This window comes from Anoplophora glabripennis, unplaced genomic scaffold, assembly GCF_000390285.2.
Source record: "Anoplophora glabripennis isolate ALB-LARVAE unplaced genomic scaffold, Agla_2.0 scaffold426, whole genome shotgun sequence".
Taxonomy (NCBI): Eukaryota; Metazoa; Arthropoda; class Insecta; order Coleoptera; family Cerambycidae; genus Anoplophora; species Anoplophora glabripennis.
The window spans coordinates 387,125-459,213 of record NW_019416504.1 but is presented as its reverse complement, the minus strand read 5'-3'; the positions used below and the strand labels follow the sequence as shown (position 1 = coordinate 459,213).

Here is a 72,089-nt window from a genome sequence, read left to right as displayed (position 1 = left end):
ATATAGAGTGTGTCCCACTTAAGCATTAGCCACCCATTGTAAAATTGTTATTTATTGACTGATTTGTTTCAACTTTTTTTTTGTTTGATAGATCTAAGAAAAAGGAGTAGAATGTATAATTTCGGTATTTTCGTGGTCTAAGCCATGGCCAACTGAGACGCTTTTTATAGGAGGAAAAAACGAGAAGTAATATTAGCGATTTTTTTAAATTAAACCTTAATTTTTTAAATCAACTGAAGATTTATTTACGAAACACATGCATTATTTGAATATTGTGTATCAGTATTATTCAAATTATTATTAATCCTGTATCTTAAACCAACTTGATCTAGCTGATTATCTCAGAATTTCGAATTTTAAAAATTAACCCATCACAGTATCACCATATTGAAATAATGAATGTATGCAATGTTGATTGACTTCAGTCAACGTATGCAACATTTTCGGGTAGGTACTATTGCAATTTCACTAACAACGCAATAAACATACAAGAGGCATATAAATTAGTATATTTCATGTTGACTAAGTGCAATACAAGATTGTTTCTTCGTTTGACTTTCTAGGCCACGTTTAATGCTTAAAAAATACATTGTAACTAAATTTCAATTATCGAGTGGTATGTGTAAATCTTCTCCAATAGATGTTTCATTTCTCGGCTTTGCCCCGCTTGACGCGCTTGTACCTTGCCAATTCGCCTGCGAAACTTTGAGGAAGAGCTCCAAAAATGTCTTCATCGGACATGTCTATCAGTTGACGGGGTTCTTTGTTGTCGTCATTCTGAATGCGTCTCCTAATGCGTGAATGAGGCAACATGCTTCTTTGCCTTATTGCCACCAAGTGATTCATCACGGGACCTCCGCTGTGGATTGCTATCAGATCCTTAAAGTTATCTCGTTTTTCTCTAACGGGCTCTATAGGCGTTAACCTGCAATAATCGATTATGGTGATAATGTCTAATGCGTTATTCGTATTCATATGAGATAAAATGAAACAAACTTCCATCACGGGAAATACCGACAAAATGGAGCTAGATTATGAGGGTGAATACTGAATATGTACCTACCTACTAGAATAACAAATTTATATCTTTTATCAGATTTTAAAAATGACTTAGGGCGTTCGTTTTTCGAGTCACACCATTCTGTTAACTTAAGAGATACAAACTCGGTTCGTTTTTTGACAATGAAAAGTTGAAAATTTAAATAAATCAGTTATATTCTTTCCGGCTGGTTGCCACGTCGCCGATTTAAGATTACTTTACGTTTACGATCGCTTTCTTGTTCAGAAGAAACTCCGAAATTACCGACGTGATAACGACCTTAGAAGTCTTGGCAAACCAAGCTAATAAGTTATGACTACGTATCACCTGTATGTATAAGGATGTAAGTCCACAAAGTATTCCCCATTTTGAAACTGTTGTTTTTCCTCCCGCTCTCTTAGTTTAGCTTCCCGTTTCATCAATCTGCCGGTGTCCGTTTCATAATTCCCGTAGTAGTCTTCATCAGCTAGGTTCTCCGCGTTTAGATTCGTTAAGTCATGTGTGGCATGCTTCCTGCGGTGTCTGAGTCGCCTGGGTATCCTCTCTCTAACTCCGCTCTGTACTTCGTCTAGAACAGCGTCTTCTTCTAGATCGGCAGATTTTTCGACTGGTTGTTCTTCCGCATCGTCGCTATACTCGGAACCCTCTCTAAAGGTCTGACATTTACAGTGCTTGCCGTTCTTGTCACAATGGCAATTGTTGATTGACTTCTTCTCCACCAAATTGCTTGGGTCCTCCATATAATCTGAGTAGTCCTGTTTTATATTAGGCACGCTCATGCCGTTTTTTTGTGTACCGCATTTGCAACCACTGTTCGTTTTGTCGCAATTGCAGTTAGAATCCACGTTGCTAATAAAAGCGTTGTTGCTTGGATTATCTACAAATTAAATAATTTTCTCAAAATAATAAAATAAATTATGTATTAGTAGTAAAACTATCCTAAAAAAGACCTACCTACAGCGTCGTTTTCATTCGCGTATGGTTGATCGTCGTACGCCTGATTTTCGATAGCACTATCCTCATTGAATTCAGCGTTATCATATTGATAATCGTTCTCTTCCGAGTCTTCCTTGGTCTGCCTCTTTATTCTTATGTTTACTCTGTCCGTAGAATCATTATTAACTCTATCATCTGGCTCGTCAGATCTTTTCTTCATAACATGTATTCCATTCTCTATTTTCTCTTCATCGAATTGCTTCAAACTTCTGCTGTTATAATGATTCGTACTGTTTGCTGCAATATTAAGAGTCGTATTTACATCAATTGATCTTATCGAAGCTTCAGTAGCGGCTGTTTTCGTTCCATCTTTAGCATATCGTGTGAAATTTTTCATATAATAATGGTCTGTGAAGTGGGTGGTGTTCTCAAGAATCGGATTTACACCGATAAATCTCTTTTTTGGTAAATTTTGGGTGTAATTGTATTTTTTTTTACCAATCACATTTAATATCTTAATTATGTTTTTCTTTCGTTTTGTTTCAAAGGATGCATTTTTTGATTTTATTGCATCCATTTTATTTGATGCAAATCTAACTCTGTCGACATTATCTATTTCTGTTTTATCTTTATATACGTTCATTAAACATTTCTTATTGCTGGTGTCTTCGTTAGGTATCATATTGTTTTTCGTGCTTATCTTTCCGTCAATGAGAGCCTTTATTTTTGTTAGTCCTGGTACGGATATTTCAGTTTCCTCGCTTTGACTTTTTATAGTTTCTACAATTGTAGGATTTATTTGGGCAAAATTAATTGTAGATCTAAGACTCTTTTTATTTTCATTGATTTTTTGTTTATTATTTTCTAATCTAGTTACGTTACTGTTATTACCAAAATTCGGTTTTTCCTTAAAATTCACGGTCTTTACTAGGTTGTTAATAATTTCAGGTTCACCTAAGGTTGTCCAGTTACCGAAGTGAAGGCTCCTTTTACGCCTCACGTGATGTCCTTCATTCTGCCCTTCGCCGTTAAAATTAGGGTCGATATCACGGGTCTCCTCTTCCATCAGAGTATTAATTACTTGCCTTTTTCTGCGTCTAGTATCCGATTCTCCGCCACTCACTTCGTTATTTTTCTTTAAATTTTTTATTTCCTCCTTTACTTCTTCTTTGAGTTTTTGAATTTTGTCTCGAATTTCTCTCTCTACTCTTTTCTCGTACCGGCTCAGCTCTCCCTCTTTGACTAAGCCCGAGGTACTTAGATTGACGTCGGGTAAAGTATCCGTAATATCTCGTTTGACTTCCTTGCCAGCTCCCCCCTTCGTATCGTCTGTTTCAAATTGCCTCTTCTTCCTCGATTCTCCCCCCTCCGTCTCCGTGCTGACGTCCAAATCCTCTTTTCCAGCGTCATCGTCTAATTTCGAATCGTCTTTGAACAAATCTATGCTGTCCATTTCTTCCGTACGTTCCTCTTCGAATCCCACCTTAGTCGGTACAGCGACCGTAGTAACCACAACGGTAGTTGTCAGAGCTGATTGCGTAGTTGCTGTGCCATTTTGCGCCTTCTCTGTCGTGGCATTTACCTCCCCTCTCTTGTTTCTAGTATCGTTGTGTTCTTCTTTAACCAGATTAATTTTATTCGTGCCTTGTTCCATATTCTCGTCTTCCGCTATCTCCCTTTTGACTTCTCTGTCGTCGTAGTCGTCTATCAGGCCCATGTCGTCGAGTATGTTTTTTAATTCTTCCTCTACCACGGCACTGTTATCTCCCTTCATCTTGGAGAGGGTGGTTTTGAGAGAGCTCACTTGTTCGTCGCTTATGTCTGGTTTCTCCTTGTCCCTCTTGTACATCGATCTTTTCAAATTGAGGTCCGGGTTCGACGATCTATCCAAGCGGCTGTCGATTTTGAATTTAGCAAAAATCGAAGGGTAGCGGTCGTCTGCGAACTGGCTGTTGTCCTCTGGTATTTCGTCGTTATAGTCCCCGCTTATTTTATTTGGGTATAGCACGTCCATTATCGTTTTTCTTTTCACTGGAATCGGATTGATGTCTACCAGTGTTGGGTCGCCGCTGACTGGTAAAAATCTGTAGGATTCTTTGAAGGGCTGTTAACATGGTTAAAATTATGATGTTAATTATATATATTATTTATTATATTATCTATTATATATGTACATATATACACGGTGTAACTAATTATTAAAATTGTATCCGAGAAAAAAATTCTTAAAGTTGTAGTGCTTTCAACCATTACATAGCTGGACAACTGTAGTCTCTACAGCGTCATTTGTAATACGCATGGAGAGCCACGTGGCCTCAGCGACTCGGAACACTGAAATCCGATGTTTACAATAGTTTTTTAGTGGTTAGTGTCAAAAATGGCTTGCGTGTATAACAACTTGGAGTTGATGGATTTCGTTTTAGTTTATGGTGAAGCAAGAAAACGTTTTTATTATGGTGATGCATTTGTGTTATGGTGAAACAAGACAGCATTAATTTGTGTTAGTTCATAGAAACTGAGTAAGACGGACCCAAATGTGTTTACACGTAGGTGGACGAAATTTTGAACAGTTGTAAGTTGTAACATCAGGTATGTCAAATTATTTTATTAGTTAAAACCACAAATGAATTTGAACAAAATCAGTTGAGTTTGCTGATATAAAATAGGTGCATTGCGCCAGGTCGGGTTTTACAGTGGACCAGTTTCCAGTGCCGTGCAGAAGTGTATTTTTAAATAATTTTCGAATTGCCCTTTTTCTTTACAAAATTGTATTTGTAAGAGACCCCTCTACAGGGTGATTCACTATATTTTGACCCCCCTTTAACTTTTTTGTTTTAAGAGTTATAAAAAAATATGAAATACAAAATTTGCTCGATTTTTTTTGAAGTTTTCAAAAATGCTAATAGAAAAACAAATGAAGTTCAAACAAAATGGCCGCGGATGTTAACTTTGTTAATTTAAATGGAACACCCTGTATATTTTAACATATTTGGATAGATCGTTCCTTGTCGAGCATAGTCATATCAGGTTTGTTGGGTCCATCTCTAACAATAAGCGAGATAATATTAAAAAACTAATAGATGTTTTTTTTATTAAGAAAATAAGACATCTTCTAATTGTTAGACCTCTTTCAAGTATTTCTGCTTTTTTCCAATCACGTAAGGATTTAGGTTTAGTTGTAATATATTTTGACATTATCGGACATTGATATAGTCCAAAATGCGTATAGGTATTTCAAGTAAATCTCACTAATTAGACCGTGTGAGGCCAATTACTCATGGACAATCTTATATATGGTAGGTCGTGACAATGACAGGTAGTAATGTCATGATAACATCGTTATTGTTTGACAGTTTGTATTATTATTTAATTAAAATGGGTTACACAGAAGTAGAAAATTGAAATATTATTAGGAATTAAAATAAAGTATGGAGAATATCTTAACTACTCTATCTTAATTCCTATAATATTTAAATTTTCTATTTTTGTGTAACCCATTTTAATATAATAATAGTACAAACTGTCAAACAATAACTGTTAAATAGTTGTAATACCATATGAGCAATTTAAATTTAAAAATGTTTTTGATATTGCCGCCAGAGGTCCGTCATGTATTGTATCCCCACTAACGTCTCTGGCAAGGGCCAATAACGAGACAGTTCGTTTAGTGTTGTTGTCAGAGACAATAGATAACTATAGATAGCTAACTCGAGTGGAGGGGGAAGGACTGTAATAAGCATCAGCGCCAATGTGTCAAGTGTATCAAGTAGAAGTCATTTAGCGGGACTTTTAAAATATATTGATAATATTAAATAATAAACTTAATTTTGCCTAAAATGATTATATCTCATACTGAGACTGTAAATAATATACCATAAAGAGACAGTATGTCACATTACTTTAAATTTTGAAACGTCATCAAAGTAATGTACAATAGTGTTTTTTTAAGTATATTATCTACAATCTTAGTATAAAATATAATCATTTTAAGCAAAAGTAAGTTTATTAAAACAACCCCTACATCAATAATCCTTCTACTTCATGGGATTATTTCTTAATTGTTAATGGCAAAAAATACTCAAACTCTAAAATACTAAATACTGCCACAGAAAAGTAATTTCAGACAATATATAAGTGATATAGATATTATTTAAAATATTGTTTCTTTCTAAAGGATACAATTGCTTATTTTGTTTTTAATTTTACTTACCTAATATGTACTTCAAATGATTTCTTTGCACTGTTGTAAACAGTTTTGTTTATTTTATTAAATAAAATGGCATTTGTTTTTTTAATTATTTATAGAAAATTACAAAACGCTGACATATTGCAAGTTATATTATACTATAAAATATATAAATTAAAATACTTTACAAGCTAGACCACAAAAACACATAAGGTATAAAGAACACGGCCTATATTATAAATATAGGCCGTGTTCTTTTATTCAAAATAAGCTTAATATGCAAATTGAAATTCAAGAAATGTTAAATTTGTTTAAACTACACTTTTACTAATAGAAACATGTCTAATACAAATATTTACACATACTATTTAAAATAAAGTAAGCACCTTTATATCTTCATGAAGTTTCAGTAATTGAGTCTACCGCACTAACTATACCTGTTCGGTTGGGGTTATACAATCCCTTGAAGTAGGTACCTGGTATTGAAATAAATGGATTATCCTCTTCTTCACCTTTAAAGAGAATTGAATTTATTACAATTTATACAGTTTTATAAAAGTATTACTAAATAATCAAATAAAATTCTGTAAAGGACACTGCAAATAAATTCATGCGTTGATTAAAAATAGTACATACTTCAGTCAACGATTTATGTTTATTTTACAGTAGTCACTAATTTATATTGCAAATAACCTCTAATAAAAGAATATACTAATCTATAAATGTAAATTGGAAACATTTTAAAAATTTTAATTCTGGTTAAGTAAATGCGAAATTACCTGGCTGCCTTAATGTGATTTGAACTTCAGAATATATATTGGGTGTATTGCATTCAATAGAAGTGCTTGGAATAGGATCTGGTACTTCCAAATGAGTTTCTGTTTCACAACTTCCATATTTATAAAGCGAATTTTCCTGTGTCGGACTTTCATGAAAATCTAAAGTACACATACAAAAATATTGACACAATATTTTATTTAGTTTTTATATATTTACCTGGCAAAAACAATATGGACAAACTTCCATATTTTAACTTTTTCTCCCCAGGAGTTCGACAAAATTCACTGCTTATTGCATACTCTGCTGTATATAAGCAATTTGAGGATCAAGACTTCAGTGTATCGTATACCTGAAAGAAAGTGTAATAAAAATATTGTATATAGGTTAAAAATTTACGGTACAATTGTTTCCTTTATATATGTGTTTTAATTCTTACTTACATTTTCATCACAATTCGGTCCACAACACACAAAAACCATTGTCCTATTATAGTTTATAATCAATTAACAATAAATAAAATACAACAATATCACAAAACCATCCACAAAACAAAATAAATTCAAATAGTAAATGATAAACTTGGTTCCTGTTTTATCAACAACACCCAAGATTCCTAGATGCCAGCGCCAAAATGGCAAGTGTATGAACTATTGCGTAATCCTCCCCCACCACAGAGAGTGCGCAGCCCCGGTTGTTGTAATGCTCACATGTGCTTCGCACAGCAGTTATACATGTTACATTTTATTTCATTAGAATAAAATACAGTCCACTAAAAATTAAAAGGTGTATTTATTTCCATCATTCGAGGAAGTAAGACAAAACAATAACAATGTTATCATGACATTACTACCTGTCACTGTCACGACCNACCCATTTTAATTAAATACTAATACAAACTGTCAAACAATAACAATGTTATCATGGCATTACTACCTGTCATTGTCACGACCTACCATATATAAGATTGTCCATGAGTAATTGGCCTCACACGGTCTAATTAGTGAGATTTACTTGAAATACCTATACGCATTTTGGACTATATCAATGTCCGATATATCAAAATATATTACAACTAAATCTAAATCCTTACGTAATTGGAAAAAAGGCAGAAATGCTTGAAAGACGTCCAGCAACTACAAAATATCTTATTAATAAAAAACCTTTTTTATGTAAAAATATACAGGGTGTTTTATTTAAAATAACAAAGTTAACATCCGCGGCCATTTTGTTTGAACTTCATTTGTTTTTCTACTTTAATTTTCGAAAACATCATAAAAAATCGTGCAACTTTTGTATTTCACATTTTTTTTATAACTCTTAAAACAAAAAAGTTAAAGGGGGGTCAAAATATAGTGAATCGCCCTCTACATCCAGATTTTTTTTTTGGATAAGTTCTGATTCTGAATCACCCCGTATATTCTGATCCAGTAGGACTTTTTACGTATATCTATCTACATTTTGTCCCATTCAAATATCTTAACAGCAAAGGTGGTACAAATCGAAACACTGTGTCGATTAATATTATAGAGTTCCAATTTTGGATCGTGTTGTTTATTTAGTTATTTTAACTTTGTACGTAATGATACTTATATATTTTTTTGTTTATAAGACATTATTATACAAATAACCCTTTGCTTACCTGCAGAATACCGACTGGCTCGTTGTCCTTATACATGACGGCGCAGTGAGGAGCTTTAATCTCCTGATCCTTATCGCTGTCGCCGATACTCCTGTAGAACCTTGTGCGGTGACCGTTGCCTTTGTGCTTATGCCTGGGCCTGAAACTCTCATCATGTAGTGCAACGCCTTGCTTCCCTACGTCTATCTCCGAGTTTTCATTTGAATTTTCGCTAAATAATCAGCGCGTTAGATCCCTTAAGAAAATGAGAGGCACCAACTCACCTATCGATACTGTACAGTTCCTTGTTTGTTGGAGATTTTGAAAGTACGCCGTGCGAAAACAAAACCAAAAAGGAAATCCAAAATATGAATATACAAGTTTTCATGTTAAAACGAGTGTATAATATCAGCGCTGTCACGGGGATGTTTAAGATGTCATTTTGTAATATGCCAACTAGTGATCGGTTGGATTTATCCGTATTTGTTTGGATACCATAATAAATACAGGGTGCAGAGGGCAAATAAATTCGGGAAAAATTAAGGGGTCTTTTACGTAGAAGTTTAATTATTTCCTTAGGTATGCCGAAAATTAACAAACATGAAATTTTTATATTTGATAAAATGCAAATATTTTTCGTATGGTTGTAAGGAGTGGATGTAACCTCTACAATATGAGAATTTAAAATCTATTTTAGATATCTTTATTTATTTACAACGAAATTTATGTATGTATTTTTTCGTATACAGCATGTCCGCGGATTGAGTTTACAAGAGGGCAAATGGACCAAAAAGTGAAAGATACGAAAAAAGCCGTTCTTGATGAAAGTTTTTACTTTAAAAATTAATAAGACTCAAATTATCAAAAATTTAATTTTTTATACAGGGAAAAAGTTCAAAACTAAAATACGTCTTATTCGAGTGTAATTTTTTAAATAATACAAACATAATTACAACAACAATTAAGCTAAAAAAAGTAAACAAAGCAATATGATAGATATCAAATTTCAAAAACACCACCCCCATATTGAGCATATTTTTCTAATTGCTTCCCTAACGAAGAGATAGGAATATAGGCTATTGAATAGAGGATTTTGAAAGGAACTATGACATTAAAGATATTTTATTACATGAATCGTTTAAATGGTAATTTCCGATGAAAAAACCGCGGAGTGCTATTAAATTAGAGGGTGGAAATTGGAGATAGGGGTGAAAATGCACCCCTTTCAGTTTTTTAATTGTAGTTCGAAAACAAAGCAAAATTTCGCTATAGTTCATAGGAAAAATTATTTAGAGAATTGAATTTCTCATGGGAATAGCTTATTTGTATCAATATTATTTGGTATTGGAGTAGCACAAACAATTTGTTTCAACGGCCCCATAGAAACATATCAGCCATGGTTAAGTCAGGGCTCCTTGGGGGGCCACAAAATTGGACCATTTCTACTAATCCATCACCATCTTGAACCAAATCTATGGTTAAGCCATTCTGTTTCCTCACGAGTACAATGTGCTGGACAACCATCCTGTTGAAAATACATTTTTTGGCCAAAATTTAATGGTAAATTTTCGAGTTCATCGCTAAAAAATGTATCAAGCATTTCTAAGTATGTATTGCAGGCGTTACTGTAAAAATATGGGTCTGTAATGCTATGGATAGATATCGCGCAGCTCATCTTCACTTTTGTCAAATATTGTCTTCGTGTCATTATTCTAATTTCAGAGTTTTCATGAGACCAGTACCTGGCTTGTTGTGATGTCACAGTTCCATTAGTAGAACATGTAGATTCATCAGAAAACATAATAAACTTAATTTAATAAAATCGATATTTCCATTTAAAATTTTAACTCCTACCCACAAACAAAAATCTAGTCTTTTTCGTTTCAATGTTTGAAAATTTGTGGTTTGAACGGAAATATTTTATTTTCATTTAAAATCTTCTGAATATGACATTTTTTTCATAACTTCAAACTGTTTAGCACGATTTCTAAGGGACATTACAGAAGTTTCTTTAACAGAACGCAGAACTAAAACTGGCAACATCGTTATGGTTATATTTCTCTTTTTTCTTGTTGAGGTTTAAAACCGAACCAGTTCTTTTTTATTATCTTGTACATTGCCATCTGACTTATTGGAATTCCTACAAATTGTTCGTTAAATTGTTCCATGACGTAGCGATATGATACCTATATGACCATCCCCCATAACATTTTATTATAAAAACTGTTTGCTCAGTAGGTAGCTATTTTACATTAAATAATTATTTCATTAAATAAAGACAATAACAAGTGACAAGTATGTCCTTAAATGTCATTATTATTTTAGGAATTAGTATAGGTCATTGACCTAGTATATTTTATAAGGTCTATGGTATAGGTACTTTTATAAGAGGCGTGCTAGAAAATACTTAATTCAATTTTTGATTTTCAAACAAAACAAACCTTTACCAAGATTCAAGAATGCCTTTTTTCGTATCTTGCAGAAAAAACATTTTTATGTTTTTGATCCACCCTGTACAACAAAAAACAAAATTGAAGTTCGTCATGGTGATTCGTATTTTCTTAACAGCAAAAACTTTTATAGAATCAAAAAATGCGTTATCGGGCCGGGAAGTTTTATGGCAATTATCCTACATAGTATTCCTACTATACCGTTACTTTTTAATTAAATAAAAAATAGTAATTATCTTCAAATAAATGTCTAATTATTGTAATTATCTTTTTCTATCTAAAGTGTATTCGTTTTGACTTCGCCAGAATATGACTATTAACTTATTATATTATTTTTTTATAAGTTGTAAAATCAATGCTATTAAACAAAATATTGTAATAAATGAGAAAGAATAATCTATCTGCTTTTTGGAAGAAAACACGAACTACAAAATAATAATTTATTAAATTTAAATACTTGTATTTACATATTCGGTTTACACCGCACACATATAAGTTCCCTTATTTGATGGTGTCATTCCCAAAATAAAGGACTTTTCTCCAAAACGACATCTTTACGAACATAAAGGTAGATTGGAGATAACAAAGAATACTCTATAAAACTTCCTTATTATTGCCGTGCGGTAACTAACAAAGAAACGGAACAAAAGTAAATAAACAAAATAAAATATTAAATTATAAGTTTATTGGGTTTTATATATATTAGGTATACAAGCGGCAAGCTTTTGACAGGTGTACAAAAATAATCTACCAAATTTGAAGTAAACGTCCCAAGCAAGATGATATAAAACCCATACCCTAAGCCGGATACAATGATATTATGATATTGTAAATGTGTTTATTGCAGTTTGTTACCTCTACCTCTATAAAAAAAATATTCAATTAATAATAATTAATAACAGTATCAGAATATCACAATGTTAGAATATTATTGACAGTCTAAAGAATGATACGTTTTTAATGGAATGGTCGATATGGCGTCTACTTGGACACTACGGGCATATAAAATTTGTGAGATTTCGTGTCTCTGGTGTGTTTGAAAGGACCCGTGGGTTTGTCGACCAATACCGCGGGACAAGGACCGATGTTCCTGGGAGAATACTCTTTCTTGTACGAAGTAACTACGTGGACATTGCTATCACCTAAAGTGATATTTGAGACGTTCGACCTTCTGTTCACCCTCTCAACCCTCTGAATATTCTGCTGCTTGGTGAATTCGCCATAAGATTTTGCTTCCGATTGTCCGTAGAAGTGGCCGCCGACTGAGAGATTATCTTTTCTGACGATTTTTTGTGGTCTCTCCACAGTCTGGTAGACAGTCTGCTGGCTACGTCTATTCGTAGCGTTCGATTCTTGATTTGAACGGTGCATGGAGCTCAAGCTGTGTCTTTCGGTGTTGACTACGGTTCGACCCTGGTCGTGGAGGTTGCAAACAGACTTCCTCATATCCAAGGCAGATGAGCTCGTCGCATGTAAAGCTTCTGTGGACGTGTGAATTCCCTTCCTGTGTAAAATTTGATTGTTGATCTCCTCCGAACTTATCACGTTTCTCTTGTGGTGAGTAGCTTGAGAGACGTTCACGTTCTTCTCCGTGTGCTGTTTGTTGGAAACGTTGGTAGTACTCGAAGAATGGATTATATTATTGACGTTCGTTACGTTGCGGTTCTCTACGACTTTGCGGACGTGAGTTTGTGAGGATGATTTTCTAATTTCGTTGGCACCAGTGACTACTTCACGATGTACACGCTGGTCAACTTCTAGGCCGTTCTGTCCGACATGATTCACCTGCTGTTGTACTCCAGAAGTACTTGTGGTTTTACGGGTAGTAGTAACGATTGTGCCGTCTGCAAGTGTTTTGGTGTCCGTGGATACGTCGGTAGAGGTCTTTCCCGTCCTTGAAATATCTCTTTTGTCTGTAACATCTGTTCCTTTATCAACAATTTTAATAGTTTTGTCAGTGACATTGGTGGTTCGTCTGTCGACAACATTAACTTGTTTGTTGTCGGTGACAGTTCTGCGGTCGACCTTTCGCGTGTATGTATTGTAATTTGATTGATTCGTGGTCTCCATTTTGGTGACGTCGTTGCCAAGACTTATATGAGATTCCATGTGACGACGATTATTGACAATTTGCCTACCGGCCGGTCCAATTGGAGATTCCCTTTTAGGTGTATTTTCGAAGGTTTCTTTCGTCGTAGTGATGCATTCCATTTTGCCGCTGCCGAGTGTAAGATGGTCTTCGTGCTTTTTAATTTCAGCCCTTTCACCTCTAACCACAGTGTACTGAGATTTTGCGACCGTCGTATCCTGGAATTCCCCGCCGGGAAGTTTGAGATTGTCCTGGGGTTTCCTAATGGGGGCTCTTTCTCCTCTAGTCGGTTTGAAATCTTCTCTGTTCTTAGGCGTACCTATGAAATCGCCCTCGGATTTCAGATTGTCTGGATGCTTGATGATATCTGCCCTTTCTCCCGGTCCGTACTTAGGCTTCACAGGAGTTTCGAAGTCTCCCTCTGATTTTAAGTTATCATGTTGACGGATAGGAGTTCTACGTTCTCCAGGCCCAACTTTTGTCGGCGAAGGTCTTTCGAAGTCGCCTTCTAGGTATAAGTTATCTTTTGGCTTTTTCGGTGTAGGACGTTCTCCAGGCCGGTAGCCTGGTTTGTCTGGAACGTCGACACCACCTTCCAGATATAGGTTGTCTTTGGGCTTCTTAGGCGTGGGACGCTCGCCAGGGCGATAACCTGGTTTCTCTGGAACTTCAACTTCCCCTTCAAGACGTAAGTTATCCTGCTGTCTAATAGGGGTTCTCCTTTCCCCAGGACCTACTTTCGAAGGAGTCGGGCGCTCAAAATCGCCCTCCTGTTTAAGATTATCCTGGGGTTTCTTTGGAGTAGGACGTTCACCTGGGCGGTATTTTGGTTTTTCGGGCCTTTCGAATTCTCCCTCTTGATATAAGTTGTCGTCAGGTTTAATAGGCCGACGCCTTTCTGCGGGCGAAACCTTAGTTGGAGTTGGTCTTTCGAAATCACCCTCAAGCCTCAAAGTATCCTCGTGACGGATGATTTCAGTTCTTTCAGTACGAGTGGTGAAGTCGTCACGTTTTCTGTACTCGTTAAATTCCCCTTCTAGTTTCAGGTTATCTTCTCGCCTGATAACGTCACATCTTTCTCCTCTCACCACAGTATAATCGTCCCTTGAACGGGCGTCGTTAAATTCCCCTTCTAATCTCAAGTTATCTTCGTGTTTGATGACTTGAGCCCTGTCGACCACCGTAGTTTTATTGAAATCTTCTCTACGACGAATATCCCATTCGCCTTCCATTTTCAAACTATCTTCGTGCTTGATAATTTCGGCGCGATCTATAATGGTCTTTTTAGTAAAATCGTCTCTGCGACGGATGTCCCATTCTCCTTCCATTTTGAGATTATCTTCCCGTTTGATGATGTCCACTCTTTCTCCTCGAACAACATTGTAATCGTCCTTTCTGGTAATTTCCATCGTACCCTCCTGTTTGAGATTGTCAACATGTTTAATAGGTTTTCTAATTTCTGCGGGACCAACTTCTTTGATTTCGGGTCTTTCAAATTCCCCTTCAGATTTAAGATTGTCCTGAGGTTTCTTTTGTTTAGGCCTTTCAGTATGTTGGTATACCGGTTTGTCAGGCACCGCAATATCTCCTTCAAGACGAAGGTTATCTTCAGGTTTTATAGGAACAGGTCGTTCGCCTGGTCTATATTTGGGTTTTTCTGGTCTCTCAAAGTCGCCATCATTTCTAAGATTATCCTCTGGACGTTTTTGTTTGGGTCTCTCGGCCGGGGACCATTCTGATTTTTCTGGTCGCTCAAAGTCTCCGTCGAGTCGAAGATTGTCGTCAGGTTTTATTGGTTGAGGCCGTTCAGCGGGCTTGTAGCGCGGTTTTTCCGGCCGTTCGAAATCACCATCCTGCTTGAGGTTGTCTTCCGGCTTCTTCTGCTTAGGTCGTTCAGCTGGAACGAACTTCTCCGTAGTACGTTTCGGGAAATCTCCCTCAAGTTTTAAGTTATCTTCAGGTTTTATAGGAACGGGTCGTTCGCCTGGTCTATATTTGGGCTTTTCTGGTCTCTCAAAATCGCCATCATTTCTAAGATTATCCTCTGGACGTTTTTGTTTGGGTCTCTCCGCCGGGGACCATTCTGGTTTTTCTGGTCGCTCAAAATCTCCATCGAGTCGAAGGTTGTCGTCAGGCTTTATTGGTTGAGGTCGTTCAGTGGGCTTGTAGCGCGGTTTCTCAGGCCGTTCGAAATCACCGTCTTGCTTGAGATTGTCCTCCGGCTTCTTCTGCTTAGGTCGCTCAGCTGGAACAAACTTCTCAGTAGTACGTTTAGGGAAATCTCCCTCAAGTTTTAAGTTATCTTCAGGTTTTATAGGAACAGGTCGTTCGCCGGGTCTATACTTGGGCTTTTCTGGTCTCTCAAAGTCACCATCATTTTTAAGATTATCCTCTGGACGTTTTTGTTTGGGTCTCTCCGCCGGGGACCATTCTGGTTTTTCTGGTCGTTCAAAGTCTCCGTCGAGTCGAAGGTTGTCGTCAGGCTTTATTGGTTGAGGTCGCTCAGCAGGCTTGTATTTCGGTTTTTCCGGTCGTTCGAAGTCACCGTCCTGCTTGAGGTTGTCTTCCGGCTTCTTTTGCTTAGGTCGCTCAGCTGGAACAAACTTCTCCTGAGTACGTTTCGGGAAATCTCCCTCAAGTTTTAAGTTATCTTCAGGTTTTATAGGAACAGGTCGTTCGCCGGGTCTATACTTGGGCTTTTCTGGTCTCTCAAAGTCGCCATCATTTTTAAGATTATCTTCTGGACGTTTTTGTTTGGGTCTTTCGGCAGGGGACCATTCTGGTTTTTCTGGTCGCTCAAAGTCTCCGTCGAGTCGAAGATTGTCGTCAGGTTTTATTGGTTGAGGTCGTTCAGCAGGCTTGTATTTCGGTTTTTCCGGTCGTTCGAAGTCACCGTCTTGCTTGAGGTTGTCTTCCGGCTTCTTCTGTTTAGGTCGCTCAGCTGGAACAAACTTCTCCTGAGTACGTTTCGGGAAATCTCCCTCAAGTTTTAAGTTATCTTCAGGTTTTATAGGAACAGGTCGTTCACCGGGTCTATACTTGGGCTTTTCTGGTCTCTCAAAGTCACCATCATTTTTAAGATTATCCTCTGGACGTTTTTGTTTGGGTCTCTCGGCCGGGGACCATTCTGGTTTTTCTGGTCGTTCAAAGTCCCCGTCGAGTCGAAGGTTGTCGTCAGGCTTTATTGGTTGAGGTCGCTCAGCAGGCTTGTATTTCGGTTTTACCGGTCGTTCGAAGTCGCCGTCTTGCTTGAGGTTGTCTTCCGGCTTCTTTTGCTTGGGTCGTTCAGCTGGAACAAACTTCTCCGTAGTACGTTTCGGGAATTCTCCCTCAAGTTTTAAGTTGTCCTCGGGCTTTTTAAGAACAGGTCGTTCAGCAGGCTTGTATTTCGGTTTTTCCGGTCGTTCGAAATCACCGTCTTGTTTGAGGTTATCCTCCGGTTTCTTCTGCTTAGGTCGTTCAGCGGGAACAAACTTCTCAGTAGTACGTTTTGGGAAATCTCCCTCAAGTTTTAAGTTATCTTCAGGTTTTATAGGGACGGGTCGTTCGCCTGGTCTATATTTGGGCTTTTCTGGTCTCTCAAAGTCCCCATCATTTCTAAGATTATCCTCTGGACGTTTTTGTTTGGGTCTCTCAGCCGGGGACCATTCTGGTTTTTCTGGTCGCTCAAAGTCTCCGTCGAGTCGAAGGTTGTCGTCGGGCTTTATCGGTCGAGGTCGTTCAGCGGGTTTGTAACTCGGTTTCTCGGGCCGTTCGAAATCTCCGTCTTGCTTGAGATTATCTTCCGGTTTCTTCTGTTTAGGTCGTTCAGCTGGAACGAACTTCTCCGGAGTACGTTTTGGGAATTCTCCCTCAAGTTTCAAATTGTCTTTTGGTTTCGACGGAGTAGGCCGTTCGGTAAGTTTGGGCACGAAGTCCTCCCTTGATTTAGGTGTACCTTCAAAAGGACCTTCCTGTTTTAAATTGTCTCTATGAATAACAACCGTTTGACGATAGTCGGTTGTGTCGAAGTTCTTGTACACATCTTGAGTGGTAGTGGTAACTTCCGTGTCTTGTGTGGAATAGAATTTATCGATGTCATCCTTGGTCCACGTTCTTCGGCGCCGCTCTACCTTCGGGGTTTTTTCGGTGTACTCGACCGTGTTAGAAGTGTCGAAGGTCATGTCCCCTTCTACGTTGAGGTTGTCTTGACGTTTTTTTACGACTGTGCGTTCTACTGTGGTGCTGTAGTCGATGAATTCAGATCTGGTTGTCGTGTCATCTATGAAATCGCCCTCGACTTTAGTCCAGGTATTGCGTCGTATGGGAGTGGGTCTGTGGACTAATTCGCCAGTGAAGTCAACTTTATTTGTGGTTATATCTGTAAAGAAAATAAAAAGTGAATTGCCTTTCAGTACTAAACAGCTATATACTATACAGACAGGGTGGTCAACCCTTCAGCAACATTAACTCCCTTAGAAAAAAATTGAAACATAAAAGTTGTAGACTTCTCTAAAATTAAAAAAAGTATGCAACATATGGAACATATGGAATGAATGACATTCAAGAGAAACCATTTTGCAATAGTTAATTTTTTCTTTAAACTTTAAATATTTGTATAATGCAAATATTTGAATAAAAGTATCCTGGATTCTAGTAGTTATGTAGTACAAATTTTTTTATATAGTATTCAGTAGAATATATAAGTGGTACTAAGAGGATAGGGATATTTTTAGGATTTAAGTCATACTAATGATAAGAAAGGTTGATGCCGTTTCATTCTCATAGACAAAACGTATACGTATAATTGCCTAGTTTGGCTTTATTTTATTTAAAAGTTTTTACCTGTAAATTCTCCTTCCAAAACAATGTTGTCCTCATGGCGCTTGATTTCAGCTCTGTCACCACGGATGACCCGATAATCATCAATGATAGTTCTGGTTCCGGTGAAGTCGCCTTCAGGTTTCAAATTGTCTTGGGGTTTTTTGGCGACAGGACGCTCGGCCGGCTTATATTCAGGTTTCTCTGGTCTTTCAAAGTCACCCTCTTGTTTAAGATTATCTTTTGGTCTCTTCTGCTTAGGCCTCTCCGCTGGGGTCCATTTTTCCGGCTCTGGTATTTCGAAATCACCTTCGTTACGTAGATTGTCCTGAGGTTTTTTCACCTCAGGCCTGTCGCCCGGTCTCCATTTCTCTGGAGTGCGCTTTGCGAAATCTCCCTCTGGTTTCAAGTTGTCTTCTGGTTTCTTCGGCTTTGGCCTTTCGGCGGGTTTAAACTCTGGTTTCTCTGGTCGTTCAAAGTCGCCTTCGTTACGTAGATTATCCTGGGGTTTCTTCACTTCGGGTCTGTCGCCCGGCCTCCATTTCTCCGGAGTGCGCTTTGCGAAATCTCCCTCTGGTTTCAAGTTGTCTTCTGGTTTCTTCGGCTTTGGCCTTTCGGCGGGTTTAAACTCTGGTTTCTCTGGCCGTTCGAAGTCGCCTTCGTTACGTAGATTGTCCTGGGGCTTCTTCACTTCAGGCCTGTCGCCCGGTCTCCACTTCTCTGGAGTGTGCCTTTCGAAGTCTCCCTCTAGTTTGAGGTTATCTTCGGGACGTTTGGGAGTGGGTCTCTCTGCAGGACGATAATCAGGTTTCTCGGGTCTCTCGAAATCACCTTCGTTACGTAAATTATCCTGAGGTTTTTTCGGTTGCGGACGATCCCCGGGTTGCCATTTCTCTGGAGTGCGCTTCTCAAAATCGCCTTCTAGTCGAAGGTTGTCCTGGGGCTTCTTGACGGGAGCTCTCTCGCCAGGCTTCCACTCTTCCGGTTTGGGTTTTTCGAAATCTCCCTCGAGCTTGAGGTGGTCTTCTGGTTTTTTGATGGGGAACCTTTCGCCCCTGGTGGCGCAGTATTCGTCCTTGGGTTTGCCTAAGAAGGGTCCTTCAGGGTGGAGGTGGTCGTTGTAGTCATCTGGATTGTGTGGACACGTATGGCGTCTGAAAAGGTAAGAAATCAACTACCATGCACATTTTTAATTGCAAAGAGTTTGCATGTTTTTTTTTAGAATTTTGCCTCGATTATATTGTAACTTTGTTATATCAAGAAAGTGGCTCCTAAGTTAATTGAGGATTTTGACCTGGGTACTGGCTTTGTATACGATTAAAAAAGTCACTCTACAAAATAACAGAAAAAATATATAACGCTTTGAAAGTTCATTCATATATTCTCACTGTATCGATAATAGATATTAGTATTAACATACAGCAGGCTTCTTAGTATTCATCGATTTATTAGGTGGTTCCCACGTCATTTTTAAATATTATATAAGGTCAAATACCGAGCTGCTTATATAGCGATAAAATATGATACCTAGTGTATGTGTTTAATATGATTTTTAGTCAGTTGGTCATTTTTTGGTAATATTTTTATCAACAATAAGTAAAGTAATTTCGTGAAATGGGAGCAAAGTTGCATAATCAGGGGACCAACATTATGGCTCTAAAAAGTCACGGCTAACATGATTAGTTTAAATATTTATTTGAAAAAATGCGAAATTTTCGAAATCCGTTTTTGTTTGAGTCGAAAAAAGAGAACATTTTCTCATGGCAACTTTTTGTCTCCAAGACAATCATCAATTTCATTTCTATAAATACGACCCTGGAAATTTTATTACAATTTTTGCAAGTCTTCATGACCCCCAATACTGTATTTGCCTCAGCCTGAACCATCTTCAATGTATTCGTTCCAAATTTATCTAAATTTTTTATTTATATTTGTATGTTTATTGAATTATCGTACACTCTAAGTGTCGTTAGACCCTGTGAAATCCACCTAGTTACTTAAACTATTACCATCACACGTTACAATAATACATTATTGGAGTTTTAATCTCCATCATCTGGTCATACATAATTCGATAAGTTGTTGCGTCGAAATTAAAACATTATTACAATTTCAATTTCATTATGACAAATTAATTCTTAAAAATGCATATGAACAACCAAAACTCTAAATGAATATTATACTTTAAAAATTACAGTAAATGTACAAAAACGTTTCCGTTTTGGCAAATGTTGAATATAAAGATAAACATAATATGATCGGAATTTATTATATCTGTAACTGTGAAGGAGCATGTCAGATGTATTTGTATGAATATCCTGAAAAAAATTAGATTGATATTTATTTGAATTTTAAGCACTCGAGAAACCTAGAAATAACTATGACACGGGATTAAAACTCAAATAATGTTTTATTGTAACGCGTGATGGTAATAGTTTAAATAACTAGGTGGATTTCACAGGGTCTAACGACATTTACAGTGTAGGATAATTCAAGCAACAGAAATCTAAAAAAAAAATTTTATAAATTGGGATGTGTTCCCAATTTATCTAATTTGAAAATGAATTTTTTGAGACAAAACGTCTGAATCTGGTTCAGGCTGAGGCAATATAGTCTTGAAGGCTTGCAAAAAATGTAATAAAATGTCCAGGGTCGTATTTAAAAAAAATTAAGTTGATGATGGTCCTGGAGAGACAAAACATTACATATAAAAATTGATTATGCCATTCAATAGAGGGCCAAAAATTTCCATGAGAAAGTGTGTTTTTTTTTCAATATCACCTCAAACAAGGCTGAAATGAAACAAAAACGGATTTCCAAAATTTCGGTTTTTTTCAAATATTTCGAAAACTAATCATGTTAGCCTTGATTTTTTAGACATAATGTTGGTCCCCAGATTACGCAACTTTGCCCCCATTTAAGCTACTCAGTACCTCTTACCGTTTCCGAGATTCCTGTAGTGAGTAGCAAATTTGTAACAGTCTGTATAGTTACTTTATTTATTTTGGTAATGTTTAATGTAACTTGCTTTATCACGTTGACTGTGTGATTTTAAAGATTAAAATCCACCATATTCAATTCCTAATAAATTATGTTTTAAATAAGGAACTATAGGTATTCAATAATTCCTCAAATCTAGATTTGTAAATAAACATATGTTTTTCTACTTCTTGCACAAAACTCATTTTGCTATGGACTGAAAAATTTAAACATACAGCAATTGATGAAACTTTTCAATATTAAGTTGTTAAAGTTGTCTATTTTGAATACATAATCCAAGGTTTAGATTAAAAGATTATAAGTACCATATTATGTTGTTGAATATCAACAATACTTTTATGCAGATACTTCATGAACTGTCGTGATTGATCTTTGAAAATCCTAATACGACGCGTTTCTTTCTCAAATAATTTGTAATGTGACAATCAGTTTAATAAATTGTTGTTGATTCATTAAATAGTAGTAGTAGTTTGTTAGACAAACGTAATCGTTTTAATCTGTTATGCTTACCCCTTGATCTTCTTAGTGATAGTTCTTAGAGCACTTTTTAATATTAAATTCATCTATTGTCACTTCCAACGTTTATCGTCTATCATTACTCAGATTTAAGTAAAACATTAATATTTGATATGTCTCCCCTAATTTACTAGATTTTAATAATAATCTACTTAACCGTTTGTAATTTCCTAAAATTATTGCATTTACATTATGGCAAACATGGGTGTAGTGCAATTTTTTGAGAACTGTTTCAGTTATAATTATCCCAAACCAATTTTAATGTCTTCAAAACCATAATAATAGGTACCTAATAAGGAAGGGATTACATAAAAGATCATTCAGGAAAGAAGACCAAAGAAAATTCGTTTTCTTTTATGAAGAATTCATTCTTCATTTCTCAAAGACTTCGTTCGTTGTCTCGAGTGAATCGCGGCAAAACCATTAACTTCATTAATTTAATTCCATTTTTTTCTACACCACATAAAACCCTATTGATATTCCTTTCTGCGGCTTTAAATCGATACGGCGTGCATTAACTTTCTGATTTTGATGAAAATACAAGTAGTAAGTAGTCAACACTGCTGCTCAACAATCAGGTGACTCCTCAAAGGACACGACCCTTTGAGGTTATGCCGTATCGCGTTTTCGAGCATCGGGGGTGGCGGCGGGCCGAGCACTGAATCCTGCCTGACTTCTGACACCATGGCCTACTATCCCGCAACGTAGGGCGAATGTGCAAATGAGAAATGCCCAATGGTCCTCTTAAAGATTATCGATTGATTGTGGTGGTGAATTATTTATCCTTATAAATGGTTCCGATATCATGCATAAGTCATTTACTCCTTGTATACAGGGTGTCGCAAAAGCTGCCCTCGATATTTTGCTCGCTCTTGCCAGGGATTTGCGAATTTAATAGTTAAAGAGTCATTTATAAATATTAAATATTGCTCCTGACCGAACAAGTAAAGAAAGAAATAATAGTAATTTATGCTGTCAACAGTATATAAGTAGAAAGTTTCATTTGCCAAAAAAGTATTTATTTGTAATTGAACAATGAAAAACATAACTTAATTTTTATGTTGATCAAACAGGTATGTTTTTTGTAGTCTCCTTCTATTAATCCGATTTTTGTGAGAAGGCAGCCATGTTTCTAGGCTACCGAATGGTATTTTTAAAAATTACATTAAGCTAACTTATACAACATTGTATTCAAGTTCAATAAATTTTCGTACAGAATTTCAATATAGGTTCTAAAATTGAAATTTTTTGTTAAATTTTGTTAAAACAATCAAATCGCGTATACATTTTGAAAGCGGATTATTTGAGCATGTCAAATAAAACCAAAAATTGTAAATTTCTTACTACAATGCTTCGGAAAACTTCAGAAGAGTTGCTAAAGCAATTCAAAGTTCTTCAATATTTTGAAACACTTCTGAATTCAACATCGCAAGCAGGCATTGTCTTCTTTCACTTAGATATACCAATACTGAAAGTTTGTCTATTTTTAATGCGTAATAAAAAATAGTGATTGAAGTAATAAGAAATACTTATAACGATTAATTGAGAAATTTGATTGTTGTCAGGATACATCATCATTTTGTGTCTAATTCTTGAGAGCTTCCTATTTCGGTCATGGCCATAAAAAATCGACAACGAATCATTATAAAATAATCGTATCAGGAAGTTAAATATGCCGATATTGAAAGCAAAAGTTAATAGGAGCACATATAAAAAGTCTCTATGTACTTTTTGTTGTAGACAATTAATGGTAGATTGAAGCGTAACTAATCAAGCGACCTTAAAATCGTTTGAGGCGTTTTTTAATAATTTTATGATGTAATTTGATTTCGATAAAAAGTTATTGTTACTGTACGTGATATACCTACTGATATACTCCAAAATTGTTTACAGTTACAGAGGAAAAAATATTCAAACATTCAATGATACATTTTTATGTGAATATCCCTTTGTTCAGGTATATATTTTTGCTTTTCACATTTATATGTACATTGTACAGTCATTAAAAACTAGATTTTTTTTTTGTTTTGGCATACAGGAAGTTGATAGCTGTGACCTTTTATGGATGGTATAATTTAAAATCTTTTAAAGAGTAAGGTTATGTAACAGTATCTCAACATTTCCGAAATAGTTTTGTTGCAAAATAACAATGCATTGTTTGGGAATAGATTCAAAGTCAACAATTAAAGAACAAATTATTAACGTCTTAATAAATTGAATGAAAAAGTTGAAAGCATTATCGACATAAAATATTATCACTGCATCTATAATTAATACAACTACCATGAAGTCTTTGAGTTATCGCGTTTAGCAGTATTAAACCGCTAAAAAAAAATGCCACGAGGAAGATGTATGAGTAATCGATGTTTTTGTTCACATTAGAAAATCGAGAATACATCATGAAAAGTAAAATTGCAATTTGTTTTAAGTAAAAATTTGAGAAGTGTTCTTAATTAGTAAGACAAAAATAAAATTAAATATTCAAAGCTATAATTTTTAACGCTAAAAATCGATGAATAGTTTTGGCGCAGAATATAATGGAATATTTGACCCAGAATTTTTGTGCCCTAGATCTTTTTTGATAAAGTATCACAATTTAGTCGTTATAAGTGATGTGTTTGATCGATAATACCTAAAAATAAGACCTAGACAGGGGGTTTGTTATCGATAATATTCGCATAACGTTTTATTCAATACATTTATGATAATTACCACGCTTTAATTTGCTGCAAACAATGCACCTTATATGAAATAATTATACTACACGAATATAATAAACCTATATGTGTTCTCTCCTTGTTTGGGGTTATCCTAAATAGGACAGAGCGATATTATTTATATTTTATTTGCATGCATGATGTTAACTGTTTTTGAACGAATTTCAAATTTAACTGTCACAAGTCGCAAGTCGCAATTCAGTCGCTTTATAAAATAATACATTTATTATACTACTATTACTATTAGTATACTACTTCTGTTATATGATTTTTTTTATCAAGAATCCATAATCTCATAATTTTTACCTATTGTTGCATTCTGTCAGTTAATCTGTTTGCGTTATGTAAAAGTAATATATCAGAATCATAAAAAATGTCAAATCGATAATTATTTTGCAACCTAGATATTGCACAGGACGTCCAGACATGATTGGATCAACCCCTCTCAAGAGTATTATACATACAGTCGTAAAAAGATTAAGAAAACACTGCTACTGCCACTTATATGACGCCTTCTACTGCACATTTCTTAGGAATTTAAGATTGTTGTTGGCATTAAACGACTGCGAATCGGCAAAGTTCAAACCGATCTCAATAGAGTCTTAAAAAGCCATTGTTTACGTCTAATTAATCCACCTGTACGGCGGCATTATACGAGATTTGTTGGAGTTGTTACGGATGAGATATCAACCCAGCGTACCGTAAATAAAACAGGATGAGAACTTGTTTAAAAAAAGTACTACCTATGCTGGCGAACTCGTTTAAAATTATAACAGTGGCTGCAGGTAGTTACATATTCAAAATTCGCGTATATGTTAATTTTATAATAATTATTAATGAAATATCAAGAATAACTTTTTTTTTTAATATGACATAATTCCTTAATACATGTTTTATCCATTACCTTGATCTTTAATACCACGTTATCAGATGCGGGAATTTTGTGTACATAGGTACTTTACTTACACAATTTTTTATTGGGTTAACATGGAATAATATTTGCATTTTCATAAGTCAGATATGTGTTATCTTCCGATTTTTTGTCCACCGTAAATTATGAAATTTCCTAACTCGGCAGGTAACAGCAGGAAGAGATTACTAAATTATTAATATAAGAATTACTTTAAGATGGAAAATAAAAAGGTTATACAAATTTTGGATTAAACACGTTCATAGTTATTTATATGTGTTGTGTTAATGACAAATACGCGTTTGATAATATTAATTAGTCTGAAAATGCCACAAAAATAACATTGCTAAAAATATTTTTGACCTTCCCATTAAACGGTTGACCTAATAATAATTAATGACTAAATAAATAATTATTTATGATTAATAATTTGTTTTACTTTAAGATCGTGTTGTTGTACCATAACGATAAATATATTTTTGGTGCTTTATAATTTATTATCGTAGTATTGATAATAAACAAAAAAAAACTGTAATTAAATAAGCACCAAATAGGGGTACAATATCACTAACAGTAACCTAACAGTTTTATTTTGACCGACACTGGGCACGAACGCCACTGGATTTATTCCTAGCAATCCAGTGTTACCAAAAGCGATTAATATTTTATATTTTCTTTATCGGTTTTGAAATGTTTTTGCTGTTTAATTAATGAATACATGATAAAATTATAGGAAACTTTCGATTATTATTCTCGAAAGAATGCGTACAGCTCGTGGCTAACAATAAGGTGTTCATGGAAAATATGCGAGTAACCGCGGATTCTCCGTTTCCTTTCAATGGATAAATAAAGTAATACCTTTTGTGTGCTATTTATAAATATGACTGGCGCATGTTCAGCCTATGATTGCAAGTAATTACTGCAAAATGCGCATTTTGAGGTATTTATAGCAACATTTATAACAAACAATAGATCGTCTTATATATAAGACATAATAATGTGCCTATTGATTGTGCTTTATCGTATCATATCATAATCCACTACGAAAACATGTACATATTGCTCTTTACACGAAAAATTAAAACGCGAAATTTATTGTGATGTAAAAAGAACTACTAAAATAAAATTAGTATTTTGTTTTGCAATCACGGCATTTGTCGTTTGACTTGAGGAACTTACGGTGCTACGGCTAGCAACAAATGCATTATTGATAGTTATGGGTCATTCTCCTCGGACCCTGGCATCGTTAATAGGTTGAAAGGCAATTCAAAAGATTCTAGTGTAGCATCACGCACATTTCAATGTAATAATTAAACTGCATGCAACCTGTTGCGAACTACATATAATATCGAAAACTATAAATTTGAACTGTAGGTATCGTCGAGTGAGAGAAATTCCATGCACATGTCTTGAATTCGTGAAGACTGCCACCAAATCCGTAATAATAACTTATGGGCAATTGAATATTTTTTGTTTATAGTCATCTCCATGGGTCAGATTGTTACTGTTAAGCACGCGAATTTATTTACACTTGTTTATTCAACAGCAGTTTTATTTAAATGGAATTTTAACATTACTTTGTTTATTATCCAAACTTTGACAGCAGCCTATTTTACTTTAAATTGCAATAAATAAAATTACGAAACTTGAAATATAAAAGTGACGCTTGGTTGTTTGATAAACACGGATGAATTGTTTTTTATTTTACTCCTATAGTTTCGTCGGCTCGTCAGCACGTGCAACATTCCTCATGCAAAAGCAATAAAAGTTTATTTTGAAATATGTAGATATGATAACTCCAATTCAACCACATGATACTAGAGAAAAACCGATTTTTTACTCAATGTATAACGTGGTGGTGATAACGTCAAAAAATAAAACGATTATTTTTTTATATACTTACCATGGACGTATCGACTTTCTTTTTGAGATACAGAAAAAAATCGTCTTATTTTTTTATATTTTAGGTACATCCTGTACATATTTTTTACGTATCATATTTATTTTTACAATGCTATTAAATTGCATTTACAGTTGTGGATCTTTTTATTTTACGTATTCAACGTACTCAATCCAGTAGATGCACAAATATGTTTACATTTAATGCGTAACAAAATTTGCGGAAAATCTGTTTCTTGTTTTCCATGTTTCTGTCTTCAACCCACCCTATTCGTTTACACGAAAGCCTCCACAAGGCGACCGGGCACCATGTGTTGGCGAAACGGTACACTTGGAGGTGGTGCAGAACCAAAGCAACATTCTTTATATGGCGATGATACTCGATGACCTCACCATATTGTCCGAGAAACGGGCTTGGCCTTCTGCTCGTGGTCACGTTGCTGATCTTTGGCGATTTCAGCAGTGGCGTCGCGTTTGTTTTTTAAAACGATATAAGTCAGTATCTAGATGATAAATAACAAGCCACCGTGCCAATGTTAACTAGATCTAGTTTTGATACACACCTTTTAAATTTAGTGGAAAATTTGAGAAAAATGAATATTTCGATCAAACTATTTCCTTACCGGACTGAAAATCCAAAAGATTAAAATGTCAGCGAAGGCGACAGGGTAATAATTTCTTAAGAAAACTGTTTCAAATTTTCAAGTTGAAAGATAGTCGAAAGTATTTAGAGAGAACTACACGCTGTAGTGCAAATTAGTGCACCGAATCGACCATTAAATCATATATTTTTTTCCTACATATATTTCTTTCACGAAGTCAAGGCTCTGTATTCGTTTGAACACACCGTATATCCACGTTTTCCACAACACACCTCAAGCCTTTGCGATTCCACCAAGAGACACCTAATGAGAAAGTTACCAAGCCACGTTAATGGTAATAAATATATTTGCCTTAAGTTACAATGCTACTTGAGTCGTTATTTTCAATGGCCTACTTAGGTTCGCCTTATGAATAAGGATAAGACCGAAATAGACTGGTCTGCGGTCTTATTTGTACACTGTGAATCAATTCCATGTTCCACATGCATCAGCTAATGCAATGAAATGGAACAGGCGCCTATTTGTTTATAATTACTTTTTATGGCTATTATCTCGATGAAAAAGCTAGTTGAACTCGGACAAACTTAGCGTTGTCGTTTGGTTGGACATAAAACACATAATCTTAGGAAAATATGAATGAGACTTCTCCTAAACTTGGATGGTGAATAGGGGACAAGTTCTGTTAATGTGTTGTTTTGCCAATTTTCTACTAATATTGACATAATCGGCATAGAAACGTTTTTATTGTGGTTTATGAATTGCATCATTGCTTCCTGGAAAATTGCACGTATACATACTGGAGGTATTAAATTACTAATATTTCCGCATGTTACTATTATATTATCTACTGCCATAGCAAACTAGCATTTTTATGATGCTCTCACTGTATTTTTGAGAGAAATATTTTGCCCTTCATCTCGACAGTGCCGTATAAAGTAACATCTCTTAATCTTTCCATATATAGCCATAATTATTGGTAATAATCTGGATGTCCTTAGAGTATATAAAGTTTTATTGCTTATACCTACTCCTATGTCTGCAATGGTTATGAGGAGGCGAGTGTGCCATTACAACAATTACTTTTAAAAGTTCTCTAATTCCTACAGATTATATAATGGTCTCCCCACATAAGATTCTTGATGTTACAAATAGAATTTGAAGGTCAGAGGTGAGATTGAAGCAAAATTACTGCAAAAGTCATAAAAAGATAAATTTGTTCTAGACATTTCAGGATTGTGAATATTTCTCCAGAATGATTTACTTTAAAAACACATATTTTTTTAATTGATTTTTATATTGTAGTTAATTTTAATATAGTTTTTAGTTTCAAATAAATGGAATATTTGAATTATTAATGATTTGAAACAAATAATTTATTATATGCCTTTGAAACTTGACTTGTGTCCAAAAAATAAGGTAAATTACTTATTTAAAATTCGCGGGTATTATGAAAGCATACAATTATTTTTTTGCAGGTTCCTAGTACTATCTTTGATATATATGCAGAGTTTTAAGTCAATATATTCATTTGCTGCAGAGCTACTCGTGATTTTATAAACATACGAAAGTTAGTTTATCGATTTTCACTATGTCTGATTTTGTTGAGCAAAGAATTTGCATAAAATTTCTTTGTGGAATGAATACTCTGCCGCGAAAACGTTGAGGATGTTACAAAAAGCCTTTAGTGGTGAGGTTGTGTCGCCAAAAAATTTTTACAAGTGGTAGGTACAAAGACTTTAAAGAAGGCAAAGAAAACGTTAAGGACGAACAGCGTTCCGGACGACCATCAACGACTACTGATGAACAACAAGTTAATCAAATCAAAGATCATGTCATAGAAAACCGTCGATTAACAATAAGAGACTTTGCTGGCATATCGAAAGGTTCGGTAAATACCATTTTAAAAGATTTGATATGCCTTAGACGCGTTTGGTTCCAAAAACGCTCAACTTCTTGCAAAAACACAGTCGCGCATCTGTGAAACAATGATTTCTGACTACGGAAATGTTCCGGAAACAGCCGATCAATAGAGGGAATATCGTGCAACAGGTGAACCAAGACCGAAAAAAACACTCCAAAATCACTCAAAAATCAAGGTCATCTTGACAGTTTTCTTTGATTATCGTGGCGTAGTGCAGTATGAATTTCTTCCAACTGGTCAAACTGTTAACAAGGAATATTATTTGAGTGTTATGCTATTCACCGGAAAAGGCCGGAATTATGACCTACTCTCGGTTTTTGCATCATGATAATGCACAGGTTCACACGGCATTGATAAATTCGAGACCATCTCGCCAAAAATTCAACTCATAACGTTCCGCAACCACCGTATTCTCCTGATTTAGCACCGAGTGACGTCTAGCTATTCCCTAAACTCAAAAGTCCACTCCGAGGAAATAAGAGTCGAATCGACGAAAGCATTGAAGGCCATACCGGAAAAGGACTTTTCAGACTGTTTCGAGAGTTGGACAAAACGTTGGCATAAGTGTATTGTATCGGAAGGGGGTTACTTTGAAGGCGACGAAATTGATTTGGAAGCACAAGATATTTTATTTTTTTAAACAAATTCACCTTATTTTTTTGGACGGGTTATGAAAAAATTGGTATTATATAAATACCTATAATCGAATTACAGTATTAAAACTTGATGAAAGAATTCATAATATTAAAGTAAAACCACCAGTTCAAAAAGTAATGCCAATAGTCACAAAGTAGTCCCATGTTTACACTAAAAGTTAAGATATTTCATAAAATCAAAGTCCTCCTTTTACGGATTGCATGTTACTTCCGTAAATTAGTTTGTCTTCGTTTATAACTGACATACTTCATGTCCCCGATTATATTTACGAGAACATTTGTTTACCAATTTAATTGCCATTATAAAGTAGAGCAAAGCCCTATTAATTCCGAAGCGAGTCAATTACAAAAAACGGCCCCATTTTCATTAGCACGGTCTTAGAAAGCAAAATCATTACATGTAAGAACATTTACTTTATCCACATCCGTCATATTTTCAAAAAGACGTTTTATCACATCCGGTCCTATTATTGGAAAATCGGATGTTTTGGATACCTATACCCGAGATACGACAAATTGCCCAGTATTTCATTGATGTTTGCAAACTCCTACTGATTCTTGTCACTTGACAAATACAGCTCCACCTCATAAATAAATAATTAGACGCTTAAGGAGAAACAATAAATAAAAACTTATTTATATCAAATCTACCGCCCACAGCTCCTTTCTTTCTACCAGATACAGCCTACTTATTCTTAAGCCTACGAGGTAAATAATTCGCCCACTTTTCTGTGAGTCAGTGTAGTGCAGCGTTAGATGGATATTTCTCAATTATTTTCATTTTCGGCCTTCTCTTCCATTTTTATATCTTTGTATACGCGTTTTTACTGTATGTGCAATGTAAACCGATTTGAGACAATGACAAGGTCACCCCGATAAATGTTATATGTTTTATGCAATGTTTAAGTAGGTATTAATATTTTATTGACATATTGGTCACAAAGTTGACGGCACATGTATCATTAAAATTCAGTAACATTGAAGAAAACATTTTTTTACGTTGTTCTAAACTATCTACAAAACAATTTGAAATTCAGCGAACTTTTTTGGTTACAATCTTTACATTTTGTTTTCGACAAAATCCTATAGGTATTACCCATTTTTGCATAGTGTGCATTGAACACAAAAGAGCTAACTAACTATTACCTCCAACGAAATTTCGATAGATCAAGTTCATATCACTATAGTTATTGGCATATTTTTTGATGACAGTTTTCGAAAAAAATAATTTCACATAACAAGAATTAATTAATCAACAAGTTTGAAGCATATCCTCCTATTCTTATGTGAAAATTGCATTTTTAATAAACTGAATTTTAGCATTTAAATGAACTGTCACAATTTCGTTTGACATAATATGTACATAATTGCACGTTTTGTTTTCAAAGCATACTATGTAAAAATGGATATTATGGAGATATTTTGACGAAAACAAAAAGTAAACCGTACCATATGAAAAATCACCGTATGGAGAAATTAGAGTTTCTGATTTTTCATAATATTTCAGAAACAATGCGGCTTCTTTTCAATGTTTTTTCGTAATTTTAAATGCATAATTTCGTTGTAATCTAACCTTCTCTGTATCTTCCACAGCTTAGGACATTCTAACGGTATATGTATACCTTGTATAAGTGTGTAAGTAAACATATATTGAAAAAATTATCACATGCATATATCCCAGCGCTTTCGTAATCAAGAAAAAGTTCCAACGACAAAGTTTGTCAAGTCATTGGTGATATTCTGAAATGAAAATTACGTAACAGTTTTACTATAAGCAAACTTCGTGTTTCGAAAGTATAGTGAATTAAATGTCAAAGTAAAAGCGGTATTGTCCACACACGCCTTCACGTTATCTAGATTTTGTCCGTTTCGTACAAGTGCCAAACGTTTCATTATCATTTTATCAATTATCGAATATTCATAGTTATCTAACCGTGGGGAAGTTTCACAAAAAAATTTCTCAATTCTCAGCGTAGGTACATTTTTTCGACAATTTTCTACTGTGTAATTATGTATATGCCAACCTATATTTAATATAAAATCGCCGACCTTGCAAAATAATTGTGAGCTACTCGAATAGCAATTCGTTAATTCTTACTTTCATCTATTTAATCATAATACCCGTACAGAGTGAGGGGTTTTCAATGATGTTGTTGACATAGTTTAAAAAAAATGGTGGTTATAATAACATACTTTTAGATAACCTGTATGTAAAGGGTGGTTACTTGAAAACTGTCCTTCATTTCCTTTTTCGTATGGATTTATTTTTTTTTTTTAACACAACACGAATATGTATGTCACATTTCTGCCATATAGGCCTAACTTACGTTGCAAAGACTTTTAAAGTAGCCTTCAAATATATATGCGGTATTTATAAAGCTAACAGTTTTCGAGATTTTCGCAATTTAATACATAGTTTTATTACATTGTGACCGTGAAATAATTAATTGTGACAACTAAAAAAGTGATGTTAATCTGTAAACTAAAAAATTAATTTCGTAAAATGAAGGCAAATGTTTGCAGACGCAGAGAGATGCAAAATTTGATTTAAAAATTCCATTTTTATTTAATTTGCACTAGATAAGACAGAACACTAATTTTTGAAGCAAATGTACACTACATACAATCCTATAAAACTTTTCCGTCAAAACCAAATGGGGGGGCAACCAAATGTTTAAAAAAACGAAGAACAGTATTAAGCGAAGTGATGAAAATAAGATTGTTAAAAATTGTATTCTTGATTATTAAAAATAACATTTAATATTTCATAACATTTTTCCTATATCTACAAATAAATTAAAAAAAAAAAAATATCTCGACGATTTATTAACATAATATTCAATTGCCTCTGTTTCACGGTTGGCAATTTTTTTTTATTGAAAACCCCACAACTTTTCCCTACATATTCCGAACTTTTGTTCTGAATAACGGAGGAAAAGGCAATTTTCGTGTGACCACCCTGTACATAGATATGCATTGTTATTTAAATTTCAATTTTCGGAACCTACACCATATTATCTTAATGACGGTTAAGTTTCAAGTTCAAGTTTTAATACCTGATACGATTTTTTCAAAAGTCCAGATAACAACTCGTATGCCACACAAAGGAATATTTAATCGTAATATGCCAATTTTGGTATCCTGTATGATTTTTTTTTACTATTTTCAATTCTTCGTTGCAATACATAAGCTACATAAGCTATAGAAATAATTGCGGGTTATACAAATTACAATTTAATTTCACCAAATTTATGGCGAGTGGAATATTGCCGGCCAAATAATAATAATTATATTAGAGGTTCGATTTCAGAGAAAAAAATGTTACAGGCAGGACGTGGTGGATTTGCAGGGACATTACCTAACATCGGTGTTGTTTCAAGTAAGAGGCAAACATAAAAAGTCAACAAACATGACATCACCGACAGAAATATTTACCAATTTAGTTATTCATAAGAACCTGTTTGTTACCAGTCAGTTTATACGATTTTTGCCGTTCTAGTTTTATAACTTAGGTGAACTATAAATATTTATATTATTTATTAGAGTTTACGTCGCCTTGCGTTGACAATTTTCTAACTTGCGTAATATTATAATAACCTACATGTATCTAGTTGAATTTGGAAAAAAAAAACATCTCCAAATGACAGATTTTCTTGTAGTTTAAGAATACTTTCCAGTCACAATAATTATAGACCGTGAAATACAATGTGAAAAATTAGCGCTAATTAAATCAGTCGCTACATATATTTTTTTCACAGATTTTTCCATTCGAAATAGGTCACACACCCCGTATGCATATTATTTTAACGATAAAAATAAGAGGCTTTGACATTTATATTTCGTATCTAGCAACAGATAAAAGATAAGATCAGATACCATAACATTTCAAATATCCCGAAATTATAATAAAATATTAAATTACCTGGTGACATAAGATATTATAAATATTTTCAAAGCTGTAGCAGATGATATATTTTATATAGGATAAATAAATATTGCCAACTACAAGTGTACTATCAAAAATACATTTTTTTTCAAGTGGAATTGTAATCTTTTCAGTCTGATAACGTTGAGTGATAAGAAGGTATATGTATACGCATAGAAAATATAAACATTTTTCAATTTCCAATACCTACGTAAGAAAGATTATACAATTTGTCAAAATTAAAAGTTTTGTTGGGATCATAATATAACTTTATCTTCAGCAATTCGTATATTTTCACATATTTAACTATTTATTACCCCTGAGTATCAGGAACTAAATATCCCTCTTTCTTGTTGTTTAATCGCAATCCGTTGTACATATTTGTGCGTTTTTTATATCCTTAATAATAACAATCACAAAATATTAATTTATATAAAAGAATTATTGAAAATTTCGTTTTTATCAGGTCGAAACATCAACACGAAAATAAGATATGTTCCATTTATTTCTCTATCGGATAAATTATCTATTATTTTTTATTTGGAAAAACCCTACTGCAACAATTCGAAATTCCCCAATAAAGAGATTTTGCATCACAAATACTTTTTATATAATTTATATTTGTCCCAACGATTTGACTATCAAGATAGCATTAAATACGGTTATTCATATGTTAGTAATAAAAAATCCTGAATATTTCTACACGATAGAATAATGGACATTCTCTGATTATGTACTGTAGTATAAGTTTAAAAGCAGGATGACGTAACCAAAGTAGGTATTTGGCTCTAATCTGACCCTCAATAATCAGTGGTTGATCCCAAACTGACCCCAATCAGAATACATTCTTGATTGTTAAACAAGCGTGTCGTTCTAAACATGACGTGATGGTTATTTAAAGATTATTTATTTTCAGGTATTTATAACATGACGATCTAAATTATTCGCCAATAAATATGCAGATACTTGCTAAACCTTTTTAAAAGTTTTTACAGTGTATAGACGTCTTTAAAATTTTTCGTAGACTTGCAACATAAGTAGACATTTTCACATTGAATTGACTACATAATTATAGAGGTAACCTTCAAATTTTGAACATTCTGTATAACTATTAAATTTACTTAATTTGGTGACGTGTTTTTTTATTATCATTTAACCGTTAATTTGCTGCATAATTAAAATATTTTTGAATTTTCATTTGCATATGATGCAACACAGGTAGTAGCTACTTAAAAAACAATTATTTTTGTCAATTAGAAACCGTGGCCAAAAATAAAATAGAAACGTCGAAAAAATTTATTTGTATACAATTGCTTAGCATTGAGAAAGCGGTATTCGAATGGAATGACAAATGGTTATTTTAGTCAAAGTATTAAAACTATTAAACATTCCATTGTCTAATGATGTTATTTTAAGGAGGGTGTGAATGTTTGTTCTATTAGTTATGTTCGAAAAACTACTAAATCCATTTATTTTTATATCTATCTAGGTCTTGACCCGTATAAGGTGTGCAATATTTATTTATAAAAATGACTGAATTTGTCAGTAATGTTTTCGTTACCTCGCAAACATTACAGATACAGGATGTTTTTACTCCTTTACACAGGACAAATTGATAATAATTGATAATTGAGCCACTATATTGTTTAGTTAGTTTTTTTTATTATTTTTAAAAAAGTAAACTGAATAGTTAGAATATAATAAAGTCACAAATATATAGTAACAAAGTGTATAGTACAAACTCAGTTTTTAAATTAGATAATGGACGAAAAATTCTCGGTATAAAATATACTCTTTGACTTACCCACAAGTGCAAAGCTCGCAGATGCATTGTTCCTTGAGTGGCGGCTTGTAATGAGGTTTTTCGGGTTCAATTTCCTTAATGATTTTCTCTATTTTAATTACCTTGTTGTCAGACACTCTTTTGATGTTGGTAATATTCTCCACTTCATTCTGGAAAACGCAAATAATTACATAGTCAGACGATTAAAATAGCCTAATACAATTACTTACAATATCCTTAATATCAATGATGTCTTCTTTTATGAAGGTCTTGTTGACTCTATCGACTGTATCAACAATTTTTGTATCTCTGATGTCAGTAGTGTAATCTTCTATGACGGTTTTCTTGTCGATTACGCTGGATTTTACATCGGTGACATTGTTGATGACTTCATAATTTTCCACGGACGTTACATCTGTGGGTATTAAATCGGTCGGTTTCCCGTCCCTAGGACCTCCCGGTTTCTTGGGATATTTGTCCAAAGGACCCCTTCTGCCTGGCTTGTCTTCGATCGGTTTGGCACTTTTTGGACCTTTAGGTTTCGTGCTATCATAGCTGTCAGTCGTGGTGTAATGTTCTACAGACCTCTGGCTGTCGACAAACGTCTGGGAGTCTTTTATAACAGTTGTTTTAGAATCGGATATATTAGTTACGGATTCGTAACTCTCGACTACTGTCTTAGAATCTGTTACAGGAGACCTGGGGCCTTTGGCAGGGACAATTTTATCGTCTGTGGGTTTTTTTCGTGAAGGGGAGTCGGTTCTGGAAGGTTTGCCAGCCGCGGGGTAGTCTTCAGGACCTTTCCTCTTTTTGGTTGGAGACTCGCCTCTTTTAGTAGGTTTTTTATCGTCTGGGACCTTCTTTTCCTTTTTAGACGGCATACCTGCTGCTGGCAATTCATCTGGCGATTTCTTTTCGGGTTTTTTAGGACCTGACGTATCACTTGGAGATTTTTTGTCTTTGATTGTTACAGGTACCTTCCTGCCGTCAATTACTGTGAACTCTTCAACGATATTGGTGGTATCGACTAATGTTTTCGAATCTCTTACAATTTTGACTTTGGAATCCCGTATATCTGTTACGTTTTCTAAATATTCTGTTGTTGAAGTGTCAGAAGGATACTTTTTGTCTCTTGGTTGATCTTGTTCTGGTTTTTGAGGCTTCCTATCTTTCCTTGAAGGCATTCCAGCTGCTGGTAACTCATCTGGATGGATTCTCTCGGGTTTCCTGGGCTTGTCTTCAATCGGCCTTCTGCCACCAGGTCCAAGTGGTACTCTTTCGCCGTTAACTATAGTATATTCTTCTATAATATTAGTTGTATCCTTAAACGTTTTTGAATCTCTTACAATATTGACTTTGGAATCACGTACATCTGTCACGGTTTCATAATATTCTGTTGTTGAAATGTCTGAGGGAAACATCTTATCTCTTGGTTGATCTTGTTCTGGCTTTTGGGGCTTCGTGTCTTTTCTTGAAGGCATTCCAGCTGCTGGTAACTCATCTGGATGGATTCTTTCAGGTTTCCTGGGCTTGTCTTCAATCGGCCTTCTGCCACCAGGTCCAAGTGGTACTCTTTCGCCGTTAACTATAGTGTATTCTTCTATAATATTAGTTGTATCCTTAAACGTTTTTGAATCTCTTACAATATTCACTTTGGAATCACGTACATCTGTCACGGTTTCATAATATTCTGTTGTTGAAATGTCGGAGGGAAACTTCTTATCTCTTGGTTGATCTTGTTCTGGCTTTTGGGGCTTCGTGTCTTTTCTTGAAGGCATTCCAGCTGCTGGTAACTCGTCTGGATGGATTCTCTCAGATTTCCTGGGCTTGTCTTCAATCGGCCTTCTGCTACCAGGTCCAAGTGGTACTCTTTCGCCGTTAACTATAGTGTATTCTTCTATAATATTAGTGGTATCCTTAAAGGTTTTTGAATCTCTTATAATATTGACTTTGGAATCACGTACATCTGTCACGTTTTCATAATGTTCTGTTGTCGAAGTGCCGGAAGGATACTTCTGGTTTCTTGGTTGATCTTGTTCTGGTTTTCGAGGTTTCTTATCTTTCCTTGAAGGCATTCCAGCTGCTGGTAACTCGTCTGGATACACCCTTTCGGGTTTGCTGGGCTGGTCTTCAATCGGCCTCCTGCCACCAGGTCCAAGTGGTACTCTTTCGCCGTTAACTATAGTGTATTCTTCTATAATATTAGTTGTATCCTTAAACGTTTTTGAATCTCTTACAATATTCACCTTGGAATCGCGTACATCTGTCACGTTTTCATAATATTCTGTTGTTGAAATGTCGGAGGGATACTTCTTGTTTCTTGGTTGATCTTGTTCTGTTTTTTGAGGCTTCTTGTCTTTTTTTGAAGGCATTCCAGCAGCCGGTAACTCGTCTGGATGCAATCTCTCAGGTTTCCTGGGCATATCTTCGATTGGTCTTTTGTTACCAGGTCCAAGAGGTACTCTTTCGCCGTTAACTATAGTGTATTCTTCTATAATATTAGTTGTATCTTGAAAAGTTTTTGAATCTCTTACTATATTTACTTTGGAATCACGTACATCTGTAACGTTTTCATAATATTCTGTTGTTGAAATGTCGGAGGGATACTTCTTGCCTTTTGGTTGATCGTGTTCTGGTTTTTGAGGCTTCTTGTCTTTTTTTGAAGGCATTCCAGCAGCAGGTAACTCGTCTGGATGTAATCTTTCAGGTTTCCTGGGCTTGTCTTCGATTGGTCTTCTACTACCAGGTCCAAGAGGTACTCTTTCGCCATTAACTATAATGTATTCTTCTATAATATTAGTTGTGTTTTGAAGAGTTTTCGAATCTCTTACAATATTGACTTTGGAATCCTGTATATCTGTTACGCTTTCATAATAATCAGTTGTTGAAGAGTCCATAGGGAGCTGTTTATCTTTAGGTTGCAGCTGATTGGGTTTCTGAGGCTTCTTATCTTTTCTGGATGGCATTCCAGCTGCTGGTAACTCGTCTGGATGCACTTTCTCAGACCTCCTGGGTTTGTCTTCAATTGGTCTTTTCTCTCCAGGTTTTAGAGGAACCCTTTGTCCATCAACAATCGTGTAACTTTCAGTTATGTTTGTGTTATCGACAAAAGTTTTCGAGTCTCTAATAATATTGGTCTTTGAATCTTTGATATCGGTAACGGATTCATAATAGTCAGTTGTGGCGTCGGAAGAGTAGTTTGGTCCTCTCAATTTTTGTGGACCTCCTGGTCCAACTGGAACTTTTTTGCCATCGATTATGGTATAGTACTCGGTGACATTTGTACTATCGGAAAAGACTTTCGAGTCCACAGAAGTTTTGGAATCTCTTATTATAGTTGTTTTTGAATCACTGCGGTCGTCTGTAGTCTCGTAGTGTTCTACAGATGTGCTACTGGTTTGAAAGTCAATAGGTTGCCTCCTATTAATGTCAGTGAATTGTTTTACATTTTCAGAGGTTTCTGTTGTTAAAAAATCTTGAGTTTGTTTAGTTGGCTTTCTAGATGGCTTTCCCGCCACAGGTAACTCTTCCGGATGTTTTCTATCTTTCTTTGGAGGTTCTTGAGGGGATTTATCTGGAATTTTTTTACCCCATTCGTCTTTTTTCGAAGGCATACCGGCTGGTGGAAGATCATCAGGTGATATTTTTTCCTTTCTCCTTGACGGAGATTCGGATTTGCGTGATTTCTTATCTTCTGGGCTCTTTTGGCCTCCGGGTGTATATTTTTTTGAAGGTATTCCAGCTGCCGGTAGTTCGTCTGAAGATTTTTTCTCGGGTTTTCTTGAGGGTGACGACTTTCTTTCAGGGGCGTTACGGATCTTACTGGTATCGACATAACTTTCATCCACGTAGTAAGTGGTAGTTGTGTTGTGTTCAGTTGTAGTGTTATCCGAGCCATACAAGTTTTTTGAATCCGTTAAGGTTCTTTTTGAAGGAGAATCGGAGCGTCCCTTGGGTTTTCTTTCTGGAGAACCTGGTCGTTGTGGGGTAGAGGTCACGGGCCCCTCTCTTTTGGGTTTTTGTGGAGTCTCGTAGGTAAAACTACCATTCCAACCTGTCTTTCCGTAGTTACGGTCGTTCGAATAAATAATATCAGTCGAGTCAATAGTGTTATCTTTTATTACTCTTCCTTTGGTGCCTATAGTATTCTGTACAGCCGAAGTGTCGTATACGTTCTTTACCGCCGTGTTCCTGGAATCTACGGAGTGGCCGTAAAAATCCTTTGAATCCGTCGTTGTCTGCTGAGAGCGAATTTTCGATGAGTCCACGTAGTTTTCGTCGACGTAAGTAGTAGTGGAGTCGTCTATAACAGTACTGTCACTTACGACGTGAGTTCTTCTTTTATCTACAGCATCCTTGGTAGCTGTTTTGGAGCTGGTTTGTTCACTTTCAGACCCTGGAATTTGTTGGGTGTCGACGTCAGTGACGGTTTTTATCACGTTACCTTTGGAGTCGTAGTAGGTAGTGGTGGTGGTGAGGGTCGAGCTACCACCGAGGTTTTTAGAAGTCGTCTGGACATTTTCAGTACTGTCGGTGGCTGTTTTAGCACTACTAGTTGTGTCGATTTGTTTCTTAATCGTATCTGTCTTTTCTGTGTCTATAAAATTTTTCGTTCTATCTCTAATGGAATGCTTACTACTATCACTAATGGCATTGTCATGGCTAATGTTTACAGAGGAAGTAGTTTGGTCACCTACCTGGTGTATTTCTCTTGTCGCTTCTGACGATTTGCTCTTGGGTTGCTGCAATTCGGGCACTGCGGAATCGTACTTGGTTTCGCTGTCCCTAGCTTTTTGGGTGTAGTGCACCTCAGGGGTGATGTTGGTACCACTCTTAGTAGCCAAGTGCTCGTCGTTACTGGACTGAGTTGCGTGAGCAGACTCATGATGTTTTTTGTCGATTATCCTCTCCTTACCATCTACTATTTCTACGACATAGCTACTAGAGGAGCTTTGGACTTTGGAGGAACTTTCTTGGTGTGAAGAAGACGTGGAGGACTGTTCCACAGTGGTACCGCCATCGCTTTTAACTATTTGATTTTTTGTCTTCTTACCTTTCTGAAGCGGTTGCTCGTAGACGAACTTGCCGTTCCACGCAGAGTCGTTTTTATTGTAGGTTAGCTTTATTTCCTCCATGGGTTCTGTTACTGTGTAGGTGGATCCCGAGACTTGGGACAGATTGGAAGTTGACTGGTTTAGGTTGGCGGTGGACTGGTTTAAAACTGAACTAATTTGTTGGATATCAGTGGAATGTTTATTAGTAGAGGATGAGTCTTGTGCTATATAATGCCTGTACTCTGTGGACGTGGCTCCAGCTTCTCCATAGGTGGTGATTTTCTCTCCCGTTCCCGCAGGAAGGGTTTCTGTCACAACGTATGTGACTACGTTGCCACTAACTGGTAAATGCGACACATCTGCGATTTGTAGGCTGGAGGACGACGAGGATTTCGACAGATTACCGGTCTGTGTCTTCGTGGAACTACCCCCGACTATTTTGGAAGTTTTCGTGGTGGCGGTTTTGCTCGTGCTAGCGGCAGTGGTACTGGAAGCACTTTTTTTCTTCGTTTTCGTAGTGGACGTACCTACTTTATTCACAGTCATGTTTAAGGCACTCGTGTCTATCACTAACAAAATTAACGTAAAATGAATAACAAAATATAACACTAGTGTAAGTCGTGTACGTGTGAACGCGGTCGCGCTCTTTTTGAAAGTGAAGAGTTCAGCGCGAATGTGAGCCTCGCAGGTTACGGGTGACCGTAGGATAGACCGCTACGTCACACTCGCTCCCACGTGCTGTTAAATCTTCTACATATATGGCTAGTCTGCGAGGTCTGCTTCAGCTTAAGATTCGTCACTTTCTATAAACCTCGAATGTGCAACGCCATTCTCGGAAAACAGATGGATTTTGCGACCGTCTTAACTTTCATAGTTAAAGTTGTATTCGAAAAATCCCAAGTTAAAATAGACGCACACTTCGTAAACGCAGCGGTTTGTTTTATAAAATTCCTGCAAACGAATGCCTCCTCTGTTTGTTGGAATTATTTCGTAAAGCTTATATCACGCCGCGACTTACAAAACAGCTACATGTTTCGGTGTCGATAGAAAACGAACAAAAACACAAAGGCGATTACATTTTATATTAATTGTTCGATATGCAGGTTTTAAATTTTGTATAAATATTGCTGTTGGTACATATAAATATTTCGCGGGCAATAATCTATTTTTTAGATTAACAAAATTACGATTTGAATTAAAAAATTTAGACAGTTCAAGTATGTAATAAATGCACTGTAAATAAGATACAAAACCTCTCAAATTATACAGAGCAAGATAAATATTAAAACAATATACTATTTATAGAAATGATTGATTGACATTGAGAAAAAGATACCTATATCATTCTTAATTTAATTATTATTTTCATATAAATGATACCAATAGCAATCGAAATAAAATCCAAAAGTAGTTAATTACTTTGTGTTATAAATAGAATTGTTTAAAATGGAAAAAGAGATAAATGAAGATTCGTGAATAATTGGTGAAATTTGAACACCCCACACATTAGTCACAAATACAGACATTACATTTCTTCCACTAAAATAAACAAGTTAATCACTTCTAGAGAAAACCACGCACGACAGGGTGACCAAATTTATATAAATCGCTATATATAAGATATGCATTTTATAAATAAGTATCCTTTATTAATTTCTATGAACTATATATAATTCTTTTATTAGTGATTTTATTTATATCCGCAATTCTAAAGGCAGTATGAGACGGAACTATTTTTTTTATGGGTGTGCGTCTAGGATGCCATGTAATCAAAAACGGAACACCATAGGACTACACTAATCCAAACAATTAAAGGGTCAAAAGAATTTCCGAAATTTTTCCGTGATTTTTGACAGACTGTATTTAAGTGAAAAATGGTCGTATCGAGAATTAAAAACAAGCATTTTGAAACTCTGAGATTCTAGTTTTTAGATCTTTCGTCGAAAGTTTTTAGGAGCTACGGTTATCATGCAATTCTAAGAAATAGCGCGACAAAAAAATTTTGCAAATTTTTTTATTTTTTTTCCGAGTTCACGGACTTGGAAATTTTTTTTCTAGCTGAGCCATTGCATGGACCAGATAACTTGTTTATTCACAATCAGTTTTAATTTCCTTTTTTTAAAATTTCGATACGACCATTATTCATCAAAATATCGGACTTTTAATGGAAAGGGATCCTTTTGTCTTCAGTCATCGATATCTTGGCGACAAATGGTCGTACAAAGAATAGAAGAGCAGTTTCGAGAACTGTAATAAATGTCCTATAACATGCTGCTGCAACTTTTCGACATTTTTTTTTTCGTCTTACACGAATTTAAAAAAACCGAAAAAAAGGGTAATTTATGATTTTTTAGAAAATTGACGGCTAAATTAGAAGTATTCACGAAATGACTAATGTTAAGCATTACTTTTACAGTTCGATATACCCAGAAGAACCCTGTGAAGTTTCATCTGGATCATAGCGAACCGTTTCTTTGTTTCAAGCAAACTTTTGAAAAAAATTAAAGGGCCATATTTTTTGAGCTTAAACAGTTCATAATCATTATTAAAATGGAAAAAAAATTAAATTGTTGATAAAAAAAATATTTTTCGAAAAATTTTCAAATAATTTTCGAATTTTTTTTTTGGAAAACCTTCCGGACATTGAAGAAAACAAAATCCAGTTGTTTCTGTCTTATGCCTCTATTCATCAGCTTTTAATTAAATTAAAATTAAAGTTGATGACCCAAACCTGATTTCGATCCCGATTCATACCGTTTTTTGAGACAAATTTATAATTAATTTTTGTGCAGTCTGTAATCACTTAAAAAACAGTTTTTTCAAAACTACCCTTTTTCTTCTGAAAAAAAATTTCGAAAGATTTTTTATTCATTTAAATGTTTGCGGTAAAAATGTGAGAATCTCAACAAATTTTTTTTTCCATTTTCATCATGAAGTGTTTAAGCTCAAAAATCGTGACCCTTTAATTTTTTTCAAAAGTTTGATTGGTTGAAACAAAGAGACGGTTCGTTAGATCGAGATGAAACTTCACAGGGTTCTTCTGGGTATATCGAACTGTAAAAGTCATGCTTAACATTAGTCATTTCGTGAATATTTCTAATTTAGCTGTAAATTTTCTAAAATATCATAAATTACCCTTTTTTCCTGTTTTTTTAAATTCGTGTAAAAGATGAAAAAAAAGTCCGAAAAGTTGCGGCAGGATGTTATAGGAAATTTATTACAGTTTTCGAAAATGCTCTTCAATTCTCTGAACGACTATTTGTCGCCGAGATATCGATGATTGAAGACAAAAGGATCCTTTTCCATTAAAAGTCCAATATTTCGATGAATAATGGTTGTATCGAAATTTTAAAAAAAGGAAATTAAAGCTGAATAAACAACCTATCTGGTCCATGCAATGGCTTAGCTGAAAAAAATTTTTCCAAGTCCGTGAACTCGGAAAAAAAAATAAAAAATATGCAATTTCTTTATCGCCCTAGCTCCTGAAAATTTTCGTCCGAAAGATCTAAAATCTAATTCTTAGAATCGCGCTGTTGTCACGTTGTGATGAAACTTCCCAATATTAATACTCGCTGTATTTTGAAAACTGTTAATCTTACGCCCCTGACAGTCAAACTTCTTACACCCTGTATACGTATTCCTCAACTATAGTAGGATCATATTCGATGCAAAGTCATAAATCATTGCCTGTCAAGGGAACCAATGAAGTACGCTTTTAAGGGTTTTACAAATTGAATAATTTCTTTATACATTATGAAGGGACGAGGGGATCAGTTCAGGTCTGGCACCCTTGTTCCTACAAAAATTCCTTTATTCTCATAAACTATTTATTTTAAATGTAATTAGATTAGAATTAGAATCTTAGAGCTTCAAAATTATTTTTTTTAATCCTCGATAAGACCATTTTTCACTTAAAACAGTGTCAAAAATCACGGAAAAATTTGGGAAATTCTTTTGACCCTTTAATTGTTTGCATTAGTGTATTTGTATTAAATGAGAAATAATAATACATTTTTTTTAGTTACTATTAATCACTTTTTGTAGGTTTTATACAGGCTATTCCTAACTACTTAAAAAGACGTTATCTTTCCAAAATACAAGACGTCTTTGTGTGTTTTTTTAAGTACTTCAATAATCATGTTTTTTTCAAATTTTGAACAATCAGACTACCTATTAGAGGGCATGTTTCAGTGTAACCTTTTTAATAATCTGGCCAGGGGCGTGCGTGTATACAATAGCATACAATTATTGTAAAACATAATATGTACGCCACTAACATTTTTAATTTTGTGAATATATTTTGTAATCGTACTACCTAACAAAAGATGTCTGATCACATTTTTTCATTCAATAATAAAATCTATGATCAATAAACTAATTAATAAAACAGTAAAAAATATGCAGTGATGTGCATATTATTTTTTTTAATAGATGCCTACGCTTACACTCTTGATTTTCGAACAGATGTTAATATAAACTTTCTCATAAGATGGTTTGAAGAATCATCCTCTGAAATCTTTTAAATTACTTTAGAAACACCCGCATATAAGTTTTTTACTTTACAAAACCTTTCAGGCATCGAATTAAATACTTTTTTTATTATTCGAGCACCCTAGAAGTGCCCCACAAAATTATGTTTAGCACTTTTTAAAAAAAAGAGTGCTGCGTGTAGAAAAACAACGAATAGAATTTTTATTCAAATTTGGTATGCAACTATTTTGGCAGGCGGCGCGGCAGTTATCTTTTACAGATATTATCTGTATAAAATATTCTATTTACAAAATGTCTAATAGCATGGACGTTAATTTATGTAAAAGCTCAAAATTTACAGTTTTAGTACCTACCCACATAGAGTTTACAAAATTCTTAAATCAACGAAAAAAAATGCAGTTTTCCTATCATTTAATTTCTCTATAGGAATCTATGAAAGCTACAAAAGAATTAAATGCATATTCGATAGAACTTATGTTACGCAACTTTTTTGCAATTCAACCAACATTACATCTCTTACTAGTTTCAAAATTTCCATAATGATCATCCCAGTGTTAAGGGGAGGAACATACGGATTAGTTCGATTTTTTTTACCTCGCTGACACAATTACGCGATCTCCAGAAAGAAGTTCTCGAATCTCTGGCGGCCCACCTTGGTCTGTAATTCTCATTTAACGCTCACCGTTATGGGCATAAAAGTGGTCCAGCAAGGATTACTTCCATTGGCGATATTACTTAAAGAGAAATTTTTTTAATCGTAAAAAGCTGTGATGAAGTAAGGATATTACGAGTTCAACATATAACAACTACATAACTACATATCTAGTTTGATTGTTTTATTAAATATACAGGGTGTTCTGAAAGTCCGTCAGGAAACTCCTGGAGGTGATTCTACGGATTAAAATAATTGTCAATTGTTTGTAAGTTACAGCTTGTCAAAGTTCATTTTTTTTTATTTTTCTACGTAAATAACTTATTTAATTCAAGGTCTATTAGTCTCTCATTTGGCACACCCACTAAGTAGATGAAGCTCTATTGGACCTATCAGAGGAAAGTTTCATTATGCGCCGCTAGACGGCACTTCACCTAGAACTCAAAATTTGTTTTGTTACTATTTCAATCCGTAGAATCACTTCCTGGAGTTTCCTGACGGACTTTCAGAACACCCTGTCTATTTTAATTATTCGGTCTTGTACTTTTATTTTATTTTAAAGGTAGTACGTATTAGGCGAATTTGAATAAATTCAAAAACTTTTCCTAAAATTCTATAAAATGAAGTTCTTTGATATCAGAAATCTATGTATGTGAAAGATGTCTAACCTTATTACAGGCTGTTTCTAAAGTAGAGGTCAAAAATCCACAAGCGTTTTCTGTGGCCAAAAATAAAGGTTTTTTTTTTGTTATATAAATAGGTGGGGGGGGGTCTTAGGACAGTCATTGTTCAGCTAAAGCGTGTCAAAAATTAAAAAAAAGTTTTTATTTAAACTAAATTCGGTGTGCATATTTATAGTCCAGTCACTGAAGGCAAAAATAAGGTAAAAGCTCCCAATTCTTTCGAATAGCATGGATTTTCCTGAAAATTTGCGTACAAGCTCATCTGACTCCCCACTTCAAAAGTTATATTGTCTAGATGTGTGTTTTTTTCTATTTGGGGGTGAAAACTACCCTTGTACGAAAAAAATGCGAAAATCGCAGATTTACGTATTTTAAAGATTCAATTCATGTTCAAATATGTTGGATAAAGTTCCTTTCATGTTTTTTAATATAATTTATGAAATTTAATTACTTTTCAATCCTTAAAAATCCTTGAAAACAACCCTTCCATGGCCAAAAAAATAGAAAAAAAAAGTTTTTAACAGTTTAAAATATTCTTTTGGTGCATTCACAATGTATTGCATTTCTTTTGTTATTCATTAGAAAGCTTGCGACTCATTAAAAAGTTGCAACCTTTAAAAACCATCCCTTATAATAAAATAAACAAAAAAATATTATTGAAAGCTTGAGATGTTTTAATGGTATGCATATGTTGAATTATAAACTTATATTGCAACTTTTCAGCCACCCAATAAACCCTTATGGAGGACCTACCCCTCATAAAAAACCCTACCCCTTATAGAAACATTTCCTAAAAATTATATGTGGGTATGGTGATACAATTATTTTTTTAAATTTTATTATTATTATTAAAATACTTACTCAAATCAGTTCACAAGTGCCCCAAAATACACAAAGATGATGGTAATTTACCCGCTCCGAAAATTTTACCAAAAAAATGCGATAATTTTTTTTACCCTTACTTTTGTAATTTTAAAGTTATAAATTTACTCAAAAAAACACTGTAGGAATTTAAAGCACTTTAAGTTCTGTGAATTGCAGTTTTTTTGAGCCCTTCGTTTTTTAGATTTGTAAGTTAAAAGGGCTCAGGAAAGGCAGTCCTGGAGCTTAGTTTTGAGCTTCTAACGGTCATAACTCAAGTCAAATTTTGTCCTACAGAAATTTAAAAAAAGCAAATTGTTCAGTAAGAAAAAAACTACAATTTCTTATTCTATAATTTTTTTATAACTGTTAGTTTTTGAAATATTTTGAAATAAAGCGATTTTAAAAAAAATTAAAAATTTTATTCAAAAGTAAATGAATAGAAATATTTTTTTAAATTTAGGCTTCTAAAATCACTCAAATTCCCAGAATCTACTGTTAATACATAAATAAAGTTAATTGCAGAAGGAATACGTTTAATTTTTTTTCCGTCAAGTCATTAATTTTTTAATACCGATTTTTTTTTTCTCAAAAATCAAGACAATTATTTTATTTTGATTATAACTTCATTAGTTTTCATGCTAACGACTTTTACCACCACTCAATTTAAAGGTCTTATCAAGAACTTTTAATAAGTGTTATATAATTTTCCCTCGAAAAACCTTTAATTTTTCCGCTACAGGACGTTGAATGTTTCGATTATAGCTATCTTCGAAATTGACTTCAACTTCTGGGGGTCATAACTCGGGTTCTATACCACCTACAAAAATAAAAAAAGCAATCTCTTTGCTATTTAATTACCTTCATTTTTGCTTATGATCATTTTTTTGATAAAAATTGTAGTTTTGGAGATATTCGCGAAAAATTGCTCAAAAACATGCATTTTTTGTGCTAAAAACGAACATGTTTAGGCGCAAATAACTCAAAAAGTATTGACTGTACAAAAACTTCTTATATATATTTTGTTTAGAATTCGTCCCTCTATCGAATCGTGAGGTTATTTTTAACAAAAAACTTCCCACCTTCCAGAAGGGGTGGCATCCACCCCTAGGGTAAAACCACACATCGGCACTATATAACATTTGTTTCTTAGACTATTCCCTAGCTACAGTTCAAATTTCACGTCAATCCATTCCATCCGAAAAAATTGGTAGCCAAAATGCTTCAGTGACTGGACTATTAGTATGACAGTAGGTTAAGAAACAAAAAATTACCAGCTTTAAAAACTTACCAGTGGAAGTGTGGGTATCATCAATCATTATTTGCCAAAATATATTACAAATAAAATAGGTCACCATATGCACCATTGTATTATCTTCACTTTTTATTTCTTTGTACTTATTATATTCTAAACCGATTAACAACAAAATTGATTTATTATATTTCGATATGGTATTTTTTGGCAATCTTTGGTATATTCTTTGCCATTTTCCGAGATATCCGTTCTAAATTCCTATAGCACGGAGATCTCTCCAACTGGTAGCATAGTTTCATAGTGGTGAGATGTGTGGAAATATTTATTTCGCCGCCATGTTTCGAAATTTATCAAAATTTTCAAAGCTTTTCGATCCAGGCTTCGCATATTGCCTTCGAAGAAAAAGTTCAATCAATATGGATGTGTAGAAATATTTCGTCGATATGGCATTCCTCGGCAGTTTGTAACATTCTCCGGCAATCTTTGGCAATATCCGGCAATTTTCAGGGAATATCATTGGTTAGGTTAGGTTTTACCATTCTCCGAGTTGTCCGTTTTACATTTCTATAGAACGGGGATCCTTCAAACTGTCAGCATAGTTTCATAGTAGATCCATAATATGCATCAACGGTGTATGTTACAACATAAAACCACCATACCTTTTTTACATATACTGAAATATCATAAAAACACCTTCGTTTTCCTATTATTAAAAAAGTATAGAAAAACAAAAAACTAAGTGTTCTTAGAGATCTCTACGTTTTAGTCAAAAACTAAGGTTATACTCGTATTCGCCTACCGCTAAAACATCCCCATACCAAATTTCATAGAAATATCTTAAAAAGTGACGGTACGACTGTCCACAAAATAATGATACAAAATATAACTGTTCAGTCATAAATATTTATTATTCCATTAACATTTCACAAAATATTTGGTTACGTTTATTATTTTAAGGTAATACAAGGCAGTTATAGCTATACCATAAGAGAAATATAAAAAATACAATATTTACGGCTAGCTTGTTAATAAATAAATAAATAAATAAATACTTTAAATCTGTACTTTATCGATCACAGTTAATAAATACCACCAGACAACACGCCTGTCTCTTAACATATTATATGGTATGCAATTATACAAAAATTATTAAAAAGTAACTACATTTTAGTAAAATTGGCACAAGTTGGTGAAGAGAGAGAAGTTATAAAAAATAATAGTAGGTCCGTTTGAACTGCTCTCGTTAACTTCTGCTATAGAATAACGAGAGCAATGTGTAAGTACATACATTTAACTGGGCGTTAAAGATATTTCAGGCAGTTTTGTTTTCAATACGGTAATAAACTTACTAAAATCTATCTTAAACTAGCGTACACATAGAAGTTAAAAAAAATACAACACTAAGTGAATTTGGACTACTCTCGTTAATTACAGCAATAGAATACGAGAAATGTATAGGTACATACGCTTAACTGGAAGCCAAAAATAGTTCAGGCAGTTTTGTCTAAAGCAAATTTTAGTCCTGAATTGAATTTTTTTTTTCTGTATTATATCATGCCTGTTTTAAATACTAACTTAATAAAATCTTATTAGAAATAGTGTACAGAGAGAAATTATAAAAGATTATAGTAGGTGCATTTGAACTACTCTCGGTAGTTGCTACCACAGAATAAATTCGAGAAATGTATAGTACATAGTAGGGTGGCCCAAAAAAAACGAATATTTTTGTTTCGTGTCTTGTGAAAATATGTTAGTTTATCATGTTTTAAGAGCCCCTCAAAAAATCAGCTCAAAAAAAATGTTGTTTTAATTTTTTATCGTTATTTTATCATTTTTTAGGTTGAAAAAAATCTCGATTCTGAAAATTTCAAATCGATATTTTAATTTCTAAAGGTCACTCATAATTATTTTAACTTTTAAAGTGGTGTACCCTGTTTTCGAGCGACCTCTAAAAAATTTAAAAAAATTTTTGAGCTGATTTTTTGAGGGGGCTCTTAAAACATGATAAACTAACATATTTTCACAAGACACGAAACAAAAATATTCGTTTTTTTTTGGTACACCCTAGTACATAGGTATGTTTCACTGGAAGAGAAAGATAGTGCGCGTAGGTTTGTCTTCGAGAAAGTTTTTTAAGATTTGAAAAGTTTGCATTTTTATTTTGTTTTTAATTACTTCTCGTTTGTTTTAAACTATTAACATACAGGTAGTAACAACTTAATAAAATCTAATTTGAACGAGTTAATATATGGATAGAGGATAGAGGTTATAAAAGATAATAGTAGTAGGCACGTTTGAACTACTACTCCAGTTACCTTTCTATCATATAATAAATTCGAGAAATTTATAAGTACATAGGTATGTTTAACCAGACTGGAAGTTAAAGACAGTTCACGTAGATTTGTCTTGATGAAGGTTTGAAAGTTTTGAAACATTTATGTTTGTTTTTTTTTCATTAATTTTTAGCGTATTTTGAAATATTAATAAATACAGTAATAACATAATAAAATCTGATTTGAACAATAGAAATAATCTAAGAAAATACAGCTTTGACTAGTATCAGTTCAAACACACAACTGTGTAAAAGAAATGATTAGCTACACAGACTATTTTTTAATTGTGCGCTTATAAAGCTATGCCTCTGAATATATAGACTATAATTGAATTTTTTAGTGAATATTAAGATCTGTTCCCGTTTAAAAACACAAAGCATTGCAGTTAACACTGTACAAAGAATTGTCTTTTGAATACGTGAGGGTATGTCTTAACATTATCAGTATCTTTTTTATTTTATTTGGTTTTTTCCTCTTCGTCGCCCTTTGACCTGGCCACTGTAAGAAATATGTCTTCCAGAGAAGCTTCGCTGATGGAGTAGTCCTCTATCAGATGCGGGTTTCTCGTTTTAATCTGTTCTACTTCCTTGAACATCACACTCCATTTTTTACATTTGTCCCCGATGTACAAATGCAGCAAGCCCTGGAATGTGGCGAAAAGGCAGTTAAAAACAAAAACAGTGTTAGGTTACACAATTTTTAAATAAAATTTCAGCGAAATTTAAAAAAATAACTTACAGAATGTTCATCCTTCACAGTCCCATTATATTTTTTCGTAAAATAGTCCTTCAATTCCTCAATGTTGTTAAATTTATTATTTGCTATTAGAGCTCTCCTATCATTATATTGTGTAGTACTACAACTGCTACTTTGAAGAGGGTTCTCCTCGGCGGATAAATTCTTTTGATCATTATTTATTAATTTTAATTTAACGTTAAATCCGCCGTGATCCTTCTTCAATTCGCTTATGGTGCCTTCCTTCTCGAATCGGCCGTCTTTCATGATCTTCAAACTAAAATTTTTTTTTTACTCTATAGGTTACTCTATAGTCTATAGCAAGGGTCGGCAAGTAATTTTAGATGGTGTCCGGATACTTTTGAAAATTTTTAACGGGGTCCAGAAAAGAAATTCATATTTCTTACAAATTTTTTATTTTAATTTGGACTCAAATTTAATATGCTTACTAACCATTAAGAACTCAAAACACTCACACAAAATGATAAGGTTGGCACTCAAACGTAAAAAAAACATTTTTTAAATAATTTATGTAAGTAATTTACACCTTCAAAAAATATTTGGCGGTCCAGTATTTTACCTTCCACGGTCCGGACCTGGACCGCGGTCTGCCAGTTGCCGACCCCTGGTCTATAGGTTTATTAAAAATCAGAAAGGCTTGTTTTCCAACTTTTTAACTAAACCACAAAATGAAAATATCTTAAAAATATGAGAAGTGAAAAGTTCAAATTCAAAAGTTTTTAGAATGTTGCCTGTTCAGTGGCAATAAGCACGCCAGTGTTGTTAGATTCTTCCGCTAGACTAAAAGACGTAAATAAGACTAACAGTCGTAACAGTGTGAATTAAAAACTAACATAAAATTATGATTATGAAAACTAAATTACAAAAGTTATTTCAGTAAACACCTTAACATCCATTAAAATGTTGAGTTCCTAATTTGTTCGTTTGTTCCAACTCGAAAAACTCGGTAAAAATCGCTAACAGTTATGTCACTCCATTTACCAAATTTTTCACTTATGATGTCGCACGCAAAATAAAATTTCGAAACCAAAATAAGGAAAAAAAATTACAGTTGAAATTAACTAATTCCCACAATAAAATATATAAAAAAATATATATTCCATTCTTTATTTAAATCTATAGAAGATAGTACAGTCATTGAAGCTTTTCATCTCCGAATTCTTTGAAACTGAACCGATCGACTTGAAATTTGGCAGATAGTTAGAGAAAAGGTCAATGAACATTAGTGACATTGTGCCGATTGACGCTTCCACCCAGTTGGGGGTGGAAATTTTTTTTCAAAAATAACGCTGGAAATCGATAGAAAATCAAATTTTGAGCAAAAAATATTCGATGAATTTTTTCGAGAAATCGATAGTTTTTTAGTTATTCACTATTGAAAATTTGGAATTTTGAGTGAAAAAAAAACAAAGTATTTTTCGCGAATAACTCAAAAACTACGCATTTTATTAGAAAAAGTGTATAATGAACAAAAATGTAGCTTATAAACTTATAAATATGCAAAGAAAATCGTTTTTTAAAAAGTGTTGTACGTCCTATACAAAGCGAAATATGGTTAGTGGAAGGGGACTTGTTTTGGGGGGAATACTTGAATCGATGTAGGTATTCAACGTCAAATAATGGAAAAAGGATTAATTTTACGTGTATAACGCTCTAGAAGTTTTTTGTAGTACTCAAAAGAGACCTTCAAAATGAGCACACTTATAAAAGTTAATTAGAGCAAAATTGAAGGAGTTATCATCAAAAAAACAGATGGGTTGCTCATATTTTTTAAGGAAAAATGAGCAGTAAACGCTTTCCATCAGAATTAAAATTAATCGTAGACCCTTTACAATTAGTTTTGTTTTAGTGTTTTTTATACGATCCTGAAGGTTTAGAATGCGTATTTTTTTAATAATGTACGGTAAAAGTTGAAAACGTATTTTTCATTATTCAAAAAAAATTGCCTTATTTATATAATAACTCTGAAACTATGAAAGATAAGTAAAAATGATAGACAACAAAAATGTAGCTTTTTTTCAACAACTATTTTGCTTTTTTTTATTCCTATAGCATAAAAAATAAAGGAGATATCGCCGCTTGAAGTATCCATTTTAGTAAAAAAAACAACCTGTCTCGAGCCCTTCGATCCTTTCCCTTTAAAAAACTAAGGACTTAAAAGGTTTTATATGCAAACGATCTTACAGCTCTTGAAATTATCTTTAAAATGCTTTTTTGTAGGATACTATTGCTTCAAAATTAACCGAGTTATGTTTCAAAAACCAATGACATTTGTTCGGAGCAAAATAGGATTTCTCATTTTTATATATTATTTTATACAAGTAAAATAAGTAAAAAAAAATTAGTGTGATTATTTATACCTATGCAGGGCAGCAATTTTTTTTATGATTGATTAAGTACATTTAAAAATCGATTATAATAAAAATATTTTACATTTACATTAATATTGGTAAAAGGGTAGTTTATAAGAGTTGAAAATGGCAAAAGTAAAATATTCTTTCATAAACAATATAAGGGAATTATTATTTTAAATTATTGCACAATTATAGCATTCCAAGATTTTTTATCATTTTTTTAGCACAGGGGTGATTTATAAGGGTTGAAAAGTGTTATGAGATACAAATTCTTTCATAAGCAATGAGAGAATTTTTATTTTAAATAATTGCACCGTTAAAGCATTGCCAGCTTTTAAAAAGCAAATTTTTATCATTTTTGTCAATACAGGGGTGGTTTTTAGGGGTTGAAAGGGAAAAATTCTTTTATTAGCTATAAGGTAACTTTTATTTTAAATAATTGTACGATTTAATGATTACAAATCTTTAAAAATTAATTTGTTATCATTATTTTTTACATAGGGGCAGTGCTTAAGGGTTAAATAAAGGGTCGAAAGATGAAATATATCATAAAACATGTTCGAGAACATGGAACATTATGTAATCTTTGTGCTGGAACAAGATTTTTCTCAATAAAATGCTTAAAACTTGATTTTTTCAATTTTTTTCACTTAGGGGTAGTTTTTACCCCTAAAAAAACAAAAAGCGTCAATCGGGCTTATGTCACTTTTGAATTTGAACCTGAGATGAGCCTTATTCTAAATTTTCATGCAAATCCATGCAATTTTTTTTTTAACCATTGCAACGAACGAAGTTCTCTCGCTGTGATTAATACTTATGATTCGTTAAAATATGGAATTTTACTCATTAACCTACCTATTACATAATGCCTCACACTCCACCATACTGTGGGAAGTTAAAATAAAGGACAAATCTTTATTCTGTTTGAAGTTCCTTATCAAATTCCAAAAATTCCTGCGGCTTGAAGGATCCACGCCGCTCGTAGGCTCATCGAGCAACACGAATTTCGGGTAACCAATCAGAGCCACGGCTAAACTCAGTTTTCGTTTGTTGCCGCCACTGTAGTGGCCCGAGGGTATGTCGGCATATCGCTCCAGTTCTATTAACAGATAATTGAAAATATGTACCAGTAATACTAAAAAATTAGGTATTTAAATTTGATGGAACCAGTAAAAATCGTTTAAACATCGCAATCGAGAACTTACCAAACAGTTTTAAGAAACTATTAACAATTTCCGAATTATCTACACCACGTAGCTTTGCTATTAAGGTCAATATTTGCCTTCCAGTCAAGACGAAATTTAAAGAATCCATTTGGGGGCAGTAACCGAGGTGCTCTAAATACTGAAAGAAATAAAACAAATTACATGTAGAATTTTCAAGGTCAGTACTATTGCAAAAGTTTAAAACATCTTACAGTCATGTAATATCCGTCATGTTTATTGTATTTTATTATAGTTAGAATAATAGTTAGAAAAAATTAAATGGTGAAACCTTGTTCAAGTTTATGGGGGCTGAGGGTTTGTTTTCATATAAAATTTTTCAATTGAAACTTCCCCTAAAAAGTTACGGCGTCCTTTAGAAGAGGAAAGAAATCTTTTCAACTTTTCCAACTTTTCTCAAAAACACAACAATATCGATACCCACTTCTGTTTGTTTAAAAGACTACAACGTACTGAAATTAGTGGGTTTGACCCCTTCACAATATGAAATATTGCACAAACGACTCACCCACCTTATCCTGACTGATGGTTATCGGTTTCTTGCTCTTATTGCTGATAATTTGTACGGTGCCACTATCGGCGACCTCGTCGCGCGTGAGCATGCGGAACGTCGTGGTTTTACCGGCACCATTAACGCCCAGTATCCCCAAACATTCCTTCTCATTTAGCGTGAAACCAATGTTCTTAACGACCAGCTTCCCCCCGTATGTTTTGCGTAAATCCTTGGCTTCCAAAGAGTTGTAACCGTCATCGTACTCGGAATCGTTCAGGTCTTGGTAGTCGCCAACACCGTCGTGCCGTCCTTTGATATATTTATACCAAAAGTTACAGACCTGATATTGCACCCTGGAGATACACTTTTTAAAGAAGTACATGTCCAGTAAAATGTTCACGATTATATAAATTACGGCACTGTAGAGCATCAGGAGGATGTCTTCTTTTAGCAGCGGCAAATAACTCTCTTTTACTTTACATCCCATTGTAGAATCTTGAAAAATGTAAATTTTTAGATAAATGGCTTCCATATCATTGAAATTTGCGAACTGTTTTTTTTAATATCAAAAATTGTGATATCATAGACACAGATTAATAACTTATTTCTCATTTTTCCTTCCAACTTTTCATTGTATGATCTATTTATACTTTTTAAAACTAATATTTATGGCATGTAATGACAGAAGCGGAAATTTAAAACTCAATTTTTTTTTTGAAGAATGTAGCAAAAAAAATGGTAAAAAAATTGTCCACTGCGTATAAATATGTTCATTCCCTTTCAAAGTTATACCCTGCACAGATATATCTGAACTTACCTGGATTTTGATTTGTCAAGCACTGTTTATAAGCATTATAATTTTCCACGGCTTTTCCAGAAATGATAAATACGGAATGAACTAGACCTGCTTGTGGCAAGACAAGTATAAACAAGATTTTCAAACCATGTCCTAATTTCTCATTATATGTATCTCCTGATAGCATTAATAAATGAAAGGTAACGGCAAGAACAATTCCAAAAAGTACGCCTATTATCACGAATAGAGCAAAACCACCAGAAGCTGATTTTATTCTACCAAACAGGTACAGCAACGGTATATTGGCCGCTCCATATACGGTGAAAATGAAAAGGAGAATCACTGCAAGGAAAAGAATGAATTTATACCACAAAAATTTAATTATACAGGGTGTGGCGTGTATAATCTATAAAAATTAAACTACCTACAGCTTCCTGATGATATTTGTAATAGAAAACTCATATACGAAAAAGTTCTATCTTTGCGTTTTTTTTTTTTGTAAATTAAAGTTCATTTATTCAACGAAAATAAAGGCCGACCCTGTGTTATTTATTAAAAGGTTTGAAAATGTTTTTATGCGACCTGCGATGCAACCTTATAATTTAAGTCGGTGTAATTTAATAATTGTCAAAAAATTTGTGCAGTCAACTGATTTTGTATTTGTATTGAATTCATTATTCACTTAATTATTAAATATTAAGCATCGTCCACCGACCCATCAGTATTAAAAAGTGAAAGATTCCAGACAAAAGTTTTTATTTTGTAATTCCACCAATAGTGACAGTGTAATTTTTATAAAGAAGTAAAAAATAAGAATAATGTGCCGAGTACATTAAAAACGAGATTCTTACTTCATACTTTACTTAATTTTGTAGTTTGTGCACAAACTACTTTTACAATGAACCAAGAAAACAATGCATTTACTATTTCCGAATGTGTCGATATGGTGTTAGTGTATGGTGCAGCCCGAGGAAATGCGCTCGCGGCGACTAGGTTGTACGGACAGGACCATTCCAGATAAAATATTTTGATTCATAATTGAACTTTAATTTACGAAAAACAAAACGCATAACTTGAACTTTTTCGTACAAGACTTTTCTATTACAAATATCGTTAGGAAGATGTAGTTTAATTTTTATAGATTATACACGCCACACCCTGTATACAGAGTGCACGGTTTTATAGGTACAGAGGCCACTAATATAAAAATAAAAAAAACAATTAAGTTAAAATATGTTTTATATCAAATACATCCTAAAAGTGTATTTGGAAACTTACTTCCCCAAAATTACAGATCGCAAGCTTGCTACAATTTTGTTAGGTGCCAGTTTTAAAAAAATTTGTATTAATAATTTTTATTGTTTCAAAACATACTGACATACTGAAGTTATTCTACACGCCTTGGCTTAGCATAATACGTTTTTTTTTATTATTAAAAATCAAGAAGTAGATAAGAAAATAGCTAATTCAATTTTCACATAATTGACAGCAAAAAATTGTAGCCTTCTAAATATAGAACAGATAATCTAGTTTTCTTCAAATAATTTGAAAACTGTTTTTCTTAGAAACTTCAAATTTGGTACACATATTTTTTTATATAAGGGCAATGTAAATATAGAATTTGGTGAGAATACATATACAGGATATTCTCTTTCTAGTGCCTGTGCGCCACTGGCTATCCCGTAACTTTTTTGTATGTACGTCAATGACGACATTATATTGTTAAAAATGAGCACTATTTTAGAAGATTTTTTGCCTCTTACAAAATTTTGATATCGTTTATGGGTTTCGAGTAAAATTTGCATTTTTTACACATTAAATAATATAAAATCAGTTTAAGATAAATAGAACATTCTAGTACGAGGTGCCATATAACAGAGAAACAAATTCATAACAATAATTAAAAGGTTCTGTGTCAAGCTAGCTGTGATTTAATTTTAGCTTACTTTGTTTTTTATTGCAATTTATACTTTTGCTGAACAAACTGATATGTTAGTAGTTTTGGGTTATTGTAAAGGAAATTGTTGTGCTACTGTTCGAACATATGCTGAAAGATTTCCAAATCACAAAACATTTGCTAATGCGGAGAGATGCCTTCGGGAATCAGGACGTTTTTTACCTGTAACATTAAATCGTGGATAATGTATGGTCGGAATTATTCAGCTGGAGGAACAAATTTTGGAAAGGGTCAAAGAAATTCCTCAAGTAAATAAAACGCGTTTAGCGGCAGGGGTTGGCTTTCAAAAAGTTCCTTTAATAGAGTATTAAAAGACCAGTTATTACAGGTTACTGGTATTACAGGATACAGGTAGGTATTACAGGTTATTAAAGGTCTAACAGGTGGATAGGTAGAGGAAATAATGCCCCTTTAAAATGGCCGCCTCGATATCTGGACCTAAACCCTTGTAATTATTTCATTTGGGGAGCGTTAAGGACCACAGCTTAAAATAACTTTTCAGTAAATACATAAAACGAATATGGGAAAGAATACAACATGAAATTAATGTTATGAGAGGGAATGCACAATTATTGGATAATTTCTAATTTTCGAAGAACTAATGTTTGCGTTTAAGAACAAGGAGGTAATTTTGAGCATTTACTATAATATTATTTTAACGTGATTACAAATATCAGTTTATTTAAAATGTTAATGTTAATTTCTTACATTATTAGTTGATATTGTTTATTTAAAATATTAGTGTGGATTTTTATTTTATTGATTGATAATACCAAAAATGTGGTTATTTTTTTTTAATGTGACGTTTTTTCATTATTATTCCTTGCTTTGAGGCTGCTGCTAAATTATTTTTTATAAATCGGAATTTTTGCCTATATTTAATGTATAAAAAATGCGAATTTTACTCAAAATCCATAGCAAGCCACCAAAAAAATCTTCTAAAATAGTGCTTATTTTTAAAAATATAAATTCTGTCGTCATTGGCATACACACAAAAAAGTTACGGGATAGCCAGTAGCGCACAGGCGCTAGAAATGGAACATCCTGTATATGTATTCTCTCCAAATTCTATATTTACCTTGCCCTTATATAAAAAAATAAGTGTACCAAATTTGAAGTTTCTAAGAAAAATAGTTTTCAAATTATTTGAAAAAAATAGGTTATCTATTCTATATCTAGAAGGCTGTATCTCAGTAGGCGTGCACTTTTGTATATAGGTAAGTTAGGCTAAATAGTTTTATTTTCATCCAAGGAACCTGTGGTCAAGCATTGTCCATCCTTTTCAGGGACACCCTGTATATGCAACTTTAAGTATGTATTTAATAAAAATTATTTGAAGTTCATTTGTTTTTCACTTACTACGTTAACGTCGTCTACCCCCCTAAAATTGATACATTCTGTACAATTTCATAGATGGAAACTGCTTAATAATTGTAACTAATAATCTAAATTAATCTAAACTAATTGATTTCATTTGTAAAGAAAGTCAGACAATTTTTTGCTACTTTGCGTTAATAATTTTTTCTATTCCCTTCAGACATTTTGTAAAAATATTCTTAATCTTCACCCCATTTTATCAAGTTACTTTGATTGGATTCTAGCGAATCCTTAATTCCTTTCGCAAAATTATTCTAAATAAAAGTTTTATCGACTTACAGAATTCAGTTCCGCCTATGTAAGATGCCATGAAGAAGGCAATCATCGCTATCACCAAACAAATAATCAGGTACAACACAAAATCGACCAAGTAATTGATCAGCCAGTAAGAGTAAGGCCTCACGCCGCACATGTACTGCACTTGGGTGAATTTCGTAGATAGCTCCATGTGGGGAAATACTATAAAGCTTCCGATGATCAGGAGAAACCCGATGGGCATTAACACGGACCAAAGCAGCGCAACTGTATAAATGGAAAAGTCTGGGGTCCTCGTATAGGTATCGATTAAGGGCCAATTACTAGTCGTAATAGAATATTCGCTTCCTAGGTACACCTTCGCTAGTGCGTTCGTGATTAGATTCAGAGATATCGGAGCGCTGTGGATGGCTATGCTATTATACAGGGCAGTGGCTTGAATATCCTTTCCTGAATGAAATTCTGCGCCGACTACTAGGTGCTCTTTGTAGTACGCTATGTTTTCTATGCCCTTGTTTACGATTTCTGTGAAAAGAGGTTAAACAAATTTAATGTTGGTTATTTCTATGGGTACAAATACCTAACAACTGCTTGGGTATGTCTGCACGATACGGAAAACGAAACGGAATTGAAGCCATGAATTTATTTACAACCAATTAAATAGCAAGTTGCTTTTCGGTTCAACTCTAAAAATGACGGTAATTTCATATCGTGTGGATGCGTTATTAGGTATTCTGTTCTATTATCACATTTTATTGAATTATTTTATAAATAACTCTTTATAGCTAAAAAAAAATACGCCGAGTTCATTTCGTAGAATCGACAAATACAACAGTCACGTCACAGTCTTTCTTCCCAAACCACGCGCGTCAATGTGTCGAGCGTAGCAAGCATTTTACGTGGCCCAACAAAATTAGGTTTACTGTAAAAATGGGGGTCAATCATTGCGGACTATTTTTTATATTGAAGTAAAAGTAAATTTCAGACCTTAATATTAATAAATGAGGTCGTAGCGATTTTTTGGGTAAAAAAAATTCTTGTCTCCTGTTGGCCGTAGGACATTTTTTTACATTCGTGAAAAAATGTCAAATGGCAATAATGCCATTCTGATTAATTTTCAGCAATAAGAAAGAGATCTACATTTTTTGACCTAAAAAAAGAAGTCAAAGTTTTGATAGATTTTTTGTATATTTTTAATTATTTTGCAAAATGCGCACAATTTGTACAGGAAAGTACAACTCTTAGAAAAAATTTTAAGCCCAAGATGGGTCACGCATGGGCATTACTGTATGATTTGTTGAAACAAAAGAATGTCTTTTTTTTCGAAAAACTAAATTTTTGCAAAAACTCAAATATTTTACAATTTTACAAAAATATACTTATTCTACTTGCCAAGGACATATTCCGAAAGTTTCGTAAAAAAAATCTTTTTTCGTTTTAAAGATAAAAATGCGATATTTATGCCGTTTTTTTGCAATAACTAATACATTTGTTTATCGATTGATATCGGGCTGGACTCTAAATTTTTGTTATGAAAAATTCTACAACTTTTGTCTACAACATTTTTTTCTAAAATGTTTAGCTTTTTCTTTAAATGAAAAAATAAACAATTCGATAAACAAAGAAATTTAAATAAAAAATTTAGTTAAATTTGGAACGAATACACTGAATATGAATTTTTCGAGACAAAATGTCCGAATCTGGTTCGGGCAGAGGCAGTACAGCATTGCGGGTCATGAAGGCTTGCAAAAAATGTTATAAAATTTTCAGGGTCTTATTTAAAAAAATGAAGTTGATGGTGGGTTTGGAGAGACGTAACGTTACATATAAAAATTGATTATGCCATTCGATAGAGGGCAAAAACTGGCCATGAGAAAGTGTTCTTCCTTCACCTCAAATAAGGCTGAAATTAAACAAAAACGGATTTTCAAAATTTCGGGTTTTTTTCAAATATTTCGAGAACTAATCATGTTAGCCTTGATTTTTTAGAGGCATAATGTTGGTCCCCTGATTACGCAACTTTGCCCCCATTTAAGCTACTTTGTACCACTTACCGTTTCCGAGATCCCTGTAGTGAGAAGCGAATTTGTAACAGCCTGTATATTTTGACCCAAAAGAAGAAGTAAAAGTTTCGGTAGACTTTTTGCATATTTCCAATCATTTTGCAATACACGCACAATTTGCACAGGAAAATACAACGTTTAGAGAAATTTTTAAGCCCAAGATATATGGGTCACGTAAGGCATTACTGTGTAACACATTGAAATTTGAAAAAAATGTCTTTTTTTCGAAAAACTCAATTTTTGCAAAAAATATAAGAATATTTTGCAATTTTATAAAAATGCACTTATTCTACTTGCAAAGGACTACATATTTTGAAAGTTTCGTAAAAAAATCTTATTTTGTTTTAAAGATGTAGTTTTTAAAAAAATGCGATTTTTTGCCGTTTTTTTTGCAATAACTAATACATTTGTTACACAATTGACATTGGGCTGGGCTCGAAATTTTTGTTATGAAAATTTATTTTGTCTGAAATATTTTTTTCTAAAATGTTTTTTAAATGAAAAAAAATTGTTTTTTGCGAACTTTGGACCATATTGAAAATGAAACCATAACATTCAGTTGGGATAAAGTAGTTCCTTCAATTCTACAGATTTTTTCCTAATTTTTACGTGTCTTTGTTTACTGAACTAAATTCTGGCACATAAAAATCTAATTTGATTGGACTAGTAAGAAAAACACCTCTCCTATATCAAACTTATCACAGGGGGCTGGTATTCCAAAACATTCAGTTTAATTAACCATTTCCGCACAACTACAGACCCCCGATCATATTCACAAGAATATTGTTAAAATTAATTTGTTACTGTTAGTGTTACTGAATGCCCAATGCATTACTTTATACCTGTCACTGTTTCCCAGTAGGTACAAAGCAATACTTTGTGTTAGTAGGCATTGAGCACCATTTAATAATAATAATAATAATAATAATAATTTATTTTCCTCAGAGACATAATATGTATAGGAATAGTCAAATAAAACTTACAAACTAAGACAAAGTAGGTAAAAATTCCAATATGGAATAAAAACATTTTTCCATTAAAAGCTGCTTTAAAGCTTTCTTAAACAAATATTCACTTTTCAGCAATTTTAATTGGTTAGGTAACTTATTAAATAGCCTAGGACCTAAACAGTCGGGAGAGTTGGACGTTATTCTTATTCTAGCAAATGGAACATGTAAATTCATATTTTGTCTCGTATTATGTTTGAGGAGTGCATCATTTAAAACAAATTTACTTTTATTTTTGAAAACATATATGCAGGTCTCAAATATGAACAAACATGGTAAAGGTAAAATTTTAAAATTTTTAAAAATATCCTTACACGAATAATGACTGGGAACTCCTACCATATATCTTAATAATCTCTTCTGTGCTATAAAAACTTGTGTAGAAAATGTAGAATTTCCCCAAAAACAGAGACCATACCTGAGACGAGATGCAACTTGTGCATGATATAAGCAAAGAAGTTGTTCAATATTTAATATCGGCCTTAAATTGCGAAACAAATAAGTAAGAGAGGAAATCTTATTAGTTAATAACTTACAGTGTATTTTCCAATTCAGATTTTTGTCTATGTTCAGCCCTAAAAATTTTATTACCTCAACATCAGTAGTTAAGTCATCATTTCCTAAGGTAAAACCTAACATATCACAATATTTCTGCGAGCTATGGAATCTTATAATATTGGTTTTATTAGTATTAAAATACAAATTATTCTCGGAGAACCATTTTGTTAGATCTTTTAATAAGATATTACAATTTGTCTCCAAATCCTTATCGTTTGTGTTCGATGTAATTAAAGATGTGTCATCCGCATACATGGTAAAATTTGTGCTTGGTGAGATAGCATGTAAATCATTGACATATATTAAAAACAGCACCGGTCCTAGAATCGAACCTTGCGGTACACCCATCTTTACAGGATACTGCACCGAACAAATGTTTTCTACTGAGACATATTGAGTTCTGTTCTCCACGAAAGTTTGCAACCAATTAAGAGGCAAGCCTCTAATACCACAAGAAAAAAGCTTATATTTCAGCCTCTGATGGTCGACACAATCGAATGCCTTACTTAGATCGCAGAAGATTCCAACCGGACATTCGCCAAGCTCTATGAAATTATAAACCTTTTCCAAAAAAGCATGGATTGCTGTGCCTGTAGACATACCACTACGAAACCCGTGTTGGTTCTTGGTTAAAATATTAAATTTATCCAAAAAAGGCATTAGTCGTTCCAAAAAACAATATTCAAATACTTTTGAAAATGTGGCAGGACCTGTTACAGGTCTGTAATTATTCATATTATTTGTATCGCCACTTTTATAAATAGGTACAACCCTCCCAGTTTTCAGAGAGTCTGGAAATGCGCCACACACGAAGGATAAGTTAACGAGATACGTAATTGGATCTATAATACAATCAATAACTCTTTTTATTAGAAAAGTTGGTATATCATCAGAACCTGATGATTTTTTGTTTTTTAATTTTCTTTTCAGTAAAGTCAGAATTTCAGTCGGAGTAAATGGATGTAAATACATACTGCAACGATTTTTTGTATAAATATTATTAATATTCAAATTGTCTGCCCTATTAGGTATAAGGTCAACTACTCTCTGAGGGGCGCTTATAAAAAAGTCATTGAACAATGAAGCCACTATCGCAGGTTCAATATAAGAAATTCCATCCACAGTTAACTGGATACTATTATGCGTTTTATTTTTATTACTTAATTCTGACATTACTTTCCATGCAGACCGCGTCTGATTATCTGATAACATTATTTTATTCTGATAATAAACTTTTTTAGTTTGTTCAACCAACTGCTGGTGTTTAATTTTTTCTTTTTTATATGTAGGGATTAACTCGGGAAAATTCTTTCGTAGGTTGTAAATATTTTTTAACTTTACACTAGACAATCGAACCTTATCATCTACCCATTTTTTATCATATGCTGCATTATAATATTTACGATACGGAAAATAAATGTTAAAATAATACAAAAACACGTTATTAAAATAGGTAAATGCGGCATTAATATGTGTATAACTATAAAGTTCGTGCCAACTTTCACTGGAAATGGCTGTCATAAATTCTATTATATTTGTCTCACTAAAATTTCTTTTAAAAAATGAATCATTCCTTGCAACCTTTTTTAATTCTCTCATACCTAAATCACAAAGCACTGTTCTATGATCCGATATTATATTATCAAATACACAACAAGGTCCCTTAAATTTAAAATTTATAAAAATATGGTCTATCGTACTCAGGTTGGTCCCCGTCACTCGTGTAGGCCATTTTACAAGACCAACCAAATTAAAACATTCTAATAAATTACATAATAAAATAAATTCCTTTGAGTTACCAAAGGAGTCCATATTAAAATCACCCGATAAAATAATTCGAGTATCGTTTTTACTTACTACATTTAGTACATCAGACAATCTGTCAAAAAACAATTTTACATTGCCTGAAGGCGATCTGTAACAATTTAACAAAACAGTTTTGGTATTGTTGTACCTCCAATATAAAGCACATATTTCAAAATCTTTTTCTACACAATAATTATGAAGGTCTATGAGTGCAACATCAATATTATTTTTAACAAAAATTGCAACTCCCCCACCATTATGAATAGATCTGCAAAAATAACTAGCCAACTTAAATCCACTGATGTGTAAAGCATGTACAGATTCCGAACTTCCCCAAATTTCAGTGAAACAAAGAAATGATAAGTTTGCATAATCACTTATATCTACATAGAGATCGTCAATTTTATTTACATTTAAACTCTGAGCATTTAACAACAAAATTTCAGGCTCAAAACTCACATTACGTCTTCCTTTCTCCTCTTGCGCATCACAAAAAACCGTTGAATACAAGCCCCCTTTGGCATTTAAAATAACATACTTTATAGGATATATTTCACCCGACACTCAATACAGATTCTTGTATGAGATTTATACCTTTCTGAACATCGTCAACTTCCACAGCTCTTCCATCGTTAGCTTCAACCAAGGAACGGAAGGCCCTTTTCATTCTATCGATTAATTGGTTGTGCTTTGTACCATTGTAGAAGACGGTAGTGTGTTTGTAAGTACTTAATTGTAACTTCAATAACGGACTATCCCCCTCAGAGTCAGTATTAGTACCATCGCATAAGTAGATAGTTAATACGATAATGATTAATGCTAAAATTGCCTGAAAGATGAAATAAATAATAAATAAAAAACAAAATAAACTACGATGTGATACTTACGGGTATAAGATATGACCAGACTTTCTTTCTATAAAACTGTAGCTTTTTTAATATCAGTGCATTAGTTCTCATTACACACAGTCTGATGCTGCTAGCAGTCGTATTAATTTCATCTGGAACTGGTGAAAATATCAGTGCACTTACGTATGACTATTAAAGAAATAGAAATTGGTTTTTAAGTTGTTTTATGAGTATGGTGGTTGATATATCTCAGGAAATGTGTTTTCTTAAAAACAACTAGAGATGATTAAATCCTGAAAATGATGCTACATTTTGCTCAAATGTATGCTCAAAATTTGTAAATAATTGTGTTCTGTGAGCTATACAGTGTGGACCATTTTGGTGATGCATGTATGGACATCTTGCAAACTATGAGAGATAGGAAAATGGTTAAACGGAGAAGTATTAGACAGTTCTGCTACTAACTTAATGGCGTTTGCAGATCGGTCCTAGCTCTTCAGGTTTTTGAGTTATTTTGAAAAAAGTGAATGTGGCGTTTTCGAAAATCGTCTGTAACTTTTTTATTTAGAGGAATTTTTTAAATCTGAAAACACTTTCTCAGCAAGTTTTTTTCAAGGAATTTTATTATATATTTCGATTTTCATTGCAACGTTTCGGTTGCGAGAAACCATCATCATTTTTATTTTTCCTTACAGGCGCCATATTGAATTTTAAGTCGTGCAAACAGAGTATTTTTTTGGCCTTTTAATGATATAATATAGTAGTAGTAGTAAAGGGGCGGCCTCAGCCTGGCAATTAGGCCACAAGTGGGCCCTTTTTGCCTACCCCGCCGTCCCATCACCTGACCACTCTCTGCCTCTGACCCTCCTCGAACCTACCCGACGCCCTAATGAACGCCAGGATTTTGGTCCATGGAAGGTCTCTCACCTCAACCCCTTGCAGCTCTTCAGCACCAAAGACTTTATGTCTTATTCTCCCAAAGGCTGCACACTGTCCCAGAAGGTGGACAGGGGTGTCCTCCCCTTCGCCACATTTCGGGCATAGAGGGTCCTCCTCAATTCCTATTAAGCTTAAATGCCTCCTAAGTCTGCAGTGGCCTGTCAGAACCCCCACCATTTGGTTTAGGGCTCTTCGACTGAGGCTCAGCAGCCATCTTGTCTTGGATTTGCTAGGTCCATGTATAAAACTATGGGCCTGCCTGCATCCTCTATTTCTCCTCCAATCCAGACCTAAAGTTTGATAGGCCCACTTATTGAGGGCCCCATTAATGCTGCCTCGTGTGATACCTAAGATTGGTTCAGGTCCCTGTCCAGGTCCCCTGGACCCAAGACGAGCTAATTGATCCGCCCTCTCGTTACCAGGGATGCCCCTATGGCCTGGGACCCAAACCAACTCTACTTCTTTTCGTCTGGCCAAAGACTCTAGAGCGTCTCCACATTCTTGGACAAGGGCAGACCTAGTCCTCGGGGAGCTAACCGCTCTGAGCGCGGCCTGACTGTCGGAGCAGATAAAAATCTTCTCCTCTGCACAATTCCTTACCTCCTCCTTGCTTGCTACCATCAAAATAGCAAAAACCTCAGCCTGGAAGACTGTAGCATACATACCCAGTGAAAAGCTTTCCTGGATGCCGCTGCCTTCCAGATAAATTCCTGCTCCTGAAAACTCGTCTTCTACCCGAGATCCATCAGTATAGCACACTAGGGATCCCGGGGAGAACATATCACCTTCCTGCTTCCACTGCTCTCTCGAGGGGAAAGTGGTGACATACTTCCTTCCTAACCTAAGCCGGTCCTCTGCTTCCGTAACCCTCATGGCGGATATTGGGATGTCCCTCTCCGCCCTGAGGGCCACGGAAGCATGACCCTCAGTGCGTCCTTTAGCTCTCCAACCACCGGCGTCCCTTATCCTAAGGTATGCCGCCATCGCCTCCCTCATAATCCATGTAGGAAGGGTCGGCAGCCCCAGAAGGACCTCTAACGCGGCAGTTGGGGTCGTCCTCATTGCCCCTGTAATACCTAAGCAGGCAAGTCTCTGGATTCTCACCAACTTCCTGGCTACCGTCACCCGGTCCACACACGGCCACCAGACCAAGGCCCCATACTGTAGCCTCGGCCTAACCACCGCCGTGTACACCCAGTGAAGCACCTTTGGATTGAGTCCCCAGTTTTTGCCAACTACCTTCCTTAACTGCCAGAGGGTTGCCACTGATTTCCGGGTAATCCTCTCAACCTGTGGCCCCCACGACAGTTTGCTGTCCAAGATTACCCCCAAGTATTTGACTTCCCTGACCAAAGTCAGGGGCCTCCCATACATGGTTGGAGCCCTGAAATCACCTATCTTCCTTCTCCTTGTAAATAGGATCATCTCAGTCTTCTTTGAGTTGACTGAGAGCCCCATCTCCTCGCACCACCTCTCTATGATCCTACAGGCTCCCTGCATTCTGTCGCATACCACATCCAAAAACCGGCCCGCGACTAGAACCACGCCATCATCGGCGTAAGCCTGGGCATCACTATATCCCTCCGAGGTTAGGCGTTCCAGGAGACCGTCCATTACTAGGCACCATAGAAGCGGGGAGAGGCAGCTGCCTTGAGGGCATCCCCCTCCCACTCCCAGGTCCCTGCGACAGTCCCCCATGACTGCACTAACCTTCCTTTCCTTGATGATATAATATAAGTAAGAAAACATTTCAAAAACAACCTCAAAAGTCAATATTTTAAAGATTATTTATTATTTATTATATAAGGAAATTAACTGGAAATTTTGGAAGAAAGAGCTCGACGAGTATTTGCAAATATTTATAGGAATACCAATCAGCGACAAATAATATTTTACAAAGGTGCCTTTCTATTACCTAATATTGTTGGTGATATTGGATTGCTGTTGAAATAATCTATTATTGGATTGTCCCAGTTATCATCTCTTTCATAGTTCTTGGCACGTAGCTTTCCAAAACTTCCAAATATTCTCAAATTTGTAAGAAATTTTGAAAAATGCATTTCATTGGGTGGTTGTCTTTCGGAATATCTTCCAATATAACTGTTTAAAGCCACAGATGCTTTTTTATTATTTTTAATAAAGCACTTCAACATATCACGTTTTTCTTCATTGGATACTGGAATAACGCAAAGCGTAATTTTTTCACTCAATGCCATGACATTAATGATAAGCTTTTACAAAAATATGCGATGTTGCCAAAAATATCAAAATATTGATTTTTGAGGTTGTTTTTGAAATTTTTTCTTAATTGTATTATATCGATTTGCTCAGATTAAATTTCAAAATGGCACCCATAAGAAAAAAGAAAGTTGATGATGGTTTCTCATAACCGAAATGTCGCAATGAAAATCTAAATATACAGTGAAATTCCTCGAAAAAACTTGCTGTGAAAAAGTGTTTTTAGATTTTAATAATTCCTCTAAATAAAAAAGTTTTATGACACTAAAAGTGTATAGTTCAGTTCATTTTGAAGAGAAATGATCAAATATACACTTTTCTAACTTGATCTGTTTTTAGAGACAGTAACCTTAAATAGTTGTTCCAAGAAAAAAAAGAAATTTTTTATCATTTTCAGAATTTAATTATAATTAGGTGTTTTCAAGAAAAACATCTTTTCCAAGACACCCTGTATGTATTAAAACAAGGGAAAAAAAGGGAAATGATCAATTTTGACATAATCAACTATTTTAATTTAATCACATGCTTATAAAATAAATAAACGAAAAACAAAAATTTTCAACTTTAACAATAATAAAAATGTGGCAGTTGCAAACATAAATTAATTTGTTGGATTGAATTTAGTTTAATTTACCTGGAATATCCAGTAGTGCTGCAAAAGACAATGACAATAGTAACTTCATTACACTTTAAATAAAATGTATTCTTGTAGACGCTTGTACTTTTTTAATCAAGTGTAAATAAGATTAAAATTATTTCTATATGTATATTATTCGATATTAATTTAAAAAAGTTTGACGTATTAACACTTGTAAAGAATTCAAACGGAATGTCGAATGAAGTAGGAAAAGAAACAAATCATAAATACCTTGTATGTCCGCTGCAGGGATATTATTAGTGTCGGTGTCACTTTTCAATTTAACCCTGAAACAAAATCTTGTTTCAAAATCCTTCATCACTATTAATAAACAACATTCCTTACTTCAAAAACACGTCCTCCAAAGTGGTTACCGTAACGGATATATTCTCAATTTGTAATACCTCTTTGTTGTCTTCCAGGAACGTTAGCAAATCAGCGATTCTTGAGTTATCTTCCAGCGGCAACAGAAACACCATATTATTTCCGTTGGATTCCTTCAATTCGGCAGAATCTATGTGTTTAATAACATCGTTCTCGATAATGCTCCTTTCCTTCGTAGTGGCGCTGTCCTTGACAATCAGAGATAAGTGGTAACCGGTATCTGATTGAGAAAATTTCCTTTTAATTCAAACACTTATAGACACTAACGTATAAAAAGCTTTACCGAATGTTTTTTTTAAGTACAGCGGTGTTCCGTAACATTGCAGCCTGCCGTTGGCCATGATGGCGATCCAATCTCCGAGAGCGTCCGCCTCCTCCATAAAATGGGTGGTGATTAAGATCGTTTTCTCACCCCTCCAAGCTAATAGCAAGTCCCATAGCTCCCGTCTCGATTCCGGATCCATGCCGGAAGTGGGCTCGTCCAGTATCAGGATCTAAAAAAAAAATAAGTGAAAATAAAAACATTCCTGAAGTATACAGGCTGTTACAAATTCGCTTCTCACTACAGGGATCTCAGAAATGGTAAGAGGTACAAAGAAATCTAAATAAAAAATTTAGATAAATTTGGAACGGATACACTGAAGATGAATTTTTCGAGACAAAACGTCTGAATCTGGTTCGGGCTGAGGCAGTACAATATTGAGGATCATGAAGGCTTGCAAAAAATGTAATAAAATTTCTAGGGTCGTATTTAAAATAATGAAGTTGATGATGGTCCTGGAGAGACAAAACGTTACATACAAAAATTGATTATGCCATTCGATAGAGGGCAAAAAGTGGCCACAAGAAAGTGCTGTTCTTTTTTCAATATCACCTCAAACAAGGCTGAAATGAAACAAAAACGGATTTCCAAAATTTCGTTTTTTTTTCAAATATTTCAAAAATTAATCACGTTAGCCTTGATTTTTTAGAGGCATAACGTTGGTCCCCTGATTACACTCCCCATTTAAGCTACTTCGTACCTCTTACCGTTTCCAAGATCCCTGTAGTGAGAAGCGAATTTGTAACAACCTGTATAGGTAACTATTATGTTATGTATGTTACATGTGTCAATAGTTTATTTTTTTCAAATTCCATCATAAAAACTTTATTCCTTTTTTTAGTAATTTTCGTACCCCGCCGCTGGAGAAGCTAGCCAAGCGTTTCAGTCGCAGCGAATGCACAATTCCACACCATTTGCCG

General features: G+C 34.3%; 2 protein-coding genes across 2 annotated transcripts in view; both read right to left on the bottom strand.

Moving 5' to 3' along the window:
- Positions 1 to 11,435: 11,435 nt before the first annotated feature.
- Positions 11,436 to 41,579, bottom strand: LOC108913340 (titin). The gene is made up of 4 exons (XM_023454766.1): positions 36,058 to 41,579; positions 35,849 to 35,997; positions 17,923 to 19,052; positions 11,436 to 17,458 (listed from the first exon to the last, which is right to left on the bottom strand). The coding sequence occupies exons 1-4, from the start codon at positions 41,425 to 41,427 to the stop codon at positions 11,991 to 11,993; spliced, it is 12,117 nt and encodes a 4,038-aa protein (XP_023310534.1). The 5' UTR covers positions 41,428 to 41,579; the 3' UTR covers positions 11,436 to 11,990.
- A 9,688-nt stretch (positions 41,580 to 51,267) lies between these two features.
- LOC108913341 overlaps positions 51,268 to 72,089 on the bottom strand; it is a 55,855-nt gene continuing 35,033 nt past the window's right edge. Inside the window, exons 33-45 of the mRNA XM_018718881.2 lie at positions 71,131 to 71,341; positions 70,809 to 71,067; positions 70,695 to 70,750; positions 70,461 to 70,478; positions 66,689 to 66,807; positions 66,396 to 66,630; positions 60,392 to 60,892; positions 56,800 to 57,120; positions 56,002 to 56,477; positions 55,472 to 55,610; positions 55,122 to 55,365; positions 51,895 to 52,168; positions 51,268 to 51,799 (exon numbers count right to left, since the gene is read on the bottom strand). Of these exons, the coding sequence (XP_018574397.2) occupies positions 51,614 to 51,799; positions 51,895 to 52,168; positions 55,122 to 55,365; positions 55,472 to 55,610; positions 56,002 to 56,477; positions 56,800 to 57,120; positions 60,392 to 60,892; positions 66,396 to 66,630; positions 66,689 to 66,807; positions 70,461 to 70,478; positions 70,695 to 70,750; positions 70,809 to 71,067; positions 71,131 to 71,341 (3,039 nt within the window). The 3' untranslated portion in view covers positions 51,268 to 51,613. The remainder of the gene's footprint in view (positions 51,800 to 51,894; positions 52,169 to 55,121; positions 55,366 to 55,471; positions 55,611 to 56,001; positions 56,478 to 56,799; positions 57,121 to 60,391; positions 60,893 to 66,395; positions 66,631 to 66,688; positions 66,808 to 70,460; positions 70,479 to 70,694; positions 70,751 to 70,808; positions 71,068 to 71,130; positions 71,342 to 72,089) is intronic.

Coding starts and splice junctions, on each gene's coding strand:
- LOC108913340 (XM_023454766.1), bottom strand. CDS start 41,427: ATGACTGTGAATAAAGTAGGTACGTCCACTACGAAAACGAAGAAAAAA. Junction 19,053..35,848: donor TGCGAGCTTTGCACTTGTGG/GTAAGTCAAAGA, acceptor TTACCTTTTCAG/ACGCCATACGTGTCCACACA. Junction 17,459..17,922: donor TTTGGAAGGAGAATTTACAG/GTAAAAACTTTT, acceptor TTTTCTTTACAG/ATATAACCACAAATAAAGTT.